This window comes from Thamnophis elegans, chromosome 2, assembly GCF_009769535.1.
Source record: "Thamnophis elegans isolate rThaEle1 chromosome 2, rThaEle1.pri, whole genome shotgun sequence".
NCBI lineage: Eukaryota > Metazoa > Chordata > Lepidosauria > Squamata > Colubridae > Thamnophis > Thamnophis elegans.
Window position 1 is genome coordinate 93,487,851 of NC_045542.1, and position 72,089 is coordinate 93,559,939.

General features: G+C 39.9%; 1 protein-coding gene across 1 annotated transcript; it reads right to left on the reverse strand.

The window, feature by feature from the left end:
* Positions 1–24,440: 24,440 nt before the first annotated feature.
* On the reverse strand, positions 24,441–59,920 carry LOC116503106 (LON peptidase N-terminal domain and RING finger protein 1-like). The gene is made up of 13 exons (XM_032209281.1): positions 58,739–59,920; positions 51,479–51,597; positions 47,300–47,422; positions 45,990–46,124; positions 44,773–44,887; positions 43,694–43,823; positions 39,036–39,150; positions 38,007–38,128; positions 36,056–36,214; positions 34,141–34,303; positions 32,386–32,532; positions 25,401–27,039; positions 24,441–25,306 (listed from the first exon to the last, which is right to left on the reverse strand). Exons 1-12 carry the CDS (start codon positions 59,043–59,045, stop codon positions 26,875–26,877), a joined length of 1,800 nt encoding a protein of 599 aa, XP_032065172.1. The 5' UTR covers positions 59,046–59,920; the 3' UTR covers positions 24,441–25,306; positions 25,401–26,874.
* Between the last annotated feature and the right edge of the window lie 12,169 nt (positions 59,921–72,089).

Here is a 72,089-nt window from a genome sequence, read left to right on the forward strand (position 1 = left end):
TGGTGTGTCATAATTCTATATTATCTTTTCTCTTTAGATTTGTTAAGTATTCAGAACGAAGCAAGTCAGCTTCATTCAGGTCTACTGTTCCGGCGGGAAACTAGTTTGAATGTGATTGGTCAAGCTTTCTGACAGCTCCCTATAAAAGGGCAAGCTGTCAGACAGACAAGTTGCTGGGTTATACATAGTTGCTGAATAAAGAGCTGTTTGTTACTGAACATCGAGTCCAGTCTCTTTCATTCACCCTATCTTAAATAATTATTGTTATTTAAATGTTGATTTCATTGTTGATTCTTTGTATCATTTTTTTTTCAGAGATTACAGGAAGCAAGAAGCAGTAAATGTTCTTTTCTTTACCTCAAATGCAATGCATATTTTTATTAGAATTTTCCATAGTTCAGAGTGGTCTGAGATATCAATTTACTTAATTTCGCCTTAATGATTGCATAGGTGCTTCATTAGTGATTGGTAAGAGCATTGCATGCTAGATCTTAGAAGTGGTATTTCTGATGAAGAATTCCGAACAGGAACTGGACCCAAATGTGAGAAAAATATCCTGCATATATTTAAGAAAAACTAAACAAGGAGATTATAGGCAACAAAAAGCTTTATTAATCGATAAGAAGGTTTTATCGATAACTACCATGCACATGATAGGAGTCTCTGTAGGAGAATACTTAAATAGTAGACAGGTGAGACTTAAATACACAAGTTGAGGTCTGATGAGTATTATCAAAGTGCGTCATAATACAATTACATAAATGCATTTGCGTGATCAATAACAATACTTGGCAATATTGACAATAGTTGGCATTAATTAAGTAAACACCCCAAAAAATAAAATTCCCTGAAATATTTCTGGGAACTTCAGGTGAATTTCTGTTACATGCATGTCAGGACAGATGACATTCTGAAACGTTCCACAAAATCTTCATTTCCTCCTTTCTCACTGTTAACAATAGCTAGATAATTACTGGCTTCCTGAAAAACATATCCATTTCAGAGGATTTTATCCCTATTCTTACACCAAAGCACCAACAAAATAATTATTAACTAGAATTTCACAGCAAGGAGAATCTGATTTGTAGCTCCAAGTGATTCAAAATGCCATGGTTTATCATCTGAGGCCATATGGTTTTTCTTAAAAGCTGCTATTTGTATCTGTTCTTGTAAGAACCTGCCACAGGACAGAAGCAGTCCATGGCAGACATTCTCTTCTCCTCTCCTCTTCTCTCCTCTCCTCTCTCTTCTCTCTTCTCTCTCCCCAGACTTAGTTAGCCAATATTGCAAGAATAGTCCTAAAACAAGAATGGCAACAAGGCACACACCATGAGAAAGCAAAATGGATCAGACATTTTATGATCTGGAACTATGAAATGTGATTGGAAACTAATTAAGGCAAGTGTCAGTCTCCAAACTGGGCAGCCCACCTTTCCCTTTTCAAAGATATTTGAGTACTGTAACAAATTTAGGGGATGTGGTGGCTCAGTGGCTAAGACTCTGAGTTTGTCGATCAGAAGGTCAACAGTTCAGCAGTTTGAATCCCTAGCACCGCATAACGGAGTGAGCTCCCGTTACTTGTCCCAGCTTCTGCCAACCTACCAGTTCGAAAGCATGTAAAAATGGAAGTGGAAAAATAGGACTAGCACTCCATGCACCTTCAGCATTTAGTCATGCTGGCCACATGACCATGGAGATGTCTTCAGACAGCGTTGGCTCTTTGGCTTAAAAATGGAGATGAGCACCGCCCCTAGAACCGGACACAACTAGCACTCATGTACGGGGAAACCTTTATCTTTTTTTTAAAAAAAGAAGATTTAAATAGTCAAGGATTTTCAACCTAGCAAGGTGGCCTGGTGTCCTACATTAGGAAAACAGAAGGAGAAAGAAAATGTTAAAATTTATTTATTTATACGTTTATTTTATTTGTATCCTGCCTTTATTATATTTACAAAAAACTCAAAGCAGCGAACATAATAATCCTTCCTCTTCCTATTTTCCCCACAATAATAATCCTGTGAGGTGGGTTGGGCTAAGAGAGAGTGACTGGCCTAATTAGCTGGACTTCATGGCTAAGGCAGGTCTAAAATTCAGGGTCTTTTCTTTCAGATCCCAAAGGAATTAAATGTTTTCCCTGGCATGTCAGGGAAGTGTCTGAGTTGAAAAGTTTCTCCCTATCATCATCTAATTTTCTATTTCTCTCAAAAGAATTTGGAAGACATTGAACATTTCATCATATGAATGTTACTAGTTTGCATTAGCCATAGATCCAACTTTTAATGAGTAAAATTCATCAATTGGTTAAAGCAGAGAGCCAATAACAATTAGTGACAGCTGCAGTTAGGTACTCAGGGGAACGTCTAAGCAAATAAAGAGATTTCTATTCCCTGTGAATTCCTTTGTGTACTTTTTTTTTAAAAAAAAGAACTGAGTGCCCTGAGTTTTATACATATCAATGCTCCTTGCTATCCTTGCTTCTGGGATGCTCCCTTGAAGTCTGACTTACTAGCTTAATGTTTTCTCCACTGTTTATTTCTGCATTTACCAAAAGCAACTGAAGTCACAAAATATCCTCATTTATTATTAACCAAGCCATTGTTTTTTTTCAATGGCTCATTTTTTGGGGACTTGTGATGCTCCAAAAGCAAGAATCACATAAATTACAGAAAGGCATCTTAAACAATAACTACAAGCTATCTGAATCTAGACAACCAGAGTTCTGGGGCCAGTATTTGTAATGTTGGTTCTTCCCACAATATTGCATTTGAAACACATCCTGTCAGAGGAAGGGAGAGATTAAAGCTGTTGTTCGCACTTTTTAAAAGTATCAGAAATAGATTTGACTCCTGGCTTGTACATGAAAGTTATTTTTGCAGGGATTTTTTTTCAAGTAGTTCCACTTTTTGATGTAAAGCAGGTGGTAACCTGAAAGAAGGATTCCCTATAGTGGTGAAAAACTGAAAATGGGAGGGGAAAATCTTTTTCCGTTACGAGCTTCTGGTGCCATGACAATTATTAATGCTAATTAGTGTCAATGCAGTTAGGCACATTTTTATTTTATTGCAAGATAGCATATATTTTTCCCTTAAGTAACACTTCCCCCAATCTTTATTCACAAAATAAATTTATTGAATATTTATTCGATATTTACTCATAATCTTACAAATCTGTTAAAAGTACATGCTTAAATTTTATCTTCAGCCAGGGATCTGCAATAGATTTTCCAGCTATTTTTAAGGGGTGCTCTTCATATTTCAAATCAGAGGAGGAAAAAAGAAGAAATTCAACTTATGATCTAGGACAGAGGTGTCAAACCCAAGTCATCACGGCAGTGTGATGTGACGTATCAGGACTTTTTTCCCCTTTGCTAAACTGGGCGTGGCCAGCACATGACGCATCCAGCCTGCAGCCTAGAGTTTGACAGCCTTGATCTAGGAGAACTAAGTTTTATACGTTGTTCTTAAATATGTAGGAAAATGTTTGCAGTCCAATAGAGGTGGCTTAATAATCTCTAGAGAAATTCTAGCCCAGTGATGGCTAACCTTTTTGTTGTTGGATGCCAAAAATTTGAGCGTGCTTCCAGTAACGAACTTCCGGTAGGCCTGTTGGGCCTGTTTTTCACTCTCCCCAGGCTCCTGAGGCTGTCCTGAAGTCTGAGGAGGGCAAAAATGGCCTCCCCTGGTCTCCTGGAGACCCTCTAGAAGTCAGAAACAGATCATTTCTCAATTTCTGGTAGGCCCGTTGGACCCATTTTTCATCCTCCCCAGGCTCCGGAGGCTTTCCTGGAGCCTGGGGAGGATGAAAACGGAACCCCCCAGTTCTACGAAAGGCTGGAAATCAGATGTCTGACACATGCATACACACTGGAGCTGACAGCTTGGATGCCAGCAGATATGGCTCCAGGTGCCACCTGTGACACGTATGCCATAGGCTCACCATCACGGTTCTAGACCAATTACTTTCAAATATCTTTAATTTCCTTGAGCATATGTTTTAAAAGCATTTGTGAACTTGATATTTGATGCTTGAGTTCATAAAAAAAAAACTTTATGGAATGAACTGGGACAATAAATATATTATTGAGAAAGTTGTGGTCTTCTCTGTCGATTTATTGATCTATCTTTCTATCCCAATCAAACCATGCAAAGAAGTTCCAGCATGAGAGGCTACATAGCCAAGTCTTTAACTTTAAAACTGACACATCTTCCATTTGTCATCATGCTCAGTAGTCTGATTCTTCATCTCATGTAATGCTCAGCAATACTTTCTGATTGAATACCTGTTGATTTCATCTTTGGCCTGACAAGCTACTGTCTTCATTCTATCAATCAAGCAAACGACTGGATTGTCAAGTGTAGATAGATGGCAATGGGCTGGGGACAAGGATGGAATCTTCTAATTCATTTTTATGTATTTATTTTATATTCTTATGCAGAGGTGTCAAACTGGTGGCCCATGGGCCAGATGCACCATACACAGGCCATGCCCACCCCAGCTCCCACAAATGGGAAACATCACGAAACATCAAGTGACGGCAACGTGACGTGGCAAGTTTAACACCCATGTTCTTATATCTGCCTCTTCCCTTTTCCTGGATGTCTGTTTCTACCTCACCTTTATATCTTCTGCCTCTAACATTCTACAGCCTTATAATTTTCCTCAGTTTTTATCTCCTGAAGGTTCCCTGTTATGTGAAATATTGATGCCTCCTTAACACCCACTCTGAATCTTTTAAAGGAAATCTGTCAGTTTTGAGATCAAAGAGATCTAAAGTATTAATGGTAGAGGAATGAATAAATCTAAGCTTTTTTAAAAAGAAACATTAAAAAAACAACCACCATTTTCTGCCTAGGTAATGCAGCATATTTAGAAATATCACAGCTAGAGTTCTTTGCAGATAAATCCCTGTGTAGCCTGTTGCTATAGAATCAGATGAAGGCTCATATCAGTCTAACGTTCAATTTCTAGCAGTAGCCAGACTAAACTGGAATCCTGTGATCTTCACTCTCTCTATTTGCTCCTTGCAGATAGCATTCTTGACAATACAGCATGAATGTACATATTACTTATAGCTACTAAAAAGATTGTCATTCTGAAATTGGTCTAATCTCCACTTCATCAACTAAATTGGTGATCACATAAATCTTCCAGTTGTGGATTATGTTAGCTATAAAGGCTGTAAAATAAGGTCCACATTTGACCTCTTTTTGAAGCTAATTTTATTGGATCATGCTGACATGGATGCATTGCAGGAGAGAGGACAACAGCAAAAAAAAAATCAACCCACAATATCATTTATTTTAATATATCCTATTGTTATTCCTTTTCTAACACAAAGCAGTCCAAATACACTCTCTTCATTTTTATCAGAAGAGGTAAACAGAGAGCAATTTCTAATTTTAGGCTTTTATCCTCACCTCCAAAATAAATCTCATACATATATATTCCTACCGATTGGTTGGCAGAAGCTGGAGCTCACCCTGTCATGTGGTGTTCCAATCACATTAGTTCCCGTCCTAAAGCCAGCTCCTGCCAACTTAGCAGTTCAAAAGCATGCAAATGCAAGTAGATAAATAGGTACCACTTTCCTGGGAATGTAACAGCACTCTGAGCTATTCTACGCTGAGCATAGAAATGTCTTCAAGCAACTCTGGCTCAAGGGCCTTGAAACCAGGTGGATTTCATTTAAATCAACTTGATCAACTGTTATCTCTGTCCCACAGAGGCTCCTCCTCTGACCTGCTGTTGACTCACTGACAGTCCCATTCACTTTAATGGGATGGCTGGTGATGTGGCAGTGACAGAATAAGATGAGGGACATGGCAGGTAGCAGGTGAGTAGATGCCTGCTAACAGGCACTGCCATGATGGAACTGAAATGACAGATGCTCTTTAATATTATATTTATAATGGGGTGGGTTCCAGCAGGCACTACTGCCGGTTTGCTCATGGGTGCACTGCGCATGCGTGCGCACTTAATGCATGCTGAAAATGCATGAGCAGCACAATAAAAATTGTTCTGCACATGTGCAGAACTGAAAAACAAGATGGTGCCGCCTATGGCGCCACCCAGAGAACTGGTTCAGGAGTGTGGCAAGCTGGGTCGCTGCTGGTTCCAGCAACCCAGGCCACCAAACCATTACCAGTTTGACCGAACCAGTAGGAACCCACCACTGATTTACAAGCTGCTTAGAAGGTTTCACTTTCATTTTTACTACTTGCCCTTCCTCCTCACACTTAGAGCTGGTGGTATAGATGTATTTCGCTTCAAACAATCATACAGTTTGTAGTGTACCTAGCTTTGCAAAACAATGGGATAAAGGAATATTCCTGAACTTTGTTTTATGGTTACCGTGAAATTGTGTGAATGTAGTGCATGTTATCTCAGCTTGCAGAGCTTGGATTCATTGAATGAATTTACCCAAAATGTAAATATTGCAGAATGTACAGCCTCATGCTACATAACTAAGCTCCATTTCATGCTGAACAAACTAAATGATTAATGTATCTTAAATAGAAAAATATATTTAGATAGATTTTTACTCCAAAAGCAATTACTAAAATTAATTTGATAAAAATAAAAAAAAACTGATTTAAATTTAAAAATTCGTTTTTTTTTATTTTAAAAAAAAATCATCGATTTTTATCCACCCTGCTTGAAACAGGGATGAGCACCACCTCTATAGTTGGCAACAACTAGCAGAGTAAAATCCACAGGGACTCCTCTCCTTAAATAGATACACAAACATACGTATACTCAAAGAAAGACATGAATCTTTTACATCCTTTCTAAATCCTGGTTCAAACATTTCTCAAGGTTTTTGTTACATGTTTCTCTAAATTTCACACATGCCCCTTGTCCTTCCCAAATTTTTCATGGCATTTTCTCCCATGTAAGACTCATTAAAGTTGACCTTCAGCTTACAAGCTTATGAAATTGCCACGTTTTTCAATAAAGCACAGTAAAAAGCATTTAAAAAAATGAAGTGTGATAAATATTATTCCTTTTGTTTTAAATGGGATGTTCTTTTTTAACTTCATAGAGACTCCAGGACAAAGATAGTCTTAATAACATCAATTTAATCCTGTTTAAATGTTCAACTGTTCCTTCTCAGATTAATTGGCTATATTTTAACTCAGAAATACATCTCTTAATTCCCTTATCTTTCTGGGAGCACCTGGCAATGTGTCCTATTTAAATTTACCTATCCAGAGCATATCTTAAACAAATAATACTCAGTTTTCAGTCACCCATACCGACACATAAAAAGGTCTATATTTGGTCCATGTCGTTTCCATTTCCCACGGCGTTTGTGAGAGAAATCCTGGGAGAGCATAAAAGCTTTTAAGATAAATTTAAAAATTGTGACCTTGTGCAGTAATCTTCATAGCTATGAATTTAAGAAAAAAATGAGTTCATCGCTGTTTTCTTAAATGCTTTCTATAATATATTTAGGCAAGGCAGTGGGAGGGTTTGGGGCAGTAAATCATTTCTAATGGTATTTGCTAGGACTAGAATGGTATGAAAGAACCTTAAACTAAGTAATTGGTACTTACTGGCCAGCAAGTGCTTTTTTCTCAGTTTCTTTTCTTTTCCATCACTTTTTTGCCATTTCTTTTCCCCTACCAGAATAGGTAAAATAATTATGGGACTAAATAAGACTAGCAGTTATACAAAAAGTTTAAGTGTATTACCTCAAAACTTACAATCTTTTCCTATTTGCACAAATATACTCTGGCCCCAAATCTATGGAGACTCTCAGTTATCCGGGCTGGACTACTGTAATGCGCTCTACATGGGGCTGCCCTTGAAGAGCATTCAGAGACTTCACTTATCCAGAATGCAGCCGCGCAAGCGATTGTGGGTGCACCTCGGTACACCCACATTACACCTATCCTCCGCGAGCTGCACTGGCTGCCTGTTGGGCTCTGGACACGCTTCAAGGTGCTAGTCGTTACTTTTAAAGCCCTACATGGTATTGGACCTGGGTACTTGAGAGACTGCCTCCTGCCAATTACCTCCCTATGACCAATTAGATCCCACAGATTAGGCCTCCTCTGAATACCATCTGCTAGCCAATGTCGACTGTCGACCCCTCGGGGGAGGGCCTTCTCTGTGGCTGCTCCAGCCCTCTGGAATGATCTCCCCGTGGAGATCTGGACCCTCACCACTCTTCAGGCTTTCCGCAAAGCCATTAAGACCTGGCTGCTCCGGCAGGCCTGGGGCTGATGAGTTCCCAGCCCCACTTGACTTGAATTGTTGCGACTCTTGCTTTGTTTTTAACTTGTTTTGTCTTTTGTTCTGTTGTTTGTATTCTCCCCCCCCCCCTTGTTTGTTAACCGCCCTGAGTCCCTCGGGAATAGGGCGGCATACAAATGGAATAAACATTTCCAAACATTTCCAAACATCCGGGTCATATTGTCCCAAAGGTGCTTTTTCAGGAGACAACAGGACTTCTTTGAAGACATTTCGCTTCTCATCCAAGAAGCTTCTTCAGTTCTGTCAGAATACTGGGGAATGGAAAGATTTATATTCCTTGCAGACAGCTGGTCATTTGCATCCTTTCAGAGGGTTGTTGAAGCACTTGGAGGTTTATCTGTGTCCTCAGGGTCACCTGAGTAGTGGCCCTGGTTCCTGTCGTCTGCAATTTTTTCTGTCTCTAGAAATCCATTCCTACTTCCAAACCATTCAAAGGGTATTCATCCCAAATTGTATAGCTAAAAGTCTGTAGAAATTCTCAGTCATCCAGGTCATGGTTGTCCCAAAGGTGTCTTTTCATGAGGTAACTGGACTTTCTTGTTTTTCTTTGAAGACATTTCACTTCTCATCCAAGAAGCTTCTTCAGCTCTGACTGGATAGTGGGGAATGGAAGAATTTATATTCTTTATATGATTCTGGTCTCAACTTTTCATGGTTTTATTTGATTGATTGATTGATTGATTGATTGATTGATTTAATTCATTCATTCCTTTTTATGCCACCTACCTCCTCTACAAGGTGACTATGGGCGGTTTTGATTCCCTTTTATAGAGCTTCAGCTTATTCCAGCCCTTGAAGGAAACCATCATAAGTTGTATTGGTACAAAAGAAGCACTCTTTCTCCTATTTTGACAACAAAATAGGAGAGACCGCCTGCTGCCAATTACCTCCACTAGACCGATTAGATCCCACAGATTAGGCCTCCTCCGAATTCCATCCGCCGGCCAGTGTCGACTGGCGACTACCCGGAGGAGAGCCTTCTCTGTGGCTGCTCCGACCCTCTGGAACAAACTCCCCTTGGAGATTCGAACCCTCACCACCCTCCAGGCCTTCCGCAAAGCCCTTAAAACCTGGCTGTTCCGACAGGCCTGGGGCTAAAGAGCTGTTGCCCCCGTCTCGAATGGTATGACTGTTGTGTGTTTTAAATTATGCATTGTTATGTTTCGTTTTTTAATTTTTTGTCTGTATCCCCCTTCCCTGGTTTGAGTTGTGAGCCGCCCTGAGTCCCCTTCGGGGGAAAAGGGCGGCATATAAATATAATAAACAAACAAACAAACAAACATTCGAAAGAAGATTCCAGGTTTTAAAATCTGTTAAGCTTTGTCACCCTCTACCCTTAGAGGGCAATCGGGTTGTTAAAAGCATTTGGAAGAGAGGCAGCGGAGGCAGGATAGAGGTTGGTAGCAGAGATAGCAAATGTTATGGTAGTATAACTTTTCCCAACTGATAAAGAAGTGGGCAACAGTTCATCTCAGCAGTGAGGAATAGAATAGAATAGAATAGAATAGAATAGAATAGAATAGAATAGAATAGTTGGAATTCTTCTAGTCCAACCCCCTGCTTAGGCAGGAAACCCTACACCACTTCAGACAAATGGTTATCCAATATCTTCTTTAAAACTTCCAGTGTCAGAGTATTCACAACTTGGTTTTGAAAAGCCCTTGGTCTCATGAAGACCTAACTGTGCATATTGTACTAAGTTTATTAATGTAAGTCTCTTGTCTATAATATATTAGAGTAACCTTTTGTGAAATTGGAAGCTATACAAATATGACTGATAAATGGAAAAAAAATATCAGTTCCTTTTTCACTGCATGCTAGATAGCCACTTTGCTGGTTTCTACTACTAATAGTGCCTTTAAAAAAAAATATGCCAAAGAGGTGTTTTTTTTTCTGCATATGCCTTTTCCCAAACCCACAAAATAGATTCAGTCTGCATAGCAAAATGAGACAAGGAAACCACAATAAAGTTTTCAGGAATGAGATACTACAGTTCCAGGAGGTCACACTGCTCTGTTCAACAAGCTTTGTATTGCATTGCTTGTATTGCTTTGGGAAGATGAAAAAGCATCCCCTAAGGAGGAACAATAAAGCATTTCTATATTGTTGCCACTAAAACTCCATGGACATATCTATGAAGTCATTACAAATCAAGTCCCTTGAACAAGACTTTGTAGCCTGCTGATGCTGTCACTCACTGTGATAGAACTACTGATAATTAGTATTCTCAATACAGGTGTCTCATGGCAAATTTGGAAGGTGGGGTTCCCTCAAAGATACTTGGGATACGTATATAGAGACATATATAGTTAAGAGAATTTTAATTCTATGCTATGTTTCCTGCCTGTTTTTCAAATATAAATATAATGGAGAAATCAATATGTCCAGAGCAGGAAAGCTACTGACACAAAATGATGCCTAAGGCAGTTGGAAGTGTTTTGCTTCCTCTGCATTAATTAAGCAGCTTTGAAAAGTCGCACATGGGTTCACATGTAGAGTTCTCCTCTCTAATTGTCTTTGGGTATCCAGATTATAAATCATCTGAACAACAATTGAATTACCAGGATCTTCCAAGAGCATTCCTAAGGATATATCCAAGTTACAATAAATGCTCTGCTGAAATTGTGCTTTCCCCCACAAACACACACCTTTTTCTTTTCACAAAGGAATCAAGTCTTCAGCCAAATACTGAGATGGCTCAAAAGCTGTTTTATGTAAAATTCACAGTGCCGGTATTCCCACCTTGAATACTAAATTTAAGGATACGCTTGCCCTGTAAACTGCCCATAGTAAAATCCACACCTATTAATATTCCTGCAGCCAAATCACCTTATGTAATCTGTGGCAAGACTCCTTTGAAATGTCCATCTTATAAGCATGTATGTTACAACAGAGTATTGAAAAAACTCAAGGAAGAATTTGAAAGGGTCCAGATAATTCGCTGTCCAGTCTCCAGGTACACTTACCAATTCCAATCAGATTTGATCTAGTGTGACTTTGGTTATTCTTGTTCTACTGCCATCATCACATGCTATTCCCAACCAATTTCTGACATATTTCTAATGTATTCTTATTTATTTTATTTATAAAATTTATTTGCCACCCATCTCACCACAAGGTGAGACTCAGAAAATTCTTAGAAAATGAAGGATCGCTTTGGCACAATTAGACATTATGGATAGTCTGCACTTACTGATCACTATGTGGAACTAACAATTCTGACACTAAGCAGCACAGTTTTGAGTGTCACATAATGGATAGAATAGGCTCTAGGGGGATTTATGCTCAGAGGAACATGAAGTTGATGTGAGGGACCATCCAAAATGAAAATTATTTCTTTGGAATTATGGGAATGGCATCAGAAAGTATCAGCGTGTTGAATGAAATGTCCTACTATCAAACAAAGGGAATAAATTAAATCCTGTGAAATTATAGCCAAGTGGTTCATTTTCTTAATATTGCGCTTCGGTTCCTGACAGATCTTTGATCTTCCTGCCTGTATTGCATATGTATTGCTAACGTATTTCATTTTGGGAATATGGGGGCCAGCAGGAAGCTAAACTCAGGTCATATTAAGTTCTGCTACAGTCAGCTATAACTGGCTTTATTTGCCTTATGTCTGCTTTTTACTAGGTTGCCTCTTGATTCATTTGTTTCTTACTGTCAACTAGAAACTAATTTCTGCTTAAGCATCCTTATTTTCTCACATGTTCTGCTATTAGAATCTCTATATTTCCCAAGAAAGCTATATATCTAAGAATAAACAACATTAACTTTCTGCCTGGGCTGCATTCTTTTGTCAAAGAAGTTCTATATTTTGTTTTCACCTTTCTTAGCAAAGATGTCTTCAGGGTATGGTTAAAGAAAAATCAAGATGGTGGCCACAATAGTGCTATTGAAGAGCCATCTGTTTCTATGTGCATTGCCACCATCTTGATTTTAACATTTTAGCTGATTGTATGTCTTTTTTAATTTTGTGCACCACCTAGAGTCCATTGGCAGTCAACTATAAGCAAACAAACAAAAAATCCTTTTTACCATAATCTGAGGACATCCCTGATCCTTAGTGGGACTTTCATTTCTTCAGCACTATGGCACAGACTCATGTAGAGAGACCCCAGGGAGCTGATTAACATAACAGAAAGCTAACACTGAATTTTCCTCTGGTGTGGAGAAAGTGATGAAGTTTCTTCTAGACAGTCCTTTGAGCATTCAGGAACAGGGGTTGCCAACAAAAGCAGACTCTTGGGATCTCAGCAACCCAAAACAAGAGCTCAAAAGTAATTCTCAAAATATCTAACCAATAGTTAGATATGGTGGTAGCAATTTGAGGCTTCTTCCTCTGCTTTCCCACTAAATTGATTCAATGTGTCTTCCAGCCTCAGCTCTCCGTATAAAGGTAATTTCCTACTTAGGAAGTCTCTGCCCCTTTATTTTTCTGTAAGAAAGGTCTTCAAGTATGAGGAATTAGCTCTATTCTGTGCCAGGAGAATGAACCAAATCTCAGCCAGTCAACTCAGAAGAGTTGTTTATAGAAGTTAGACCTTAAGCTTAGAACTTAAAGGAGTTGTTTATAGAGAACTGATAAGAATGATCCCCCAAGTGCTTTCTTTGCAGGCTTCTTTTTATTGTCCTCCACAGGTAAAGACATCTGTCATCTCTCTCAACATTTTCTCCAACCCAGAGGCCTGTCTTTTTCTTCAGAGCAGCCTTAATGCTCAGCAGACACTGAATTTGCAGGTGTTCATATTCTGCTGCTTTGGGTTACTCATAAGTCTCTTCACGAGGCTGGTCTTTTCCCTTCACCACAAATACAGCAAATGCCTCCATTTTAAAAAGTAAAAAAAAAATCATCCTAGAAAGGTCTAAAGAGAGCTCTCGCTTTGTTAACATCTTGTTCACAGCATTGAATACGTGGGATGTGTTTCATGGCCTGAGGTTAATTGTTTGGTTCAGTAACCATTGTAGGTTTTTTTTTATTCTTTATAATTGTTTGCTTGCTTAACATGTATTTATCTGCCCGGAACTGCATTTGTGAGATGGGCTGTCATAGAAATCCACTAAATAAATTCTAAATTAAATAAATTTCTTCTTTTCTAAAGGAAGATACTTAATTTTCAAATCAATGAGGACCTAACAGATGATTAAATGAAGTGATTGGCACCCATGAGGAAAACTTGCTTTTTAATTCAAATTGCAGAGGAATGAGAAAAATTCAGTTCCACTGGGCCAGGATGTCCAAATTTTTCCTGAAATCAGACCAGAAAAGGATTCTGCATACCACCATTAATTCTAAATATCAGTGGGAGTCATAAAGATGTGAATGCAAAATCCTCTAACCACATGATGGCAAACCTTTAGCACGTGTGCCACAGGTGGCACACGGACCCATTTCTGAGGGTACGCGAGGCATTGCCCTGTCAGTTCCACCATGCATGCGCGTGCTGGCCAGCTGATTTTCAGCCTTGATTTTCGGCTGTTTTTCATGCAAACCTAAAGTTCAAGAATGGACTTCCGGTTTGCACATTGGGCTGTTTTTTTGCCCTTCAGGGAAGCCTGCTGAAGCCTTTGGAGGGTGAAAAACAGCCCAACGGGCATCCCAAAAGTCTGTTCCCGAACTTCTGGTTTGTGTGTTGGGGCATTTTTCACCCTCCCCAGGCTCCTAGAAAGCCTCTGGAAAAAACAGACTTAAGGGGCCGACTGGAAGTCAGAAAACAGGCCATTTTTGGCCTCCAGAAAGCCTCTTGGTGGGCAGGATGGCTGTTTTTGCGCTCCCCAGGCTCCAAGAAAGCTATTCGCATATGCATGTGACAGCGGAGGGGGAGGGTCACATGCACATGCACAGTGGGCACAACATGGGAGGCATTAAATTATGGGGCGCTCAGGCGCGCATACCTTAGGCACCTGAGGCGAAAAGGGTTCACCATCACTGCTCTAACCTTTCTCTTACCATATGTCATAAACTGAGACCAAAAAGCATGATCCAAAATCCAAAAAAAAAAAAAAAATGGCAGGAAGATTCCTAAGTCAATCTGCTGCATAGGCTTGTCAGGGCCAAGTGGTTTATACCATTCCTGTTCTCCCATTCAATCTCCAGCTGCTCTTCCTTCAGTCTCCCATTTTGTGACAGAACAAGAAACAGCTGAGGTTTAGAAATGTTACAAGATTAGCTGTCCCTCCCTCCCAACTCTGTCCCTGATGTTAGGGTGGTTAATTACAAAGTTGAAATGGGGAAATTTGATCATAAGAAATCCTGGGCCTTTGTCTTTGTAATATTACCTTTTTCTTCAAAGTTTGCTTATATTCTGTCCATTGTGCTTGGCTTTTTATCACCAGCATTTGCAGGTTGGATACTGTGTCCCCATGCTGATATGACCGTATTCATTTAGAGGTGCCAGGCATGCCTCCCTCAGTAACCAAGAAAGAAACCTCTCAACTCCATTGTTTGTGGAATTAAAAGTACTTTTACTGGTTATGAATAGATAGCAGCGAAGTAAAGCAAGGTCTGAGGCAGAAAAGTGCGAAATCATACATATCAAACATTTGTCCAGCCCCCTCCCTCCAACAACCCCCACCCCATTGCCCAATCTGCAACTCCCTTAGGTATCATGTGGGTTGCATCTCCAAGAAGCCTCATCAGGTTGGTATGCAGGACAGTTGTCCTTGACCAAGTCCAAACATTGGCCATCAGCATGCGCAGATGATGGTGAGAACAAAACTCCCTTTTTGACTAATCCTCCTGTACCAATTATTCCCATCCCAAATACCATGCCCCCCCCGTTGCCATGGCAGCCGAAAGCAAGCAGGCGAAACAGAGGCTGACAATAGGTTTCTATATTCATTTCATCTCAAAGTAGTTTGCAGCATGCTGTTAGTGATTTCCATATTTCTATACCTGCTCGATTTGTTGGATAATATTTGTTTGTTTTTCCTTCACTTTCTATTCAGATTAGTAATTCAGCTACCTGGATGACTATTTCATGCATCTGATAAAATGAGTCACTGAGGACAAGATTCATTCATCATGAGAGTATCATTTAGGGTAGCTCAATACAACAGCAAAGTTCACTATAGTTGGTTACATCCAGAAATCCAAAATGATAGACACAAATAAATCCCTCCCTTCTTTAGTGCTGTTTCCATTGCCACTGTGAAGTTTGTCATTGTCATCTAAATGCAGATCTCAGCCTGCAAAAAGATAGCTTTCCCAAGTTGCTATCATAAATCTACTTTTTAGGAAAGTTCTGAATTTTCCCCAGTCCAATTATAGTTTGTCAACCATTAGGATGTGAAATTGAACTCTTAGCCCTTTCCAGAATCTGCTCATGTGCAACTTTCATTTGAGTTTTACTATACATATTTTATAACACGTAATGATGATTTATACTGACAAAAGAACAAAGAAGATAACTGATGAAAATGTTTTTTCTGACAACTGATTCTCATTCATTTGTGCCCTTCGGTTGTCCTTGCATTTTTTTTCGACCTGGGAAATATAACCTCATCATCCAGATATCTGTGGTTAGTTGAGTTCCTTAGAAGCCATCAACATAAAAGCTTTAGAATCAGGTTAATATATTTTGCTTTATAGATTTCTTCTCAAATTATTATTAATGGAGAGGAAACAAAATAAACCAAGCAAAACTGAGATTACTACCTTCTCTAGAGGTAGAGTCACATTTTTTTTTAAAAAAAAATTTAAATTTATATCTTAAAAATAGTCGCACACAGACTTATTATTATTTTTAATTAAAGTCATGTAAACTTTACTTGTATCGAACTCACTGGGGTGTATTTCGGAGTAAACATGCCTAGAATCAATTGAGGACATATTTTAAAAAGTAGTCCAGGGGTTCTTACAGAAAAAATACAGATCATGCAATATAGATTTCTTTATTAGAAACAGCTAATCCTGCAGTAGTTTTAAGAAATGGCTGGAAGCTTACAGATCAGTTGTGAAATTGATACTAACTTTCCCAAGATGGAAAAAGCTTGGGGAGACAATTCCAGTAGATACATGCAGGCCTGGTTTTATAGCATGTTAGATTAGTCTAATATTGAGGTTGGGTAACCTGTGGGTTCTTTTATTGTGAGCATCTAGTAATTGTTTTATGTTATACAAACCAGTAAGCCATAATATGATTTTTGAGGGAGAAGGACCAATCGGCTGCCCTTTGTGCCTTCCTTTTGCTTGCAGAATTTTTTTCTAAGAAAGATATATAATCTTAATTTCCATGTTGGTTAAGGAACACAATAAACAACAAAACAAGTGATTTCCCCTTACCTAGGACAATGGTTCCCAAAAGGATGAGCGAATCCTTCCAGCCTGTTGGTTTACGGATATTTGTTTGCTGGTGTTATTGAGCTAACGTGTCAAAAGAAAGAGGTGCACTGGAAGTTTAGAAATTCAATCAAATCGATTAAGAAGAATTGACAGGCCAATAGATAGTGTCTCTTCGGCTTCATGTGGACAGCTGATGCTAAGAGTAGTGATATTTATATAATATTCTGAGTTTGGTGCAGCTGAAATTCCTAGTCTCTTGTATTTATATGATGCTGGGATTATGAATGGTACAAAAAGCAAAATAAAAAATGTCTTCTTGTATTTGGAATTGGGTCAGTGGAGGGAGGAGTTTGATTGAGACAATAGATTGACCCAGCAAAACCAAGAGAAGCTATGTTTGAAAAGTGGCAGAGTAGGATAATTAACAGTAGCTCAGTTCATTCATCAGATCTGATGAATACCAAATAATGAAACCATCCTACACTGCAGTTGATTGATTTGCCCTCTACACTATGTCATAAACTATATTTTGGAAATCACAAGGGAGTTTTTGCATAGCATGGTAAGTCAAAATCAAACAAAGCCCATTATGGCTTAGTGTGATGCTTGGACCACGCCACTGAGTTTATATACAGCCCTGGAACAAAAGAAGCAATACTAAAAATAAGATCTGGGAAGGAAAAGATGCTGAAGCCAAACCCTTGTGTCCCTGGATGGGAGACTACTTGGAAATCCCACACAGCTTAGAAACTCTCTCCAATCAGAGGGGCTGTCTAGCTGTCCCCCCACCCACACACACACACACGTACACACACATTTATGTAAGTGCTCTTTCTGGCTGATTTGTCATTATGTGTTAAAGTGCTCAAGTGCTCCCCAGCAATTAGGCATTGCTTCTCCCCCTGATTTTTTTTTTTCAGGGAAGGTGAAAGGAAGGTAAAACTCTCTGCCTCTGCCCACTCTTATCTCCTCAGCACAGCCCAAAGAAACATGAGTTGTTCTGTTCCCATCTGGAATGAAAGTGGGGGCCGGAAGATTTCGGAACTAAGTAATTTATTTGGAGTTGAGATGAGGAAAGAAGAAGAGCCCTCACTGTAATTATAGATAAGCAACCCAAGCATACCCTGCTATTAATGTCTGCTTGGTTCTAATGGGGGAAAGAATGGGGAGCTGTTATTTTTCTTTTAATTATTTTCATTGGCATTTTTCAAGCCCCTGGCATTTTTTTTTTAAAGAAATCTAAACTCAGCCTTTTCTGTTGACCTCAGTAGAACAGTGCTGAGAGTATTATTTTAAAAAAAATATTGAAGAACAAAGCAGCAGTTCCTAGGCAGGCTGCGGGTTTTCCTTTTCATGGTCGCCTCACTCCTGGCTTTCAAGCAGCAGCTAGAGATGGAAACCTTTGATGGTGGCAACATCTGTGGAAATACGTAGCCTTCCAAGACCTGAAAGGACAGCTTCAAACACTGAGGCAGAATGTCAGTCCCCTGAAAGAAGTGAATTTTAGCAACAAAACATTACAAGTGAAGATTGTGTGCTTTAGTTGGACAGAAGGGCAACGAGTGATTTTAAGAGATTGTTAACTTTAATTTCTCAAAGGTGGCCATTCAAAGCAGGGGTCTCTCTCAGTCTGGGAACACCCTTTCCCTATTAAATCATGCCCCTGTAGTTTCCAGGGTTGATTTCAGAGGTGGTATTTAGCAGGTTCTGATCAGTTCTGGAGAATCAGTAGCAGAATTTTTGTGTAGTTTGGAGAACCAGTAAATACCACCTCTGACTGGCCCCTCCCCTATCCATTCTCTGCCTCCCGAGTCCCAGCTGATCAGAAGGAAATGGGGATTTTGCAGGAGCTTTCCCCTGGAGTGGGGAGGGAATGGAGATTTTTACAGTATCCTTCCCCTGCCATGCCCACCAAGCCATGCCCACCAAGCCATACAGAACCAGTAGTAAAAAAAAATTGAATCCCACCACTGGTTGATTTGTCTAATGGGCTTTAGATGGGGCAGCCTTCACTAGTTGTAACTTCAGTTGGGTAAAAAGAGACTGGTCAGCATCTGACTGAAGAAAAATGTCCCCATGGTATTCCCACCCTAGCATCATTCCAAATCCTACTGCAGGATGCTCAGTTGAGGAAGGTTTCCCCAAAGCAACTTATGCAAGAAATATCTTATGGTTAGTCTAAAGAAAATAAGGACTAGGGAGGACATGATAGCAGTACTCCAGTATTTGAGAAGCTGCCACTCTCCGTATAGTCTTATTAATTATTAAAACATCAGCCAGTTTCTTTGTATGTCCAGTATAACATGTTTTTCATTGTTACTCTGGTAGCAGTGGTGGGATTCAGCCAGTTCGCACTTATTTGGGAGAACCAGTTCTTAACTTTCTAAGAGGTTCAGAGAACCGGTTGTTGGAAAAAAAAATCTTCTTTTGGTTTTTTTTCCGCTTTACAGGGCTAATCCTGTAAGGAAAACAGGAAGGAAACATTCTGGTGTTGTTTCTAGTTTAATCTTTATTCCCCTGCTTACAGAAACTGCCTCTCCGATTAACCCTTATTACATTGTAACAGCTAAGGCAAAGTGCCCATTGACCTGAGTAATGTTGAGTTGGCCACGCCCACATGGTCACATGACCACTAAGCCCCACCTACCCACCTGGTCATTAGGACAGAGAACCAGTTGTTAAATTATTTGAATCCCACCACTGTCTGATAGCCTATAATTTGTACGTGCACTTTCAGGTTCTGACTGCTGTTTGAGGAAGACTATCCCCTTGCCTCCCAGAGCATTAAACATCCCAGAGAGTGCTATTTTGTGGTCTCATCAAGAGAACCAGCTGCCCAGAGTAAATGTGGGTGATCTCAAGTCCTGTCCTTGTCTAGAGAGGTTTGAAGAGCCAGTCAGTTCATTCTGCATTTCATTTGAACTGGTGTCAGCTCTGCTTCATTCTGTACATTCCACTGAAATCCAAGCTCACATTAAAATAGTAATTACATGAAATCCTTTCTCTATTCCCAGTCACAAATAACTTCCCCCATTTATTTCAATGCCTTTATTCAAAGAATAGCTAAATCCAGAACTAACCAAATAAGATGTACAAGTAATCCTCAATTAAATACCACAATTGGGATCAGGAATGGTGTCCCTAAGCAACACAGTCATAACATGATAATTCATGACCACACCAATTTATACCAGAAATTCCAGTTGTGGCTGTTAAGCAAATCACTAATGCTGAACAAGTGTCACTAAGTAAGGACTACCTATATTACATTTGTATTTGTATTTCCCTTTATTTGTATGCCGCCCTTTTCCCTGGGGGGACTCAGGGCGGCTCACAGTTCAAAAAAAGGGGGGGAAGGACAAACAATTTCTAACATACAGACAATACATCATTATTAAAAACGCAACAGTCACACAATTCGAGTGGGGTTAGAATCTTAACCCCAGGCCAGCCGGGACAGCCAGATCTTTAGAGTGGCGCGGAAGGACTGGAGGGTGGTGAGGGTCCGAATCTCCACAGGGAGTTCGTTCCAGAGGGTCGGAGCAGCCACCGAGAAGGCTCTCCTCCGAGTAGTTGCCAGTCTACACTGGCTAGATGATGGAATTCGGAGGAGGCCTAATCTATGCGATCGTATCGGTCTAGTGGAGGTAATTGGCAGTAGGCGGTCTCTCAAGTACCCAGGTCCAATACCATGAAGGGCTTTATAGGTGATAAGTAGCACCTTGAATCGCACCCGGAGATCAACAGGCAGCCAGTGCAGCTCACGAAGGATAGGTGTTACGTGGGTGAAGCGAGGTGCACCCACGATGGCTCGCGCGGCCGCATTCTGGACTAGCTGAAGTCGCCGAATGCTCTTCAAGGGCAGCCCCATGTAGAGCACATTAAGTACTCAATATTAAATAACTGCAAATTGTTAATAAGGGCCTGCAGACAGCATTATTGCCATAGACTTTGATGTCTGTAGAATCTGATGACTTCCAAATGTTGCTGAACAACAATTTCATCTTCTGAATCGGCATAGTCAAAGGTAAAAGATGAGATGAGCAATACCATAACATTTGAAGACCAAGTTCCTCTTATCTCTCTTAGAAGGAGCTTCATGATCTTTGGTCATTATTATGCTTAAATTTTCTTTGTTTTTGTCTCTGTTCATCTTTGCTTTATAATGACACCTAGTGGAAAGAATTTTCATTGCCAAAAGCTAACAGATAAATCCCCAAAATACGATCCTGTATTCATATTTTAGTATCATAGTTCTTTTCTTGATATTTACATTTGTTTTCTTCCCATATGAAAATGCTGCAGAAGGTGATTTCTATGTTCTTGCTGTTTGTCATAATTAAAACACTGCTAATATATAAAGGAGCATACTGTTCTTCTAAGGTAACACCATAAAACAATCTGTATGCATATGTGGATTTGCAAATATACAGATGTGCATCTTTCTGAGAACCAACAAATGGTTCGTTTAAATGAAGTTTACTAACACTTCATGTGATCTTGATTCTATGCCTCTGTTTATGCAGCCTAGGGCTAAATTGGCTCTTTTGGCAACTGCTCTAATTTTTTACTTTTCAAAATTCTTATCTTTCAAAACTAAGCACAGCCAGGAAAGTTTGTGGGATAAACAACCAAGGTTTGCTTATTTGTCTATGCCAATTACTAAAACTTACTCATTTTTAATATTTAAAATTAATCTTCTCAAATCACTTTGGCCATCTGACAGCACCAAAACAAAATGTATGTATTATCAGTAGGTTTTTTTTTCCTAAATTGTATTTTAACAGTGCATGGTGCAAAGAGAAGGATTTTCCTAAATTTGGTATATATTTACACAAATAATTCCCCCTCCCTTCCATTTACTGAGGATTTCAGGATCCCAGAGATATACAGGTAAAACTCGAAAAATTAGAATATCGTGCAAAAGTTCATTTATTTCAGTAATGCAACTTAAAAGGTGAAACTAATAGCAATAGCAATAGCAATAGCAGTAGACTTATATACCGCTTCATAGGGCTTTCAGCCCTCTCTAAGCGGTTTACAGAGAGTCAGCATATTGCCCCCAACAATCCGGGTCCTCATTTTACCCACCTCGGAAGGATGGAAGGCTGAGTCAACCCTGAGCCGGTGAGATTTGAACCACTGAACTGCTGATCTAGCAGTAGCCTGCAGTGCTGCATTTAACCACTGCGCCACCTCGGCTCTATATGAGATAGACTCATTACATGCAAAGCAAGATAGTTCAAGCTGTGATTTGTCATAATTGTGATGATTCTGGCTTACAGCTCATGAAAACCCCAAATCCACAATCTCAGAAAATTAGAATATTGTGAAAAGGTGCAATATTCTAGGCTCAAAGTGTCCCACTCTAATCAGCTAATTAAGCCATAACACCTGCAAAGGGTTTCTGAGCCTTTAAATGGTCTCTCAGTCTGGTTCAGTAGGAATCACAATCATGGGAAAGACTGCTGACCTGACAGTTGTGCAGAAAACCATCATTGACACCCTCCATAAGGAGGGAAAGCCTCAAAAGGTAAATTGCGAAAGACATTGGATGTTCCTAAAGTTCTGTATCAAAGCACATTAATAGAAAGTTATGTGGAAGGGAAAAGTGTGGAAGAAAAAGGTGCACAACCAGCAGGGATGACCGCAGCCTGGAGAGGATTGTCAGGAAAAGGCCATTCAAAAGTGTTGGGGACTTTCACAAGGAGTGGACTGAGGCTGGAGTCAGTGCATCAAGAGCCACCACACACAGACGAATCCTGGACATGGACTTGAAATGTCATATTCCTCTTGTCAAGCTGCTCCTGAAAAACAAACGTCAGAAGCATCTTACCCGGGCTAAAGAAAAACAGACCTGGTCTATTGCTCAGTGGTCCAAAGACCTCTTTTCTGATGAGAACAACTTTTGCATCTCATTTAGAAACCAAGGACCCAGAGTATAGAGGAATAGAGTATAGAGTATAGAGGAAGAATGGAGAGGCATACACTGCAAGATGCTTGAAGTCCAGTGTGACGTTTCCACACTGTGTTGATTTGGGGAGCCATGTCATCTGCTGGTATTGTTCCACTGTGCTTCATTAAGTCCAGGGTCAACGCAGCCATCTACCAGGAGATTTTGGAGCACTTCATGCTTCCTTCCGCAGACGAGCTTGATGGGGATGCTGACTTCATTTTCCAGCAGGACTTGGCATCTGCCCATACTGCTAAAAGCACCAAAACCTAGTTCAATGACCGTGGGATTAATGTGCTTGATTGGCCAGCAAACTCTCCTGACCTGGATCCCATAGAGAATCTATGGAGCATTGCCAAGAGAAAGATGAGAGACATGAGACCGAACAATCCAGAAGAGCTGAAGGCCGCTATTGAAGCATCCTGGTCTTCCATAACACCTCAGCAGTGCCACAGGCTGATAGCTTCCATGCCACGCCGCATTGAGGCAGTAATTGCTGCAAAAGGGGCCCAAACCATGTACTGAGTACATATGCATGCTTATACTTTTCAGAGATCCAATATTGTTCTATGTACAATCCTTGTTTTATTGATTGCATGTAATATTCTAATTTTCTGAGATTGTGGATTTGGGGTTTTCATGAGCTGTAAACCATAATCATCACAATTTTGACAAATCACAGCTTGAACTATCTTGCTTTGCATGTAATGAGTCTATCTCATATATTAGTTTCACCTTTTAAGTTGCATTACTGAAATAAATGAACTTTTGCATGATATTCTAATTTTTCGAGTTTCACCTGTATATTGTCCAAGCACCTATAAGATTTGATTTGTTAACAGATTGCATTGATTATCATTGTGCAGTCTTGCATAGCTATGTTCACAGGTACCAATGTTTCAGACCAGGCAAACAAGAGTATTTAATTCCAGCCAGTATTTTATTTTTATAACACATGAAGAAGCGCAAACAATTTGGCTTCATCCCTTCAACACCATTTTATATCTTTAAGTTAGAGAAGCTTATTATTCTGAGGAGGCACACCTTACAAAAGAATAATTTCAACACAAGTGGGTTATAAAGAGGACATTTGGAAGCAAGCAGAGACATAGCAGCTGGTGGTAGCATGATAAAATAGCCCAAAGGGCTATTAAATCTCTATTATGTCCTATAAATATCAGATGCCTTTTATTATCACTTTCCCTAAAATAGGGACTTAAGGATAAGATATAAAAGTTGAAAGAAACTAAGCCTAAATTTTATTCAACATTTATAATCTATCCCAACAGTTCCAAATAAATATAGAAAAATGGAAAAAAGCATATGGACAAAATGCCCCTATTTGGCAGCTGAATTCCTCTTCCCTTGTAGTACACAAAAGAACAGCAAGGTAATTTAAGGCAAGCAAAAGACCTTAATGGGAGAAATTGTACCATTTCCATTCCTTCCTCCCAACTTTACATTTAAAAAAAAAACCCATGAAACTATATACATTTCTCCTCCCTATGTCAGTTCGATTGCTCCTTTCTATTTGTGCCAAGATGCCTTTATTTTGCTGCGGCTAAAGGTCAACTGGATACTCTGCAGAGGAAGGGCCATTTCTTCAATTGAACCAATCCTTAGCATTAGTTCTAATAGCTTTTAAAGCTATTCTTATCATCCTGTTACTGCAGTATAATCAGTGAAGCAATTGTCTTGTTAACTCAGAATGTTGGTTTGACACCCTAAAGAAAACTGCTCTTTATAAAAACTGTTGGTTTTTTCCAAGCTTCCCCCATTTCCATTTATTTATCTGTTCTCATTCCACCATTTCATTAACTTGTCATTTGAAGTAGAAAAACCTTCAGCAATTAAGTGGCCGAATTAACCTACAAGGCCATTTAGAGGCTGGAGTGAAAGCCTTCCTCCTTTTATGTTTTAGGATATTTGTTTGTGTATGTGTGTGTATTATTATCCCAAAGCAATTCATTGCAGAATGAGGGTCTCTTCATTGAAAGTTATTGATCACCATACTGGCAATTGTGGATTGGAAGATAAATGTTTTCAACTTCCTAAGTGAGCTGACAGTGACTAGCCCAAAGACACTGACCCAGTTTTTATACCTAAGGAAGAATTAAAACCTGGGTCTCCTATGTGCAAGTCCAGGTTTTTAACTCTCTCTCCAAGATATATTTTTAATATATCTCTTTAAGATGTTCCACCCAGAAAAAGGAAAATGACCTGCCATGATTTGCCTGATAAGTAAAGGTAGAAGGGCACAAGAGGAATTATTCAATGGGAGGACATGATAAACTACAGTCCAATTTGAATACTTTGCAATTTGTAGCCAAAGGATCTGAGTCTGGACAGAATTTTCTTAAACCACTGAACAGTCAAACCAGCAGAAGCACAAGATAAGATCAGCTTAAATAATAATGAAGCATATGCTCTTCATCTACAATGTTTTAATTCTTTTTGACAAACCAATTTTAAATTACATTGTTATAAGGAGTACAAATTTAAGTACAACTAAAATCAAACACAGCTATATATCCCAGCAGGTTTTAAATCTGCCAAAAAGAATACAGTTAGTCCTCAACTTAGAACTATTCCTTTAGCAACCATCGGAAGTTACAAGTGGTTTATGGCTGATCCTTACATTACAATAATTAGTTTCCCTAGTCATATGGTTGTAATTTGGGCGCTGGAGAGCTGGCATTTATTTATCACAGTTGCAGGATCCCAGGGTCATGTGATCAGCACTTGCAACCCTCCAGGTCAACTTCTGGCAAGCAAAGTCAGTGGGGGAAGCTGGATACATTTAACAATCGCTGCAAAAAAGATCATAAAATTGATTAATTTTATGACCACATCACTTAGCAAGAAATGTTCCAGTCCAAATTATGGTCATAAATTGAGGGCTACCTGTATTGTATTGGTCAGTGCTGTTCATTCCTAGAATCCATATTCTTGAGGCTAGAGCACAAAAATATTTTATCTAAAAATAATTCTAAAGTTAGCAATTGTTTTAGCAGCTGTTGTTTTGAAAATCCCATGACTTCTTTAACATGAACAAATGATTGATTTGTATTCAGACATTCCCTATACAAAACCTATGTGTACATGTTCAATTCATATTATATACATGTATATCAAACTTTTTATATTCACGGTAATTTGTCTAACAGCATGTGTAATTATGCAGCAGATTGGTTCAGCTGAATACTCTGCCATTTTAGCATCTTAAAACCTAGATGAATTCCTGAATTATACATTTTAGGTCGCAGTTAGTCCTCTAGCTATCCACTTCATCCCCATGAGAATTGCCTACAATTTCATTTTCATTTCCAGGTTTCCCTTTAAACATTTTCTGTAAATTAAATCTTTAAAATGGTCTACTTCAGACTGGTGGAAAAGTATACCTCTCCAAATGGTAGGAAATCATTGTACTTCCTGAACATCTGGATGACTACACATTATCTGTCCCAATCTAACTTTTATATCTTTCTTATCATATAGAAGTATTCTAATCTACTTTCTTCAGCAACGTATGTCATTTTACCTGATCCCTTTTGGAATTCTTCATTAAATAGCAATCAGAATAAAATACAGGAAAGAAAATCAGCCCTTTTGTCATGTTTCTCATTGCTGAGTTGGCTTTTACCCTACAATCAATAGCAGTGAGTTACTTGAAAGAAAGAATATCATACATTATGAAGAATATGTTGAAGAGTCCCATGCAAACATCAATATGTGATATAAGGCAAATTTCCTCAGGAAGTCCCAGTGTTTGTAGTTTTATTTCCTATTCTCATGGTGTAAGGTGCTTAGAAATGTGTTCACTTGAATACAATTCACATCTTACTACCGAATCTTTTAGCCCTGTCGGTCCAAAACCCATTCAAAAAGTCTTGCTACTACTACATAGTAAATCTTGCTACAACTGCAGTCCAGTTTCAGAGTCCTCATTAAGGACCATATCTGAAGTCAGTTTTACAGTAACAAAATAATCACAATAAAGAGGGACCTAAAGACATGATGTGCTGGGATCACAACTTGTAGAATTTCCCAGTCAACCAATGCTGGCTAGAAGTTCTAGGAATTGCAATCCCAGGACCTCTGAGACAGGGTTCCCAATGGCTTTCAAACCTGACACTCTGCAGGGCACCAGATTGGCATTGTGAGGAGCAACAATATAGAGCACTTGTGGGCAATCTCAAATCCTCTCCTTGGCTGGATAGGAATTATGAAGAACTGGTCTATTCCTGGCTCATTCTTCTGTGGTTGTCAATTCTACTTTTTTGCCAAGCCATCTTCAGTTTGTCATTTCTTCCCCAGAAGTCCCCACTTCCCAACCTTTTATGTTATCTAAATCTTCCTTGTGGCAAGTCTGAGTCTATTAGTTGCTGTAGTCACGACTTTCCAGAATGATGTTCAGAATATGTTTTAGTTGGGTGAGGCGTGCCTTCAGGGAGGTTTCAGAAAAAATGGTCAACTTGTGGGTCAAGTCAAGGGGCAAGACAGATATAAGCCACCAACACCAAACTGGTCCATCTGGTGATGCCTAGTGAGAAGATAAAGAAAATACATCAATTCATTTTTCATAATAAATAAATCAGGAGCTATTAGTTATTTGAGTGGAACAATCTTGATGACATCAAGATTCAGCGCGGAACTGTAACAGGAAAATTTCTTTATCATCTGAAGACTTAATTCTTGCCACTATCTACTGAGTACATGATCAAATCTTTTCAATATAATAAAAATCATTTTTTTAAAAACTCCTATAAGGAAGACTAAGGAGTAGGAGCAGAACAATGTCCCAAATGTTACACTGATAGATGTTAAGTGACACCATATATTTAATGATATAGTGTAAATTAAGCGCCAAAGCAACCACCGTACTGGTGCGTTTATATCAGCTGCTTTCATAAACCGTGCTTAATCGAGTTAGTTAAAAATGCAGTGTCTGAATTCACAACATGGTAAGTTTGCTTTTGGTTTTTGCTTTTAACAAACTGGTTGAGCAAATCTGGTCTGTTTGCCTGATTTGTGGCTTAATCCATTTAGTGAACTCAGAAAATGGATTCTGTCTTTGATCTTTCATTCTGATCACAGAAATATGTCACCTATGGGAGTGCCTCATTTCCTCTCATTATCATGAGACAGATCTCCATGATCTTAAGATCAAGATCTCATTTCAGGCCTCTGGAGCTGTTAGGATGATCTGGACCCAAAATCTATTGAATCCAGTTGGTGATATATGCAGCTGCAGAGGTTATTTTTCCATGCACATCATGCCTCTGCCAGATGGTCACCTATTCAGCTGTGTGAGACCCCCTGGCACCTTCTCTAAGCTTGATTACAGGATTCTGAAGCTCATTGTCATTCTTTTACTGGGTTTTTTTTAAGCTGATCAAAATCTTGCATATTTGAGGTACTCTTGACAGATACAGAATTAGTATGGAGCTGCTTGATAGCATGTTTTCTAGATGCATTTCCATTCATGGCACAGGACATGAACAGACTTGCTGGAGCGGTTTAGTGTAAAGGTTAAGGTGCTGGACTGGAAACCAGAATGCCACAAATTCTAGTCCTCCCTTAGGAATGGTAGTTGGTAACTCTGGGACAGTCATTCTCTCAACCCAAACATTCCTCAAGATTGTCATAGGGCAAACAGCAGGGAATGTTATCTATTCTACTGTGAGTTGCACAAAATAAAGATATATCCACCACTTGTCTATGAATCCTTGCTCAAATTGTTTTGTAGCTCATAGTCAGGAATTATTAGATCATTATAAATGTCTGCCAGGAGGAGAAGGCAGCAATGATTAGACTATTTGTATCCTTTGGCGATTATCAATTATAGGTTAAGCTCTAATGTGACTAAGGAAATGAGCAGCCCTAAAAAAGCAGATTAATGCTGACTTATTAGCCTACTAGTTAAGCAGCTTCTTTAGATAGACATGTGATACTATTGGTTCTTCTTGATCTCCCAGATAAACCAGTTAGGAAACACAAATAGACAAACTAATTCTACTTTAAGGCTTATAAGGTTCTATTGACAGATTTTTGCATGCCTAAAAGTACAAACTTCCAGCTAGCACTTTTAACTGCTTAAGCATTGGAAACAGTCTTTTCTAAGTGTCTTTCTCTTGACAGTTAAGTCACTGGGGGCTCCTGCCCCTCTTGCCTGATTGTTTCTTAGCAAGCAGCAATTTGTCTCTTTCCTCAAGGTCATATACACATTCCATTATAGCCAGGAATTTTCCATCCGTTGATCAATTTTTAGATTGTCTAGGAGAGCTGGGGCGGGGGGAAACACTGCTTGACATGGGCATCCATCAGGTTGATCTCAAATGATGTCCCTTGGAGATGCTTGAGTTGCTCCTAGAAATGGAGTTATTACATGGTGTCTGTCAGTGCTCTATTCTGCCTCTTTTCAGTATCTACATGAAATTATCATGAAGTATGGAGCTGAGTCCTCTCTATGTTTGGTGGGATCTAAATCTATCTCTTTAAAGCTGAAAAGCCTGACCATCAAATAATGTTTGAAGGTGCTCAATGTAAAAGATCACAGTTTCAGAGAGGTGGAAGACAATTCCATTCAGAAGTGGTCTGAATGGAATCATATTCTAAAGGAGAATCTACCTGGGAATAATCCTGAATCCAAACTCTTTCTGTTTTCCTAAAATGAAGCCATGATCAAAAGTATCTTTTATCAGCTTGGTACATCAATTCCATCATTTCCTAGAAGAAAATGACTATGCAACTATGGTACACATTGTAATAGCTTCCAATTTGATTATTATAATATTTATTATAGTAGATGGGCTGCCTTTGTGTCCAGTCTGGAAAAAAATTACAAAATTCAAAATATAAGCCATATTAACTAGCACCGTGATGGCGAAACTATGGCACACAAGCTGTCAGCTCCAGCATGTGTGTTCTGGCCAACTGATTTTCGGCTTTCCGGAGGGCTGGGGGAGGCTCTTTTTATCCTCCCCAAGCTTCAGGAAACTTCCAGTAGGCCCGTTGGGCCCATTTTCCACCCTCTCCAGACTCGGGAGGCTTTTCCGGAGCCCCGAAGGAAATATCAAGCTCAGTTTAGAGGTGAGCAGTGCGGTGCACATGGGGGGGGATGTGTGGGGCTGTGCGCGCATATGCATGTAGGGATGCACCTTGCATTATGGGTGCTGGCACACGCATGTGCTATCGCACACCCACACTTGCATTTTTGTTACCCAGCAACAAACAGGTTAACCATCACTGTCCTAGTACATTTCAATGGATCTCATTCTGAGTGCTGACTTTTGATAGCCTAAATCCAGGTTATCTGAAAGTATACCTTTTATTTATTTAGGATCCTCATAGTAAAAGTAATTAGTGGAAATGTGATTATTGCTGCTATAAACAAGAATGTCCAGAATGTTGGAATATTCCAATTATTTGTTAAAACCCTAATTGGCTTGCAACTTTTCTTTAAAAAGATTCTAAGCAAGCCTCTTAAAATAGCCCTAAACTGATTAGTCTAATTACAGCTTTTTTTAAATAATTCTGGCTTAATTTGGATTTTGATTTTATGTCTTATTTTAAAGACTGAGATGTCAGAAAACAATAACACAGCCTAAGCTAAGGAATAATTAATTGAAATAAATCAAGTGTTGGGGATACCACAGATCCTTTAGAAGGAACATTTTTAGGAGGTGAAATGGCAAGTAATTAGGAATGAAAAGTAGATAAGACTTGATTCAGTTTTTTACAGAGAAGAAATCAAACACTCGAGGAAAACATATTTCTAGGCAGGAATAGATACACGACCTGCCATTACTTTCTTCTAGAATGTTTTTTCAGCTTCTCAGTCCAGTTACAGCCCTGGAATTTTACAAAGTGACATAGTTTGAAGATGAGTTCATCTCGCCTAAAACCATTCCTCCGTGTAAAGCATGCCTCATAGATGATCATCTAGCCTTTCTAAAGACTTCTGATGAAGAAGCACTCAAACTTTCATATGGCAGTCAGGAAGTCCCTCCTAATACCTAGCTTGATACTTAGCCTACAACCGTCTTGTACTTTAATGTTGTTCTGCTCCTGTCCCCTGTAGTGAATATGTCTACCCCCTCAAGCACAAGCCAGGAGCAACACTGCTTATCCTTTTTCAAGGTCAGCTAAGTGCTGCCATCTTCATCAAAGGATCCTTCCCAGACAATGCAAGGTTACTTTCCTTGATGCAAGTGATGAGTGAAGTAAGGCGCTTTTGCTATGGCACTTCTGTGTAAGATACTGGATAAAACATGGGTGAGGTTAATTTTAGGTTATTTTTTTTCATTTTAGACCAAACTTAGGACTGTTCTCTAGTTGTTCAGGCATTTTGCTCCAAATTATAAGTTGCTTTAATTTAACCTTATGGCTCTATAGATGTTGCCAATTTTATGGCTTTCCATTCTGTGTGCCTCATTTCTTTTTATGGGTTATTAATCTAATATTCTTAAGTGTATGCCATTCTAAGGATTTTATAGCAATGGCAATTCCTTAAATTATTCATGCAACTAATAAATGATATGGTGTAATATTAATACAGCCAACTAATATCTTAAATTAATAATTGCTAATGTAATAGCAACTTAATACTGAAATATTTAGAATAGTCACCATGGCAAAATTGTACAAAGTAGGATGTCCTTTCTAGTCTTTAAAAAAAATCCCAAACTTCCTATTTTAAATAGCCCTAAAGGTGTGATCTTTCTTTTAGAGCTGTTAAAGTCTCACTTACTACTTGAGGAAAAAGGTTTGGAGATTCCAGCAACTGAAAATCATAATTCCTAAAATTAATTTATTTAGACAGAAAAGTGAGATGTAATAGGTTATTTAATTCTAAACTAAATTTATTTTGCCACTGAATAAATTAATTAACTTTGTTTATTACTACACTCCTCGAGAACTATGATTTTCAGGTACTAAATTATCTTAAGGCCATCTAACTGCTTCTAGAAAACATATATAGATAGCTATGATAATGCAATATCCCTAATATTATTTACTTGGAAAGGCAGCATTTCTAAGACTGTATCATGAATCATTTGTGCCTTATGGTAATTTAATACTGCATTTAAAGAGCATTACCTGGTCAAATAGCTAAAAATACATTTTTAAAAAACTGCATGAATGTACAAACTGCAAAATTTTAAACTGCTAATTTATTTTGTTAAAGCTGCTGCAACTTATCTGCCTTTATCTGATCTTGAAAAAATATGCAATGACAGACCTGCATAGTAATTGGATGGGATACTACTGTAAATCCCAGGGCAATAGGCAAATCTAAGAAATCAACAACGCAACCCAGAAGGTAAGAGAAAATAACTTCCATTCCTGCCAGGAAAACGTCATGGATTCCATGGGTCCATATAATCATCGGATATTGAGTTGGATTCCAGGGAATTATTATTTTAACTCCTTCAATTTATACTGTACAGAAAGCAGATGAATACATTTACATATATGAACCTAGATCTGAAATTCAAGGTAATTTAGTTCCTGTAAAATAATTTAAAGATGGCTTCTTCTTTCATCATCATCTTGACCCCATAATCCCTTGCGGGGTAGTGTCTGAGCAACTGAATGGAGCTGAGTGTTTACTGGCCGGATGCCCTTTCCTGTCGCCAATGCGGAGTTATATTCAGCAGATATATTCTTATCATGCCCAAAGAGAGAAATATCTGCCTCCATGCCAGCACAGGATAATTAACACATTGCTCCAATCCTCCTGCATTCTTCTACATTCTCTTCCAAATTAGAATGCAATCTGAGTAATTATATTGTTATATACATATGACAGTCATATATCCCTTTTTATCAGATCTCATTCCCCTGCAGATTATTTTATATTTCTGGTGAGAACAATTCTCAATACCTGTATGTCTTCCTCTTTTTCTGGAAGTGGTCCATGATGCATCACAAGCTGTCTGAAAGTCCTGCCCCCATGTTCATAAAATCTCTGGGTTAGCTCATAGGTGCAATCATGTAAATTCTGCAGCTCAGCCTGTTCTTCTCCTTCCATCTAGATCACAAGGTCAGAAGTTGAAAATAAGCAAAGTGAAGCACATCGAAAGTAAAAATGAAAGAACCTGAACAACAGTTGAGATCAAAAGAGAGTGTAAGAGAGAAAACGTAATTACTAAGTAGAACTCAAATGTGGTTGACATATAGTAAGGATATGTAAAATATTGCATGTTTGAAAAACCTGGTTTTGAGTGGTCTGTGCCAAAACTGAAACATGTGCTTGGATGTTTTGCTCCACACACAGAATTAAGTGTGCTATTGTGTACAGAATTGGTTCGGGGATGGGAGATAAGAGAAGGAAATGCTCTTGACGAAATCCCTCAGCCCAGTGGGAAAGGAAGGTTAGGGTTAGGACAATAGGGACAAGTCAAATGCTTTCTTCTCTACTACTGAGGTTGCAAAATTGCAAAAAAGGAAAAGTACAAGTCCTTTTCATTGGCAATAGTAACAGCTGATCAGATGAATGGGATAGAAGGGAAATTATGGGGCAGGAAGGCTGGTGTACAGGCCATTAGGAGGAGCAAGAGGAGGAAACAGGAAGATGCATTTCAGTTACCCAGGCTTCTTTAAAGAAAAGAGTCTTCTTAAGGCAGACATGTACTCATTTGAGAGCTGCCAGAAGAAAGTCTTGCTTACTAAAAGAAGCAAGGTGAATAGAAGCTATGCATTAGTACATTATAAAAAAAGCTCAAGCTTGGCAAGTGACTATTTTAACCAATGAATCAAATAATTAATGCTGTGTTTGGGTGGGGTGCAGAGATTATCCTGGCTTTGCTGCAAAGAACAGAGAAGACATTTAAAAAGTGATTTTCCTTCTAACAGTGAACAGCTGTTGACCCATAAATTGAAAGCGCAGACCCGTAAATCAATGTGATAGGTTTTTCTACTTGTTTTATACATTTATTGTACCAAACTATCAATGAAAAAAAAGAGCAGAGGGCCAAATTGAATATTCTATCTCCCATCTGCCCTATAAGATTCAACAGAGTAAGCATGGTTCAAGTAATTATTTTGTAGCTCAGCTGTGTTAAATTTGTTCATTTTAATTTATGCTTATTACCACCTTGAATGCCATCTTTTGGTGGAAAAGTGAAATATAAACTCAATAAACCATGAACACCTAATAAATCATGTACACGTAGTCCTCAACTTACAACAGTTCGTTTAGTGACCATTTGAAGTTACAACGGCACTGAAAAAAGTGACTTATGGCCATTTTTCACACTTGCAACATCTCCATGGTCACATGATCAAAATTCAGATGCTTGGCAACTGACTCATATTTAGGATGGCTGCAGTGTCTCAGGCTCATGTGATCACCTTTTGCTACCTTCCTACAAGCTAAGTCAATAGGGAATCCAGGTTCACTTAACAACCATGTGATTAACTTAAGAACTGCAGTGATTCGCTTAACAACTGTGGAAAGAAAGGTCTAAAGTCGGGCAAAGCTCATTTAACAACTGTCTTGGTGAGCAACAAAAAGTTTGGGGCTCAATCGCGATCATAAGTCAAGTCCTACATGTATCAAGCGGTTATCCAGTGCATATCATACCTTTTATTTTAGCCAAATCTTTAGGACTTTACTCTTCACATAAGGACTACTCACCTTCTCGTCTTCCAAGTATTCAACGTCTGCAGTGTTGTAGCCATCTCTGTGCCCTCGTCTCAAAACTCGAAACCTCCTCTTGCCTATAGTATCCACCAATGATCGTCCATCAGGAAAAAATGCTATTTTTTGAATCTCCAGTATGCAGCCATAGTCAGCAAAGCTGAAAAGAGACAAGGCTATTAATACAGGATAGAAGGAAGATTCATATCCTTTCCCCATTTCTGGTGTGCTATGTAACTTGTGTGAAATGAAGCAAACAAAATATTAAAAGGTTAGGATATTTATGTAGTTACTTACCAAGCATGTCTAAACTATATTAAAGTAAGCAAAATATCTTTACAATCCCCAAGGCATGTCACAACTTTTGAGCACCCCTAAGGTTTGGAAATTGAAAGTTGAAAGATTTGACACGTCCTATGTGGGATGCTACTAGGCCAGTGATGGCGAACCTTTTTTGGCTTGCGTGCCATAAGGAGGGGGGGAGCGCAGGGGGGTCATGCATGTGCGTGCTGCACTCATAATGGAACATGCGACACCCCCCAGTGCGTATGCGTGCATGAGAGGCGCTCCCTCCCATTTTTCCATGCTTTTTTCGCCCTCCCCAGGTTCCAGAGGCAAAAACAGTCCCCCCTCCCCCCCGGAGGCCCTCCAGAGCTTCAGGGACCTTCAGGAGGCTTCCCTGAAGCCTCCGGAGGGCTTAAACCGACCCTACGAGCAAACCGGAAGTCTGTTCCCGAATGTCCGGTTTGCCCATAGGTTCGGGTTTTTTGCGCTCCTGAGGCTTCAGGGAAGCTCCTAAATCCTCCAGAGGGCCTCCGGAGGAGGGGGAGGGGAGGCTCTTCTCGTCCTCCCCAGGCTCCTATAAAGCCTCTGGAGCCTGGGGAGGGGAAAAAATGTCTTTAAAAAAGGCTGAACTCAGCTGGCCAGTGCGCACATGTGTGCTGGCCAGCTGACAGAGCAATGCTTTGCGTGCCCTGACAAATGGCTCCGCATGCCACCTGTGGCACACGTGCCATAGGTTCGCCCTCCGATATTAGGCAAATGCTTTGAATTGAATGGCTTGGGATAGGAGGATCCAGACTCAAAAACAATACAATTTAAATGTAATTAAATTAAAATCCAATCACTATCCAATACTGGAATAAATTTCTAATACTGATTCCCTTTCATTTGTACCCATTTGACTCTGGCATTTCACACACAAGAAAAACTTCCTTCTATCTTTTAGTTTTACATTTACTGCATATCCAGGAAATGTATCTAAAGAACATGCTTTTAATGTATTCCTGGGACTCCCGCATAGTCCCAAATAATGACATTTTCAACCGGATGCATATGTTCTCTCCTTTTATACTGCTAACACAAAAACACTACAAAAAGTCACCCTGCACAAGCAACAGACTGCATTCAATATGCAGATGTTAGAGAGAGAGCCCGCATAGTGTACAATATTGAGGGAAAGGCTGTGACCATCTCTACTCTACCTACCATAGATAAGCACTAAGTGCAGACTAGCATGCAAAGAAGTATCAGTAAAAACATATCAATATCCACTCATCTATTTATTTAGATTCTGATTATGTTCCTCCTAATCATTGGTATCTATCAATGAAAGCTGATTTGCAGCTTCATTTTTATGGAGCTCAGTGGAGTTTTCTTCACTTCTCTAAAATCTAAGTTTTATAAGAGAGGAGGAAGAGGAAGAGAGCATTCAGTTACAATTCAGAAGTTGACATTCTGCCTCAAAATGCCAAGCAGAATCCACGTATAGAATTTCAGAAAACAAAAGTTAATGTAATCCTTTTAGTATGGTTCCATCTGTTGATTCAATCGACCAAAAATTGCGGGATTCAACCTCTGCTGTAGACCCAAATTTTAAAAAGTCATAGCCTCGGCCTTCTGCATGACTTACTTTTTTCCATCTTCATACATGCACATGCCAAACATCTTTGTGCCAGTCTCCTGACATCTTCGCATCATCAGTCGATAGCGAGGTTCAAACACATGCAGAGGACATACAAGACCTGGAAATGATATGGTGCACACAAAGATGGGGATATTCTTGTTTAGGCTATAAAAGAAAAGGGGGGAAAAACCATGGTCAACAAAAGTGCTACTAGGAACTTGAAAAATCAACAGCAGGATTTCAGAGTAGAACATACCACTGGATAACTTTTATGCATGCACAGAAGGATATGAACCCTCCATGCCTGTTCAAAAAGATACAAATGCATGTGGACCAGTGGTGGGTTACAACCGGTATGCCCCAGTACGGGCATACAGGTGCCTGCCGGGAGCACCAGGTACCGTTCCAGTATAGTGCTCCGGAGGGCCCACCCGCCCGCCCTGTTGCAACAGAATCCGGAACCCACCACTGATGTGGACTATTGGACCTACCAAGAAGCCAGATATTTATTAGATTTGCAGGCCCATTTTATTCCATGAACTCTAAAGAACTACCAAAAGTCGTGTTCTATAAATGCATCTAATTCATCTGTCCGTTCTAGCATTGCTCGGGACATTCATCAACACTGGAACCCTACACTGATAGAGAGCTACACTTCTCTGAATGTGTTTATTCAACCTTGTAAGTATTCCTGGAATAAGATGTAGGGAGACATTGCCATTAAAACCTTCATATCAGATTACAGAAGACACAACAGAGAAAAAGGCTTAAAGGCATGATAATGTGAGGCACTCATTATAGAGCAAGGGTGGTGAATGGGTTCCACCACAAATCCGCAAAGCCCTTATCCGCGGAGACATAAGCGCGAAGACTAATTCGCGCCGTTTGAAGCGCTAAGGAAAAACGCGACCCTACCGCGATGACATAATCGCGGAGGGCAAATCCGTGCATTCCCAAGCACTCAGTACCCTAAACCTAACCCTAAACCTAACCCTAACCCTAACCCTAACCCTAACCCTAAACCTAAACCTAACCCTAACCCTAACCCTAAAACAAACCCCTAAACCTAATCCTAACCCTTACCTTAATTGAAATCGGCTTTCTGCCGCAGCGCCGTTTTAAAGCGCCCTTCTGTTGCCGCGCTGTTGTCGCGGCGGTGATGACGCGTGGTGATGATGTCGCGGTGATGACGTCGCGGCTTTAGCAACGCGCTTATGTCTCCGCGGATAAGGGCTTCGCGGTTTTGTCGTGCCACGGGTGAATGAATGAATGAATGAATGAATGAATGAATGAATGAATGAATGAATGCGTCGGGCTTGGAAGCCATCTTTTACAGTGAGCCTCAAGCCTGCTACATATTCTACTGTGGGAGACTGGGAGGGGGGATTGTATATGTGGGGAAAACCTGGAAACTTTCAAATTCGGGTTTTTCCAGGTGTGCCAACATGGCTCTTTTAATAAATTGGAACTTTGAGGAATCTCTAGCCTCGAACTTTTATGTTATTGAGGATGCTATTTGGAATCCTGACAGAATGAATGAATGAATGAATGAATGAATGAATGAATGAATGAATGAATGACTCAGGGTCGCTATGAACATATTCTTGGGTTATCTAAAGCTTACCTTGTGTAGGTGTATGCATGAATACAGAGAGAGAGGACCAAACACACACCATTTTTTTAAAAAAATGCTGGAAAATGCTAAAAAGTGCCTGGGGGAGATAATTAATTATCTGTGATTAATAATTGAAATAAGCAGCAATGAAGGGAACTGAAGTTAGGAAAACCAGCTCATCTTGCTAACATGCGCCCTGAAGCTATCTTCCTAACTGTAATAAGCTTACTTCTAAGAAGAACTGGATAAAACCGTCAAATATACTTTCAAATTCCTTTATAATAGGTTTTCTGCTTCTGGGATTGTACAAACAGAATATGCAGCGAAAAGGTCCATATTTACTTTGAAAGTTCTACCATATCCGCTTGGTGGACCAGTTTCCTTTCTGCCAGTTGTGAAGGGAAAACTGTAGTCATCAACTCTTCAAGCAGAATGGTAGTATTGTATTTTCCAGCTTTCAGATACTGGAAGGAACCAAACATTCATAATTATATCACCTTGATATATTTTACACATATTTACAGATATATCTTACATATTTTAGTCTCACAAAGTACATCTTTTGTAGAATGGAAGTTTGAAAGCATTCAGCCCGTTCCCCGTTCACTGAGTTCCTCTTCTGGACTTAGCCAGTTTTAAGAGCAGAGGGTTTTTTTCAAAATCCAGTTTTGAGTTGCACAAAAATGAAATTCTCTTTCAACATTGTATTTTTCCGAAGAATAAAACCTTGGCTCAGTGACAACATTTGCCAAAATTTTATTCTGAAAATCCCACTCTTAGCACCTGTCAATATTTAATATTCACTATCTGATGCTTGATGCAAAATTAGTTTTGTACTAATTATAGCTATTACCTGACAATAATTAATACATCTATTTGATTTAGCACTTGGTAAGTTCTTGGTAAGAGCCTAATGTTTTTATGAGATAGTCAAAACTACTATGGCTAACTTGCTGCCAGGTGACTCTAGGTGGCTTACAACATCAAGATAAAACCATAAATATATATACAAATGTATAAAATCACAATAAAATTGTAGTAAAAATAGAAATTGTTGTAACATTGTAAATGTAATGTTATAATGTTGTAAAAGTACCTGCCAGGAGAACTGCTTTCATACACATCAGAAACACTGAGACTCTTATCTTAATCAAGGCCACTTTTATTACCCCCCAAAATTCCATTCAATAGTGAAAGTCAAGGCTAAAAAATATGCCAACCTACAAATCCAAAATCTGCAAATGCTGCCTAATTTAATATTCTTCAGGTGCATTGGAATGACAGAACTGGTTTATCATCTCCTTTTTCGTGCCTACATAAAGAAAAGCACCTAGCAGTTGGAAGCAAACAAGAGAAAATTGTCCCTCTTACCTCTTGCAGGCTTTGCTTGCAAAGTGGACAGTTGGGTCGGTGGTCTAAGCAACGCTCCATACACTCTTTGCAGAAGGTGTGGCCACAGGGTGTGGTGACAGGTTCATACAACATACTGAGGAGAAAAAGACTATCTTTTATTGGGCACTGATATGTTTATTATTAGCGAGCCATCTAAGTATGGGATTGATGGCCTGTCTATTAGATGGTTGGAACGAATTCAAGAGATGCTCATCAACCAATGTTCTGCCTCAAACTGAAGTAAGGTATCAATGGGATGTCACAGAGTTTGGCTGTGGGCCCTGTACTCTTGCACATTTTCATTAATGACCTGGATGGAAACAATGCTTATTACATTTACAGGCTATCCAAATCAGGATGGGAATGTCAATACCCAACAAGAAAGCAGTACATTTCTGAACAATCTTAAGAGGTTAGAGAAATGAATGGAAAATGGCAGCATAACATTTAACAGAGGCAAGGGTTGAGTTTTTCACTTAGATCTCAAATGCATAGGTGTAGCATGGGTTATTACCTAGCTTGGTAATGATACTTGCAAAATGATGGTGAAGGTAAAGGTAAAGGTTCCCCTCATACATACAGTATGTGATAGTCATTCCCGACTCTAGGGGGCAGTGCTCATCTCTGTTTCAAAGCTGAAGAGCCAGCGCTGTCCGAAGACATCTCTATGGTCATGTGGCGAAGATGCACGGAATGCTGTTACCTTCCCACCAAAGGTGGTTCCTTTTTTTCTACTTGCATTTTTAAGTGCTTTCGAACTGCTAGGTTGGCAGAAGCTGGAACAAGTAATGGGAGCTCACCCTGTTACCTGGCGCTAGGGATTCAAACCGCCGAACCGTCAATCTTTCTGATCGACAAGCCAAGTATCTTAGCCACTGAGCCACCGCGGCCCTCAAATATTATGACTACAAGCTACATATGAATTAGTACTTTGACTGAGGGGTAAAACAGGAAGCTTCGGTTCAAAATGACAGAAGATCCCTGCTCTGATCAGAGTCCATTTCAAAGGCAGTCTCCAATTCATGGCACCTGATTTAAGATAAAATGAAAACAATTCAGAGAAGATCAATAGGGAGGATCCAGCATGTAGTAACTAAGTTCTAGGAAAAGAAAGTGAGGAACCTGAACATACTTAGTTTGAAAGAAAATTATGACCAGAGGAAAATATTATCGTATGTCTCGGCAACCTTCAGAAGAATGATTTGTATTCCACTATCCCAGAGAACAGAAGATGGAATAATTAGATAAATGGCAAGAAGAAAGATTATGGTTGAATACTATATTAAGAGTAAAACCAATAGCAAGATAATGGGCCCCTTTTTGCAGGACAGTCATAGATGCTTTTTATTTGTATTTTTGAATATTCATGAGATTGACTTAATAGTATTGATTTCTTATCCTTTTCTTATCCTTTTCAGGCCACAGAGCCTGTTAGTTGAAATTATTGTGTTGTTATTATTCCTGGAATCCCATATCCAGAGGCAAAGATCTAGCAATAAAGTGACCCATCAAATTATTGCTGAGCCCAAGTATTTTGCAGAAGAGAATTTTAAAACCCCAGTCCGTATAGTCCATTCCAATTGTATCATAATTCAGTAATATAAAGGGAAATATGCTGCATTCTTGGGAAACATATGATTGTATAACATAATACCAGTTCACAGGATCAGAAGGAAAAATATTACAAAGGTGGACAGCTTTCTAAACAGCCACCAGCAAGTTCCTGTGTTAACTTGAGATAAATGCCCTGTTCCTAATTCACAACAGAGAACTTGGAAAGAAATTGAAAAAGTCTCCACCACAATGTAAAGTAAGATAAATCGGCTCTAAAGTGAAAAGTGTTGAGTGCTCTAAATCTTTTCTTTCAATACATCCTGTTAAAGACTTTGTGAATCTTTCTTGAAGATTTACTTTTAACTGAATCAGCTGCCAAGAATCTAACACTAAGATTCCTAAGACACCTTGGGTTATAACTACTTGTTCAACAGCCATTCAAAGTTATAATGGTGCTGAACAAGGGAGACTTACAACCAATCCACAAAATTGTGGCTGTTGCAGGCCTGGCTCACAATTATGATATTGTCAGACCTGGAAACCATCTTTTGCATTGGGCCTTTAGGCATGCCACATTTTCTACTGTGGGAAAATGGAAGGGAGGATTAGATGGAGTATGAGAGATATATAGTCAAAATAACATTCTTTTCTAAGAGAGTCAAGGACACCTTGCCCTGCAGCTGCGATGATGTAACTGGGAGGCACTTCCAATTTTGGATGGTGCCTGATTGGATCATGTGATGGACATGTGAGTGGTGGGCAGGGACTTGAACTTTCACTTGGATGGGGAAAACCTGGAAACATTCAGATTCGGGTTTTCCCAGATGTGCCAGTATGATGTCTCTAATAAAATGGAACTTTGAGGAACTTCAAGCCTCGGAGTCTTATTTTGTGGGGGTGTTATTTGGAACCCTGACAGATATTGCAGTGAACCGTGGTCACGTGATTGCAATTTCCAATGCTAACATTAAAATACTACAATACTTATATGAAGAGAAACATTATTCTATAATTTCTCAAAAAAAATTCCCAATATCAGCCCCCAAATTGGTCCACTCCAATTCCATCACACTGGACCATTGTATGATATAGCCAGTGTTTCTATTTTCCACATAAAAATATATAATCTGCAAAAGAGATCGGATTCTATTAAGGTTAACTGCCAAAGGGCCCTCCTTTCTTCCTTTCTTTGAAATATCCATCTTCAAATGAAACAAATTTCAGTTCATTACAAAGTAGTATCACTCTGCAAAAAGTATTACACTGGCACACTGAAATTGGATAACAATTTCAGGGGTCAAAGATGTCCTCTATTAAGTTTTGCCCAGACTTATTTTTCAGGCACTCCATCTCTTTATTGTATTGAATACTGTCATGACATTCTAACCCGGTTGTAATTTTTGTTCATAGCCTTTCCACAGTAAATGTTCAGGCACTGAGGTCTACATCGCCGTTGAATATCTTATAGTCCCTCCTCTGCATTTCAGACCAGGCAGCATTTCTTTGCCCCTTGCCTCAAGGTTTTTCTCACCACTGAGGAGAGGATTTAAATGGCAAGAACTACATCAAACCAGAGGTGAGGGTTTTGCAAGCAAGTTCATTTTGTCTTCTAGCAAACATTCATGATATGAGATCCCTAATCTTCATGGTTGGGCTAAACTTATATAAAGCATGCCTCAATGTTTAACTCTTTAGATTGTTAAAATTATTATTTTAAATTCTAATGCTAAGCTGTACTTCTAAAAAAAACTTTGGTGTGTAATCATCACTATTTTCTCCTTTTTTTTAACAGTCAAAAAAGATGTTCTGATATCATACCTTGCAGAAGTATACAGAATGTCTCATTTCTGACTGTTAAAAACCTGAGCATGCTTTTTTGCACATCATTAGCAAGCAGTCCTATAATATATACGGGTTTTTAGTACATGTAAGAAAATACAGATTATGAATATATAATTTTTCTATTCACAAAAAAAATATAATTTTGAACAGTATTTTGAAGAGATGTACCGTATTTATTGGAGTATAAGATGCACCTTTTCCCCTCAAAAAAGAGGCTAAAAATCTGGGTGCGTCTTATACATTGAATACAGAATATTTTGCCTCCCGAAACCCCACCCCCTTCACCAAAATGGCCGTGCATAGCTTTTAGAAGGCTTTTAGAGCTTCTGGGGGCTATGAAATGAGCGAAAAACTGCCCGTTTCCCCTTCCCCCATCCCCAGCAGCATTCTATAAGCTTCCTAAAGGCTATCCATGCCCTTTTTTTTGACAAAAACAGGCCCGTTTTCAGAAAAAAGGGGTAATTTTTTGCTCATTTTTGCCCCCCCCCACACCCCCCAGGAGCACTCTACAAGCCTCCTAAGGGCTATTCATGCCCCCCCCCTTTTTTTGAAAAAAACGGGCCCATTTTCACGAAAAATGGGCCATTTTGGGGAGGTTTGCAGAGTGCAAAAACTTTTTAAAAAATTTTTCCTCTTCAAAACCTTGCTGCATCTTATATTCCGGTGCGTCTTATACTCTGAAAAATACAGTATTTAAAATACCAAGAGGAAGTGCAAACATGTTTCAAAACCTTTTCTTTACTCTTAAACAAATAAGGCGGAAGATGATCCCCATAGCTTTTTCAGAAGTCCATTGGCTAGAACATGGGTGTTAAACTCGTGGCGTCACATTGCCATCACTTGACATATCATTATGTTTTTTCCCTTCGTAGAACTGGGGTGGGTGTGACCCGTGCGTGGCTACCAATTTGACACTCCCTGGACTAGAACGATAAGAAGATACCTCATGCTCAATTTGCATAGTATTTCAAAACCCCTTCCCCAGCAGCTCTTAACAGAATAGCAGAGTTGGAAGAAACCTTGGAGGTCTTCTCGTCCAACTCCCTGCTCAAGCAGGAAACCCTATTCCATTTCAGACAAATGGTTGTCCAATCTCTTCTTAAAAACTTCCAGTGTTGGAGCATTCACAACTTCTGGAGGCAAGTTTCTCCACTGATTAATTGTTGTAACTGTCAAGAAACTTCTCCTAAGTTCTAGGGTGCTTTTCTCCTTGATTGTTCCTAGGCAGCTAATTAACTGACCGTATACAAAGGGAACATTCCAGGTCTGACGTAGTCAAGAAGCCTATGAAGTCTGGACAATAGTCTGTCATAGATTTTGTATCTGTTGATCTAGTTCCTGAAGTCTCTGGTGAGGCCTCTTCCTCCAAATCTGGTTCACAAAAGGAAAGTCAGATTATGAACATTACACACCAACCACCTTCTCACTGAACCCCACTAGTCATTTTTATCACTTGTTTTAGGGGGGGGGGGAGTTTGTCAAAGAACTGGGTAGACCAAGTCACATATTTGCAAGAAGCTACTTTGTAGGGTACACCTCCCCCTTAAGACCAAGGATCTACTATGGTGTCATGCCAAGTGGCAATTGGTTTCACATGAACACTGGCCACTTATATCTATTTGGGGCTCTATTCATGCAGCCCAGACATGTTACTTTTAAATATATAATCCCTTTCAGAGATTAAAGAAAGAAGAATCTTTCAGCCACTGCCTTCATCTTTTATATGCACTCCTGTCTCCCAGTAAAATCCAAAAAAAATTCCAATTAGACTGTAAATCAAAACTGGAAATAATTGTCCAACAACAAAAGAAATCGAGCCATTAAACCCTATTTGGGATACCACTTTGTGCAGGTTCAGATGGATATTATTATATTTATCTCCAGTTGGGTCCCCACACCACTAGAAAGATCCAGTATATACAGAAGCAGGACTCTTCTGTAAATCATGCTGGACTGAGTGTGATGTAGCTAATTTTAACATTAACCTGGGCTGCCCTTCTCTACCCTATCATTTGATCCGCAATAAAACAGTGCAATCTAATCAGGGCCCTATTGATATACAACATGCATGATTCCTTGGGACTTGTGATGGAATTTGGTCTTGAGAACAGTCACATGATTCTAGGGTTTGGGGAACATGCTCAAAGTATCTACTTAAGGTGATCCTGGTGGGTTGTGTGATCAAATGACAGAGCAAGGTTTTCAAGCACATGGGCAAAATATTTGATCATAATTAGGGCATCAATGATTTCTCCTAGGCAGAGACAAGAAACTTATTTTTAAAAAACATGGACTTGTAAACATTTATTGATATACTCACATTCTTTATTTGCAGAAAGATCTGATCTGAACTTCTTCCTCTTCCATTGAGTCATGGGAAGTGCTGCCTGGCTATGATCAGCCATAGTTTCTTCCAGCCAATTTTCTTTTTGTGTCTTCATGTCCCATTTAATAAAGGAAAGTAAGATGTTAAATATCAAATCAGGGGTCACAAGCATAGATAGGAAAACAAAAATACAACACTACATATAGTATTCCCAAGCTTTATTTTACTCATGCACAGATATTATTTCTTGATACAGTTACATAATATGACACCTTCTCTAGATACTGTTTTCTGTTTCGAACGAAGCATGACCATACCTAAGAAGGAAATGGTATAAAACCTGAATCAAATGTCTTACACTAGAAATTCTCAGATATCTACTGGTCCACATACTCTCCCCAAACATAAAGTAGCTTTAATCACTCCACAAGATCAATGGAGTCATAAAGAGTACATGACAGAAACATCTGTCAAATGGACAATTTGGGCCTGATGTGCTAGCTGAACGTGAAGTTCCTAAACTTTCTAAAGTTTAGTTTTATTTACAACTGGAAAATTGTACAAAACTAGATAAATAACTTACATGTCATTTGGATTAAGAAGTTGCAGTATATGTTTTAGCAAACCACCAATGGTTAAAACTTTAATAATTTAGAACATAGGCTTGCAGGTTTTGAGCCTTCTCTACATTATAATCATTTTGATTTAAAATTCAGAGGATTGTAAATTGTGGTCTGAGAAATGAGGGCAAAATATATGAATGTGATATTGAATGACAGCCTGAAAACCTGGAACCTATCAAAATATGAAGAACTAGGATCTGATGCTGTTGCCTATTTGAATGTTCTAATCTCCATTAACTTTATTTTTAAACTGTGTTGTTCCTTTGTTGTTGTGGGATTGTTTTTTCTACATTTTAATTATTTCCTGATTTACGTTCGCTTTGCTTTTTGTACTATAATGCATGATAGTATTTAATGTTTATTTTTAATTCTTGTATTTTTTATTATTATTAATTAAAAGCAGAACTTCTTTAAGTGGAAAAACTAGAGGTGAGTGGACAGTCTTGATGTAATTGGACACAGGAAAGGGTCCACATGGAAATCCCTTCACCAATGTCTCTTATACATATTTTTGTATATATTTTTACATATTTTTGTTACACCACCTCTAAACTTGGAACTGGTAAGGCATCATCCCATAAGATTTACCGGTAGGGTTCCGCCTTCAAAACTCTCAAGAAAAGTCAACTGTTCCCTTGAATTACAACCTTCCAAATTTTGACTGCCGTTGTTCTTCAACTCCATAACAGTACCAGGAGTAGAGGAAGCATCATTCGTGAGAATCTGCAACAGAAAGATTTTACATTAATTCATTTTGAAAGAGAACACAGTCCCAAAGGTGGCTTTTTGAAGAGGCACCTGGACTTTCTGGTTTTTCTTTAAAGACATTTCGCTTCTCATCCAAGAAGCTTCTTCAGCTCTTAGAAGCTTCTTGGATGAGAAGCAAAACGGCTTCAAAGAAAAAACAGAAAGTCCAGGTGCCTCTTCAAAAACCACCTTTGGGACAACTGGATGATCGAGAATCTCCATAGACAGAAGCTTCACAGTAGAATCTGACTTCTGAGAAGCCTGCAAGGCTCATGTCTCTCAGATGGTTAAATATGGAGCTAGTCAGATACAGGCTTCACTGTCTTCATGCTATACTTGACAATACATCATGTCAGTACATGTACAGTACAAATAAGACAGTTGTTCAGACCGAGACACTGCATTACATAGAGAAATGACTTCTCATAAATCTTACCAATACAGAAGCAACCTGCCTAACAATATATTTATTAGAGGTGAGCAAAGACCTATATTCTAAGGCCAAAATGTGATTCAGACCACAGCAAACATGCCCCACACCTATCAGGAATGTTGTAAACCTTTGCCCAGCATCACATAAAAATGACAAACTGTGTGCAACCATAGACACATCAAATCATATTTTGCCATTTAAATCTTAATTTCTATATAGCTTAACAATTCTGTATCCTTAACAATTCTTTAAAAAAACAAATACTTTTCTTTCAAAAAAGCCCAGAGTGATATCCAATTGGAGAAGTATGAATAGATACAATTTCATCAATTCTAAAAGTAAACTGCTACATCCTTCTATGCAAACCAATTATGCTTCCAACGTTTAATCACAAGGTACTTACAATCCAGTGGTGGGTTCCGGATCCCGTTCCAACCGGTACAGTTGGAACGGGCCCGGCAGCATCCACATGGATGCGCGCAGCATGCACATGCGTCTTAGCAAGCCTCCGCAATGCTCCAGCTGCTCAGCGGAGCATCATGCAGGCACTGTATGCGCCAAAGACTTAAAAGACCGGTAAGGAGCTTGGGCAGGTAGTTGGGCCCTCTGGAGCACCATACCGGAACGGTATCCGGTGCTCCAGGCAGGCTCCGGTATGCCCCTACCGGGGCATACCACCTGCAATCCACCACTATTACAGTCATAATAGTGCACTTACCTTTTCTATTTCATATTCAGCAGCATGAAAACCGGAATCCAGTGTAAGGCAATGTTGAAATTGCAGCAGGGCCTCTGGTTGGTTCCCTAAGTCCAAGAGCACTTTCCCTTTTCTAAAAAAGCCCTGAGAAGAAACATGAAACACATTTCAGCTGCCTTCCTGAACTGTCACAACATTCTGTAGCAGCTGCAGATTGCTTTGCATAATGCCAATGACAGCAGGTTTACTCAATCAGTCAATCAAGTATATATTCCTAAGTGTAGCAGGTGTGTCAAACTGGTGGCCCACAGGCCGGATGCATCACAGAGGCCACGCCCACCCCGGCTCCACAAATGCAAAAAATGTTGAGATACATCATGTGACGTGATCAAGTTTGATACCTGTGGTGTAGACTCTTGATGAACAGGCAAGCTACTACTTAAATCCTCCTCCCCATGATCGGCAGAACCAAAGAATCACCAAGCTGTTAGGGTGGGCTAGTAGCTATAGTTAGGCTATTTCCTGTAGCCTAACTTCTCATTTTTCAACAGAGTAACAGTGAAATACTGTATTTTTCAGAGTATAAGACGCACCAAGGTTTCAAAGAGGCATTTTTTAAAAAAACAAAAGTTTTTGCACTCTGCAAATCTCCCAAAACCAGGCCCATTTTTCCCCCCCAAAAAAGGCATGACTAGCCTTTAGGGGGCTTGTAGAGTGCTCCTGGGGGGTGCCCCCCCCAAAAAATGAGCAAAAAACACTCCACTGTTTGTGAAAATGGGCCTGTTTTTGTAAAAAAAAAAAAAAAAATGCATGCATAGCCTTTAGGAGGCTTATAGAGTGAGTGCTCCTGGGGGCTGGGGTGACAAAATTGAGCAAAAAACGGCCCGTTTTTCACTCATTTCTGCCTTCCCCAGCCCCCAGGAGCTCTCTGAAAGCCTTCTGCAGGCTCTGCACGGCCATTTTCGCAAAGGGGGCGGGGTTTTGGGAGGCAAAAAATGTTGTATTCAGTGTATAAGACACACCCAGATTTTCAGCCTCTTTTCTGAGGGAAAAAGGTGTGTCTTATACTCCAAAAAATACGGTATGTTGCTGGAGCAATGAAATGGCAATTAGGATAGGGATCATTTTCCGCATCAACTTCCTCAATCCCTGTGAAGCAAGAAAAATAAGAGCAGGAAAACAGTGATGTCACTTGGAAAATATGTGAGACAAACGGTAAAGTTTTTTACCATTTACCAGCATTTCTGAGAATGGATGCTATATGGAGTTAATGCACCCCCAGGTGCAAAAAAAGTATATCCAAAGTGTAGACTCTTAATTCATCTAGCTCAGAACTATCTATACCAAGGAATGTGTAATGACCAATGTGTTGGTTTATATACTAGCTGATAACCCAGCATTGCTCAGGTATTTATTTATCCTAATGCTCTATTAGAAAGGAAAAGCCTGAATTTGGCAACAATTAAATTAGTTACAAATGTTTTCCATATGCTCCCAGAAGCATCAAGGAAAGTGAGAGCACCCTTGTGGAGTACTGTGAAGCCATTACCATGGTAACTCCACTGAGCTGTATAGTAGAAACCATTTTATGGCAGTACAGTAGAAGCCATTTCAAGGCACAACAGGCTGTATCTTAACAGAACACACATCCCGAGGGGTGTTAAGGGTGTCTTACCCCCACAGTATTTCTAGACAGTAAGTCATCTATGTACCAAGTTCAGTTGAAATTGCTCGAGGCGTTCCAGAGTTATGCTGGAACTTACACACATACACACACAGCCATTTAGATATATATAGTTATCAATATATAAACAAACATACGCACTCCCATACCAGAGAGAGTTTCACTGAACATCTTTATTTGGATTACATAGATATTAAGAATGCTGGTTAGATATATTAGAATAGAACTGAGGGGACCCAAGAAAATATTCTTTAAGGAGGTTAGTATGACTCAAAGGAAACTTTATTTTTAGTTTCAACAAGTGGCAGCACCTGATCAACCTACTCTGAGCACAGAACTTGGGGTCTTAAAAATCTACTGTAAAACAGGATGAAGGGGAAGAGCATATTCATGAGGGAAGTATGAAATAGTTTCAATTAGTGCAACAATACAACTTCCCCACTTCTTTAATATGTGCAATTAGTGCAACAATACAACTTCCCCACTTCTTTAATATGAAGAAAATAAAGGGCTAAAACAAAAGAAAACTATCTGAAAATGCAAATAAAATTGGCTTTCTTCAAAATAAAAATATTCCACATGTATTACCATAAACCTTTCTTGAAAATGTTCATACAAAAAATGTAGCAAAATGACAATCACACTGACTCTGTTCTTGCTTCTTCACCCTCATAGGCTGAAGAGCTTTTTGAACAGAACCTAAAAGAACAAGTCTAGCAAGTGTTAACATATAATCCTTATTTCCAAAATTGTGATCAAATTGTGATCATCCCCCCCACCCCAAAAAAGCAGTGCTTTGATTGTTGTAAAAAAAATGATTAGCAACTATCATATTTGTGCATGTACCTTCAGAAAGGGTTAAAGTAATTATTTGGGAATACACAAATATCGAAAGACAGAAAAGAAGTTTTAAGAAATTAGGAGAACATATGAGACCAAGTTTGAACATACGGCCAATTGAAGAATGTTAAGTGCTCCAAAATAGCATTTTCAAATTACTAATCATGATGATGCCAAACATTAATCATACATACATTAATCTACAATGCAAGCTCTCCCTTTTAAAGCTGCATTGTAATATCTCTCCAGACAAAATATGCAAGGGGAGGAATTTGGCCTTTTAAAAATATACAATCAAAATATACAACCAAACATACAGAAGTTAAAATAACAGAGTTACATAGCATCCAATAAAAACCTATTCATACTTGCACTAATTATACCAGGGGAAGCAATCAGGTCCACAAATCTGAAACTATTATAGCAGTGGTATAAAGTTGGACTACAATTCTAGAAATATCTTAATCATTTAATAGATAGCACACAGTCATCATCTGAAGTTGGTCTGAATAGTTTGTAATTAAGATGAAAGATTATCTCTGCTAAACATGGTAGATAAGATATTTCAGAAGTACATGGGCTATTATCTCAGTTTCAAAGTCTATCTAAATACACAGATGGTCTTGGTAAGGAATACTATTATATTTACCCACAAGTGTCATTGTAGGGAGAGCATCTATACAATACATGCCAAAGTAAAAGGCCCTCCTGTGAGATGGAATTAATTAATGATATAGATATTGGGGAACTGCAAAGGGGGGGGGATTGTCAGCAGAGATGAGAAGTGTTGGTTCGAACTCTATGTAAATAAAGATTTAAAATTCTCTGATTGAGCTCTCCAGGCTATATTCAAACCTAGCATAGATACAGACTGAGGGATAAGCCACAATAAATCAGTCATCCAGTATTTGTTTCTTCAAAGTAAACTGGCATCTGTCAGAACTGGTTGGGCTAGAGATTTGCTTCCCCAATCATGATGTCACCATACAGATCTTATCACTCCCCGTACACATACAGAGTGGGAATTTTCTGCATAGCTCACTAGCCCTTGTCTTTTAGAATATTATGCTGATTGGATGTGAAAACTCCAATCACCAATTCTTTCAAATTTATCCAAATAGTAAAAACCTCTGTTGTCTAATTTTTCTAGAGAAATTTATTGTCAGAGAAAATGATATGGACAAACGTAGGGAAATTTTTACAAAGCAGTCCTGTAAAATTCACTAAGACCTCCCTGGTTTTCTGCTATCCAATTTCAAACATTCAATATTTCCTAGAAATTCTCCAGACTGCAAATTTAGCCTACAGTTGGAAATTGATTGGAATATTGGTACATTTATCTTTGACTACAAGAGAAAGTTCAGATAAAGTTTGTGAACCTTCCAGAAGTAATTCAAGTTTTTCTTTCGGTGGATTTTACCAGGAGAATGTTTTTTTTAATCATTCTATTAGAGCATATGAGTCAGCATTGGCTTGTACAGAACCAGGGAAAGCACTACTTTGTATTTAAATAAGCAACTATATGAAATAATATGTTCACTTTCTATGCTATTATTGCAACTGAGTTCAAATGCAGCCTTTTCCAGAAAAGCTATTTCATCTCACCACTTAAAAAAAAGTTGGGAAGAACACATGCTTGTTCTGGATCACAACACCCAGCTTTACACTCGACTCACTTCACATTCTTCTGGCTTCTGCTTGCATAGAATCTCCAAATCCTCCAGAGCCCCTTCATACTCCTGTAAAGCCACATAGAGCTCTGATCTGCACACCCTTAATGTAAGATCATCCGGAGCTACAGGAGGAAGCAGAACATTTCACTGTTGAAATAAGAAATAATAAAAACAAACGTTGTACACTTATACACATCAAGGCACTATAAGAAAATCTCCAAGAAAGGGACTTACTGACTAGAATGAGCTGTGTTCGTTTCCAATAAGTTTAGCCAGATTTTTTTTTTAAGTCACTAATTGTACATTATTGACAAGAAGGATGGCCTCAAGTATTATCCATCAGTTAAAAGGGAAGATCAAATCATCCGAACAGTAGCTTATTCTGATACTGTCAAAAAACAATTTTGTGCTTTAAGGAAAAGATCTATTGTTTTTTAGTTGAAAATATACAATGATACTAGCATCATTTGAGGATGGGGGGGTGATAGGAGTGAATGGTAAGAGAGAACTCGCTTCATCCACTGACTAGATTTCCAGAATTAAAAAGTTTTTCAATGGCAGAAAGTCCCCATCAAAGAAGTTTCCAATGCAGAGATATTAAGAGAATGAAGAATAAAGAATAAGAGACAATTCAGTCTGCTAGCTGTCACCTGTTAAGGATCTCATACTCTAGTAGTATTTTTTTTCTTTTTACAACCCTTTACAGGTAGTCCTCGACTTATGACCACAACTAAGTCCAAAATTTCTTGATTTTTTCCCCTATCTAGCAACGTATAAAGGATATTAAGGTAAGACCCATTGGTGAGGAAAAGTAGAAAATCGCAGTTGACTAGATTTTAGCAAACTTTTATCATCACCTTAAACAAGAATTTAGTAGAGAAGATAAACAGTTTAAATAATTAAACTTTCATTGATGATTGATGATTACCATCCAAAATCTTTCTTATATTATCACTTTCTATATTTTCAATTAAAAGAATTGAAAAAGGCCTATGTGTCAATCAATACAAAATGAGCAGGACTTACTCAGGATTAAAGTTTATCTATAGTTATAAATGGTAATAGGTAAAGCCTGGTTTTAGAATGTATTAGCACCCCATACCACAGTATTTCAGAATTTGGATAATAAAATGTTATAAACATTCTTAATCTAAAAAAAAAACATTCTCATGGATCAGTTGAAGTTAAAAAAAAGTGTGTTTTTTTAAAATGCTAAATACTAGATTAATTTGATAGCACATTTTCAACTCATCCGCTTTGGTGTTTATTAAAAAAAAGTATAGTATAAATGGTAAAAAGTTGAAATGCCAAAGCATTGTTTAATATTGCTCAATCTATTAGCTCTTTAACAGTCCATGTTATAAATTCACCTGGATTAAATTCAAGAGCCACTAGATTTGAGTTCTATCCCTATTAATTAAAGGAATCCTCCAATTGAAGTTAAAAAAAATATTCAGGGTAGATGAAAATATTCCAGTATAAACTCACTTGTTGATTGAAACATACTGACACTTGTGTCTGACTCATTGCAAAACAAGAGCTAGCATTTTATAACAGCACTATATATGAGAGGGGTGTGTCAGCTTCCACGCACAGCAAAGTCTGAAACAGTAAAGGAAGCTTGAGTCCTAATTACTCATTCCTAAATCCTAAGGTTTAAGTAGCATCAGCTTATCAGTTCCAAAGCTGATTTTAATGTAAGTTTTAAGATTAAAAATGAAATGAGATTATTAATTCTAGGTAATAACATCTTTTCCCTCCTAACAAAGACACTAAGTGTTTAATAAAAGTATGTTAAAAGAAATTTGGTATATTTATCATCATAACATCACCATAATAGGAACGCAGCATCTGTTGAATGTCTGCCTCTTCAGTAAATGGTAAAGAAATAAAGACTCCATGCAGCATAAAATAACCATTCCAACACTGAAAAATAGTGCTCTGAAGGGTTAAGATTCCTACATAATTTAAGAAAGGTCACAACTGCTCATAGTTGTTACTTCAGAAATACTTTCAAACCCTTAAATTACCGAAATGACACTGAAATATTATAAAGATCTGCTCTATTTTATTCTTGCCCTCCATGAACAGTTGAAGATGGTCCCACAGCCTCCAAGGAGGTCAGCAAGCTACATAACTGTCAGCTTCTGCTTTGCTGCTGCTTCAGCTGCCATGAAACGGGAAGGGGGGGGCGTGTATGTGGGAGGGTTTTAATTGATGTGCTGGAGGACTGCTGAAGGAATGTTCTAGGATGTACCAGTCGTTGGGATTTACGCATGCGTACGGGTTTCCCGCCTGCATCAACGGCCTTCACATTCCATCTTGGCCTGTCTTTTTGAAGTTATCTCACACCTGACATTTGAAGGACTTATGATTGGACTGGAGCTTTGATCCTAAGGGGGGGGAACGGGCTTTGCTATATATCAATTGCTTTCGCGCCATATTATTCAGATTTTGCTTCACTACTGCTCGCTTACCATTTATAATTAGTAAAAGTACATTGGATTTCCAACCCATGGAGTCTCTTGGTTTTCTTTCCTAATTATGGAGTGGAGTGGGGCGTGACAAGAAGCAAAATCTGAATAATATCCCTTTCCAGGAGATTTACGTCTACCGAGAAGGGAAATAATGTCTTCTCCGACCAGAGAGGGGGAAGGCGCCGTTGGAGGGACGGATTCCAGTGAACTGGGACCTCCCGACCTTTCTTTACACCAGCCCAGCCCGTCTGACCGACCTTTGCACGAAGATTTATTTCAACTGCAAATTTCCAGTCAGCCTGAACCTTCCCCCCTACCCCGTTGGTCAACTTCAGTGGGGCAAAGAGAAATAGAGACAAGCTGGAATGCTGGACTCACCCAAAGACCACCTCAACAAACTTCGCTGGAGCCAGGGGCCGTGAGAAAACCTCAGGCGAGTGATTTCCCTGACTATTGGAGCCAAAGGTACTGTGGGGAAAGAAGAGGGGGCGATGAAGGAGAATGGAGAGGCTACCAGCGCCAGGGGCCCATGAGAAAACCCCAACGGAGTGAGTTACCTGATTATTGGGGTCAAATATTTTTGGAAGAGAGACGGGGGGAGGAGGAAAGAGACTGGAGAAATTGGCAACGTTACCCACGCCAGGATTCTCCCCCACCCCCCCCTCGGCCCGTCTCTCCCCCTGCGGCTAGAGGTTTTGCTGATCAAAGAGGACCTCCCCCCCAGCCTCCCCCCCGAAGACATCGGATGGCAAAAATCCCTCCCTTGCCTGTGCGTTTTAATGGGGCTTCTGCTAGCCTCCCCTCCTTTCTTATGCAGGTATTTAACTACATGGAAATTTATGGCCGGGACTTTGAATCTGACACCTTAAGGGTCAGAATGGTTCTTTTGTCTTTGGACGGTGAAGCGGCCACGTGGTCGACCGCTTTGCATATGTCTGGCTCTCCCCTCTTGGGGAATTTCAACCGTTTCATGGATGCTTTCCGCCAACGTTTTGATGACCCATTAACTGAGAAGCGGAACAAGTTGAAATTTTTAACCTTTGACCAAGACGACAGACCTGTCGCCGAATACATCCAGGAATTTCAGTGTCTTTCTCAGTACATGAGAGGCTGGGGGGAGGATGCGCTTCTGGACAGATTTGCTGAAGGCTTGAACGCTGACATTTATCAACAATGTGTCAATCGTAACCTGCCGAGACGTTTAATCACTTGGTTTGAGCATGCTGCTGATGCTGAGCTTGACTTAATTCGTCTGCGTTATGCCACAGAAGAAAGAAGGAAGCGGAAGGAAAGGGCTGCCAAGTCCCTCCCCCCTCCTGCTACTCAAGTGCTTTCCAAACGCCGGGGCGACGCGAGAGAGACCCCTTCTGGCTCCTCCAGACCTTTAACATGTTTTCGCTGTGGCAAGCTTGGGCATACCGCCCCCCTCTGTCGGGCGAAATTACCCCTCTCTGACGATATCCTCATTTATACCCGCTCTTACGACCACCACGTCAATCTGGTGCGCACTGTTTTGAAAAAACTCCGTGCTGCCAACCTGTATGCCAAATTGTCTAAGTGTGAGTTTCACCAATCTACTATTGACTATCTGGGCTACCGTATCTCCCCTCATGGCGTTGAAATGGACCCTGAGAAAGTAAAGGCGGTCACTGAATGGGACGCTCCCAAAACTCGTAAACAATTGCAAAAATTTTTGGGTTTCGCTAATTTCTACCGTCAATTTATTCCCTCTTTTGCCGACATTGCTCTCCCTATTACTAATTTGCTCAAAACTAAAGGCGAACCGAAGCCTAAACCCAATAAGCCTTTGGACTGGACCATGGAATGCCAGGCGGCGTTCGAAAAGCTTAAACGCCTTTTTGCCGCTGAACCAGTACTTAAACATCCTGATCTCAACCAGCCGTTCGTTGTCCAGGCTGATGCCAGTGATGTCGCCGTTGGAGCAGTTCTGCTACAAGCCAATGACCAAGGTAACTTACAGCCTTGCGCGTACACCTCACGTAAACTCACTGACACGGAACAGCGCTGGGCAATCTGGGAGAAAGAGGCTTTTGCAGTCCGTTGGGCCCTCGCTACTTGGCGCCATTTCCTTGAAGGCTCTAAACACCCTTTTGAGGTGTGGACTGACCACAAGAATTTGGAAGCGTTGCGCACGCCTCGCCGTCTCTCCCCAAAGCAGATGCGTTGGGCCCAGTATTTTAACCGTTTCAATTTCACTCTAAAGTATATCCCGGGCGGAAAGAACTTCATGGCCGATGCTTTGTCCCGGTTGCCGCAGTATAATTGTTCCAAACTGAGTATCGTCCAACCACTCTTGGCAGCTCCGGTGCTCACACGCCAACAGACCAAGGCTCAAAAGGACGTGCCTCACGATCTGCTTTCTAACCTCAAAGCGGCTCTTCCTCAAGACGACTGGTTCCTGAACCATCGGGACGAGTGCACCATGAGGGACGATCTACCGTGGATTGGTGCTAAATTGTACATCCCCGCTTCCCTACGGCTTGTGGTCCTTCGTCGCGCTCATGACTCCAGGATGGCGGGTCATTTTGGGTTCGTGAAAACTTTGCACCTCGTGAAGAGGCAATTCTGGTGGCCCTCTTTAAAAAAGGACATTGAGCTTTATGTATCCAGTTGCCCAGTTTGCGCTACCGCCAAAAAGCCGCCGGGGAAACCACACGGACTTCTGCAGTCCGTCGCCCGCCCGGTTGCCCCGTGGAAGGAGATTTCTATGGACTTTATTGTGGAGCTTCCCGAGAGCCAAGGGCACACGGTCATCTGGGTGGTTACTGATTTGTTCTCCAAGCAAGTTCATTTCGTGCCTTGCCACAAGATTCCTTCCGCCAAGGCGTTGGCTAAGCTATTCCTTTCCCACATATACCGCTTGCATGGGGTTCCCGACCGTATTATCTCCGATCGTGGGGTCCAATTCACATCTAAATTTTGGAAGGAGTTCCTCACACGTATTGGCTCCGCCCAGGGCCTTAGCTCCGCCTACCATCCTCAGACTAATGGCGGCTGTGAACGTACTAATTCCGTCCTTGAACAATATTTACGTTGTTTCATCAATTATCAACAGGACGATTGGGTGGACTTGTTACCACACGCTGAAGTGGCCTATAACAATTCGGTTCACTCCAGCACCGGTTTCACCCCTTTCCGGGTCGTTTACGGCCAGGATTTTGTTCCAATCCCCGAACTGCCTACGGCTCAGCCTCAAGTTCCTTCCGTGGCAGACTGGAGTGAACGTCTCAGTCGCCTTTGGCCCCTCACTCTTTCCACCTTGGACGCTGCCCACAAGGCTCATAAGAAGCAGGCTGATAAGAAACGCTCTCAGCCTTATGATTACCACGTTGGAGATTTAGTGTATTTGTCCACTAAGTTCTTGCATACTACACAAAAGTCTAAGAAATTGGGTCCCAAGTATGTTGGCCCTTTCCCAATTGTGAAAGTTATCAATCCTGTTTCTGTTCGTTTGCAATTGCCCAAACATCTCGACCGGATCCATCCGGTATTCCATATCAACCTCGTCAAGCCTGTTCGAGTGTCTGACCTACGGCCCGCAGATGACCCTCCACCTGCTCCGTTGCTTATTGATGGGGAACGTCATTTTGAAGTCCGGGACATTCTGGATTCCCGCAGGCACCGTAATCGCATCCAATACCTTGTGGCTTGGAAACATTTTCCCCCCTCCCACACGGAATGGGTTGATAAGTCCCACGTTCGTGCCCCCCGCTTGCTTCAGAAATTTTATGCTGCTTATCCCGACAAGCCTTGACTTTTCTCCTTTCCCTCTCTTGTTTGTTTGTTGTTTGTCTGTTTTGTTTTTTTTTTTTTCCAGGCCTGACAGCCTTTTTTCCGGGGGACGGCCGGATGTCAGCTTCTGCTTTGCTGCTGCTTCAGCTGCCATGAAACGGGAAGGGGGGGGCGTGTATGTGGGAGGGTTTTAATTGATGTGCTGGAGGACTGCTGAAGGAATGTTCTAGGATGTACCAGTCGTTGGGATTTACGCATGCGTACGGGTTTCCCGCCTGCATCAACGGCCTTCACATTCCATCTTGGCCTGTCTTTTTGAAGTTATCTCACACCTGACATTTGAAGGACTTATGATTGGACTGGAGCTTTGATCCTAAGGGGGGGGAACGGGCTTTGCTATATATCAATTGCTTTCGCGCCATATTATTCAGATTTTGCTTCACTACTGCTCGCTTACCATTTATAATTAGTAAAAGTACATTGGATTTCCAACCCATGGAGTCTCTTGGTTTTCTTTCCTAATTATGGAGTGGAGTGGGGCGTGACAATAACTCAATTTTTTAAAAGGCCCCCTAAGGAATAACTCCAAAACAACAGTCCTATCCTCACACACACTTTAGATTTACATTTAATTTTCTGATGTGACCATTACCACTTTGCAGCATTAGGTTTCACCTCTGTGAACCAAATCTGCAACAGAAACGAACTACAAGCAGTAAGCCTTTTTTTTTAACTTAAAAGAGAAGGAAATCACAAGATCTACCAGCAAGGCACCAATAGGAAATACTGTAGACCCAAACATTTATATGACCATAAAATCACTAGCCTTTTAAGGAAAAGGAAAGCCATAGCTGAAGTTAGTGAAAAGGGCTACCAAGAATTGTCCCTCCCCTGCTTATACAACGCAGCCAGCGAGATGGTGGCAAGTTGTATAACCAGGGCAGCACCTGGCGGTCAGTCCCGCGCATATCACCCAGCCTCCCTTCCCCTTCGCCCCCGTCGTCGCAACCTCTGGATACCGCGCAAACCTTACCCAAGCCGATTCCCTTCTGAAGTGTCCTCAGCGCTTCCTGGAAGTCCCCGTTGCTCACCAGCTCCCGCAGGTCCCTTTTCAACCGGGCCACCTTGGCGGCCGTATCCAAGCCCTTTTCTAGTAGGTTCCCGAGTAGGACGTTCGAGCTGGGCATCCGCGAGCCCAGGAGGCCGAGGTTCTCCCCACAGAGGCAGCACTCGGAAGGCAAGGTTTCGCCCAGGCATCTCCTGCAGAAAGAATGGCCGCAGGAGACCGTCACCGGGTCCCAGAGAACCAGGCGACAGGAGGGACAGAGGAAAAGATCCATGCTTCTGCTCTGCCAGAGGGGAGGGGGACGGGAACGAAGAGTCAGGAGGGCACCGGGCAAAGGTCGACGGCTTCCTAAGAGCAGCAAAGAAAAGCGGCCGAAAGAGCCAGTGGGACACTTTGGCAAAGCTTGAACTACATTCCCCTCCCTCCTATCCAACCAGCCAAGACGGAGCAAATCGCCGGCTCTTCAAGTCACAAACTTCTCTTGCAGTTCCCGATGCCCCCCTTGGAGGAATTCTTCAATTTCTAAAGGAAAAGAGCTGTTTTCTCTCTCTCCTAGATTGGAGCATTTCAGCCCCCCTCCCCCCCCCCAAAAAAAACCCCTCGACGGTTCCTGCCAACTTCGCGCGCAGCCACCAGGGCTTCTTTGCCCTGCAACGACCACTAAATCGACCGCTGCATCTTTTTTTAAAGACCCCGGTGCCCTCTCCGCCTGAGCATCTAAGCGCACTCTGGTTTCCTCCAAGGCTTATTAACTCTTGAAACTCAACGGGGCCCTTGCGACAATCACTCAGTCAATGGGCAGACGCTGGAGAAGACTTGATCCCCGAGGGTGGTGGGTCCCTTCCTGCCGCCCGAGGCGATCACTCAGCCTGGGCAGGAGGAAACGGCATCGTTTTTCTAGTTAGCGACTAGGAGGCGGGGCGGAGGGGGAGGGGAAGGTGTCTCGGCGTGGGACGAATAAAAGGAGGAAGAGGAGCCCCCCCCCCCCCCCCAAACCAGTAACTTTTCCGCCTCCGCGCAGTATCGTCTTATTTACGCCGGCTCGGTCTTCAGCTACCGGATTGCTCTGATGACCTTCTACATACAGACAAGCACACACACGCGCGTAAATTATCCCCGCCACCACCACCCGCCGGAATATTACATAAAATCGGGAGCAGCCCCGGGTGATGGCGTCGGAGAGCCAGCCGATTGGCTGCCAGCTTCGGCCGGCCCCCACTGCGAAATAGACGTAGCGAAGTGCGTTTCATAACCTCCGAGAGGGATGAAAGTTGGGAGTCGCGAACCGGTCGGCTAAAGAAAAGGGGAGGGGAGGGGAGGGGGCCGCGTCTTGCCTGCTGCTGCGGCGTCCTGCCCTTAACGTCACAAAGAAGTTGCTTTTCTAAAGGGAGGCGTGTAAGCGAGAACGTTCCGCTTCCCGCTGCGTCGTTCTGAAATTAAAAGCATCTCGTGATTCTTCCCCTGACATTGCCTTGGTCATATTATTATTATTATTATTCGTTCCTTTGATGGAGCGATGACATCCGAGGAATGTACTTCAGTGCAAAACAGAATGCGACTGATATGCAAGGGTAGTTCATAAGAGTATAACAAGTACAAGTTGTACACTTGTTACCCCGATTACTGCCTAGATGTAAACACTATTGTAATTGTGAAGGCTTTCACTAAGCAGCCGGTTCCATTCGGTCTGCTCGTGGGGGGGGAAAACATGACTTTACTTTTAGTGTACCTTACAAGAATATTGTTCTCTGGGACAACAATCCTGCCTCCATTGCATAAAGTGTGAGCAGGGCCAGTAGTGGGCAGCAAACGTGCCATTTCCAATCAATGTCTGTGGAGAATCTCAGTCATCCAGGTCATGGTTGTCCCAAAGGTACTTTTTCAACAGGCAACTGGACTTTGTTTTCTCCTTGAAGATGTTTCGCTTTTCACCCAAGAAGCTTCTTCAGTTCTGACTGAGAAGAAGCTACTTGCTTGAGAAGCAAAACGTCTTCACGGAAAAAACACCTTTGGGATTTCCAACCAATGCACATAGACATACATGCATGCACTAAAAGAGGTTTTTTTCCCCCCTAAAACATGTTTAGCTTGAGATTTAGTTTGTCTTATGGTTTATGCTAGTTTTTGTCAACTTCAGTCACTTTAGAATACTGTATGTGGACTGCAGCTCTCAAAATTTGCTCAGCCAGAATGATGGGAAGCTAAAAGTCCACGCATATTGAAGTTGCTGTGGTTGAGAAGCATTGATTTATGTAATGAGCTAGTTTAAGTATGTCCTGGTCAAACAAGATTGATTTGGGTTGTTTTGAAAATGTGGGAAAAGTTAAAGTTCTTTATTATTGACATTTAATTTTGAGGGATCCACCCAATAACCCAGACCACAATGTGGTTTAACAGGCCATCAGAATGTGATTGTGGTGATTTGCAATCTTGGGAGCCACCAATGAGAAGTTCGATTACTGGTCGTCGTTCCCAAAGCTGCTATTTAGATCAGATATTGGACCATATCTCCCAAATTTCTCCAAATTTGTCTTAGTTTATGTAGGAAGCGATTGAGACTACAGAGTAAACCACCACTTCAAACAACAAAAACAACTTTGGAGTCATGATTATATCGCCAGAGGGAAAAAATACTTGGTAGGGTACAAAAATCCAACAAAAATGCATCATAAAATAGTGGAGGGAGCAGAATATTGAAGGAACATAGCAATTTAATTTGGGAGAATGGATCATATGCCCTTGTATTCAGTAGTGAGATAATTAGATCATATGCCCTGAACCAATATTCAGTGATGAGATAAATATTCTACAGATTCACCTCCTTTGTAAACAGCTCCCTTTCATAAAGAGGCTTCTGTGATTAAAAAAATATATAATCCTATCATTCATATTATTTCGCTTAGCTAAACACATGACAAAATGCCTAACAAATGTTGATCAACTTTCACAATATCATTATAGCCAGTGGTAATTGCCAAAATATTAGGAAATCATCATAGGTTGGTTACAGCACCTCTGTAGAAGCAACCACAGCAAATCTTAGATTATGAAACCTAGTTTCGAAATCAAGAGTTACCCTGTTGTTTTCCTTTCTTTACCTCACAACTGCTGCTTATCATTTTAATAAGTACAGTACATTTCCCCCTAATTGGCATTTTACACATTACATTTCAGTTTAAGAGACATTTATGAGATGTAATTTCAAGGAAAATCTGAAGAGCTGGTTGCTATGGCAATATACACACATCTTCCTGCAAATTAATAACTCAAGATTTTTAAGAATCCCACAACACTAATCATTTCATCTATCCACAGAGGTCAAGTATAAGATAAACAGATAAACTGTAGATTACATGTTCCTCTGGTTCTGTCTTTTTCATTGCTTTTATAAAGTAGCATTCTTCATAATGGTATCTAAATTATATGGAGGCAGTCCTTGCTTAGCAACCACAATGAGAACAGGCAACTCCAGTGTTAAGAATCATGGTCAATATTGTGTAACCATAATGGAGTTAAGACCTGCTGCAATAATTAAATGAGACCTTATGTGATCATAATTTCCAATTTTACTGCTACCTTCTACATTCTGGTTGTTGAATGATAGTTGCAAAGCATACAAATGGCATTTATAAGATTATAGAGACACGGTGCAGGTCATAAATGCAATGACTGGTTAAAAAGGTAATTTTTCACTGCCATCATAACTTTGACAAGTTGCTAAACAAGATGGTTGACAAGCGAAGTTTACCTGAAATTCCATCTTAATGGAGATTAACGTTCCTCCAGGCCTTCCTGTCCTCTACCATCCCCTGGAGTCCATTTAAGCTGATGCCTACTGCTTCGGTGACTCCCTCCAGCCACCTCATTTTCTGTCATCCCATTCTTCTTTTGCCCTCCATCTTTCCCAGCATTAGGCTCTTCTCCAGTGAGTCCTTCCTCCTCATTAGGTGGCCAAAGTATTCAAGTTTCATCTTCAGGATCTTCTAAAGAACCATCAGGATTGATCTCTTCTAGAATTGACCGGTTTGATCACCTTGCAGTTCAAGAGACTCGCAGGAGTCTTCTCCAGCACCATAATTCAAAGGCCTCCATTCTTCAGCACTCAGCCTTTCTTATGGTCCAACTTTCACAGCCATATTTTGCAACTGGAAAAAACCATAGCTTTGAGTATACGCACATTTGTTGGCAGGGCAATGTCTCTGCTTTTTAATATGCTGTCTAGATTTGCCATAACTTTCTTCCCCAGGAGCAAGCATTTTTGGCTGTAGTCCCCATCTGTTGTGATCTTGGAGCCCAGGAAAATAAAATCTGTCACTACCTCCATTTCTTCCCCATCTATTTGCCAGGAATTGAGAGCCAAATGCCATGATCCTAGTTTTCTTACTGTTGAGTTTCAAGCCAACTTTTACACTTTCCTTCACCCGCATCAAGAGGCTCTTTAGTTCCTCTTCACTTTCTGCCATTAGAGTGGTATCATCTGCATATCTGAGGTTGTTAATATTTCTCCAAGCAATCTTAATTCCAACTTTTGATTCATCTAGCCCCGCCTTTCTCATGATGTGCTCTGCATATAAGTTAAATAGGCAGGGCAACAATATGCAGCCTTGCCAGACTCCTTTCCCAATTTTGAACCAATGAATGGTTCCATGTTCAGTTCTCATTGTTGCTTCTTGACCAGCATGTAGGTTTCTCAAGAGACAAATAAGATGGTCTGGTACTTCCATCTCTTTAAGAACTTGCCACAATTGTACTTCTAATTTGAAACAATTAAAGTTAACAGATGGCTGCTGTATTTCAAAATGGGGGTCAGCCCTCAGGACAGCATTGTGCAATCTAAAATCATCCTGTCACTTGATATAAGCATAGGATATATATATACACACACATACATATACATATATACATATATACATATATACATACATACATATATATATACATATATATATACACACATATATATACATATATATACATATATATACATATATATACATATATATACATACATATATATATACATACATACATACATACATACATACATACATATATATATATATATATATATATATATATATATATATAATTCAGCAAAGAATTAATATTAAAATAGCATTTGAATTTCAGTTGCAGTCAACATAATGGCATGTCCTATTTCGTTCTCACCCAATCCTGACGGTGTCTAAGTCATTATTTCTCATATTCTATCAATGTTGAAAAAATGGGAATTGCCAATCCCCCATTATTTCAGAAAATATATGTGTTTCCAATGAAGAAATCCAGGACAAACTCAGGCTGCATGCCCAAGTCAGTATAGGCCACAGTAGTCCCTGTTTGGACTGTTAGGTTCCACTTTACAGTTTGGTAAAATATATCTAATGTGCAAGATTTATTTAAAAATATGTTCTACCTCAGATGAAATAATGTTTTTTATTGATTAGAGTAATCACAGCGTTAAAATAAAATACAAATAATACTCCTTTAACAATTGCCTCAGACAGTTGGCAATTACAACAGTGTTAAAAACATAACTTTCTGACCAAGGCCTGCACTTAGGACAACACAAGCCTTTAATGTGAAACTGTTTAAAGACTGCTCAGTTTCCAGCAGCTACCAGTCCCCCATCAAGCAGTGACGTGCAGTGAGGTTTATGGCTGGTGAGGCAGTCCTCTCCCCCGACACCCCACGGACTAAAGCACTTTCTTTCGCCCGCCTGTGCTCACGGCAGAGCTCAGGCAGGCTGCCGCGAGCTCAGGCGGGCGAAAGAAAGTGCTTTAGTCAGTGGGGTGTCACGGGAGAGGAGAGAATGCCTGAGCATTGCATTTATTAAAGAAAAAAAGAAAAAAAGGAAATTTGAAAGAAAAGAGGGAGCATGGGGTGGGGGTGGGGAGCATCAGAAACGGAGAAAGAGAGGAGAGTGAGCGTGACACTGCAGCTTTAAACAGAATGACAGAGTTGAAGCCTCTAAAAAATGTGCCCTCTACTATGAGGCATGAGAACTGCGTGCCTCAACTACCTCAGGATTTTTTAGGCTTTTAACCCTTGTTTAACTCTGCTCGAGCGCCTAAAAAGTCAGACTAGATGAGGCATGCAGTTCTCCTGCCTCATAGTAGAGGCCGCTTTTTAGAGGCTTTTTTAAACAGGCAGTCATTCACGGTGTGGCAGCAGCTAGCTAGCCTAACCTCAGCACTCGCCTTTTCCCGTTTACATTTTTTTCCTTTTCATGATTGACAGTGGTGAGGCTGTGCCTCCCCTGCCTCCCCTGACTCCACGTCACTGCCATCAAGTAATGAAGTTCACAGAACTGAGCTTGCTAACTTTTCCTTAGCTTTTTAGGAAAGTACAGTCTATGTAAAAAGCAGCTCAGGAAGAGATAGCTTGTGATAGGGTAGAAAAAGGTAAAGAAAACCAGGCCAGACATAGAAAGCTATATGAGAGGAGGACTTTATCTGAATGAGACAGAAGCAATTGGCAATTTTCACAGCATCTTTGCCTCTCAGTCATGTGGTTCCATGTGGACCATTTTTCTGGAACCAATTTCAGTCACTAAATGAGGACTAGGTGTAGTTTAACCAGTGGCAGGAGCATGATAGTGCAGATGTGAGACTTGCTGAAAAGAGGTTCTCCAAAGAGCCAGAACAGAGGCTGCAGTGTGCCAAAGGGAGCAGTAGATGGCACTCTTCACACAGTGTTGTAGTACACCAGTGTTTCTCAAAATTGGCAACTTTTAACATTTGTAGACATCAACCCCTGAAATTCCCTAGCAAGTATGGGAATTGAAGTTCACACATCATAAAGTTTTCATGATTGAGACGTTATAGCCTGATTGTCTCATTTACACAGAGAAACTCTATCATACTAGAGTACTCCAGGCCAGGAACCCCTCCTTAAAAAGGTAAAGTTATCCTCACATCAACCTCTATTGCCAGTGACTACATAGATACAACTTTGCAGCTTTCTTACCTACACTGACAACTGCCTTAATTAAACCATTCTCTTTCTGTAAAGGACAAGAGATCAGCCACAATCAGTCTTCTATATACATTCTTACTATAGCAGCTTAAGGCTAGTGAAAACACACCCTAGGACACAGGCAGGAATATTTTAAAAGGGCAATTGATAAATAGTACTACATATGGTTTAGAGGCAGAAAGTGCCTATGGCAGAACAAGCTGCCATGGTAGCTGATTGAAGAGTGTGTAAATCAAAATGCGTATCATTGTATTTGTGGTGGTTGTTGTTTTCCACTGCTGCTTCAGACTGGTGGTATTCCATAAGGTCCCAATAATTATCTTCTCGCAAGCACATTTGACCAAAACCTAAACTGCACTCTTTTGATTTCTCTCGCCTGGTTGCCCTCTTCCTTCTGCTTGACTAATACCAGGAACCCGTTTTCCTGCCTCTTTATCCAACATTCTGTAATTGACATGCCCAATCATAGTCTGATCATAAGGGTTATTTTTACTTGAGGATATATCTGCCAACCATTGGACGAATTCTTCTTCAAGCTCACATTATCATGGCAATGTTTTTTTTATTTATTTCACCTTGCTTAGGCAAAATTGTCTGTGTGTCTGTGTGTATTTCAGGCGTGAAATATTCTTACCTTCGCTACCAGTTCGGAACTGGGAGTGTGTGTGTGTGTGCATGCAGAGCGTCCGTGATGACATCTGGGTAGGTGGGCAGAGCCTCCCACCACCGCCACTACCAGTTCGCTTGAACTGGGGCAAACCGTCAGAATACCACCTCTGGTGTATTTGTGTGTTGATAAGGTGGACTGGTAGCCTTGATTGTTAAATATGAGGTTAAGACAAATAAAAGTCAAAATAAGATGAGATAAGTGAAGAATGCTAACACTTCTTATTCAAAAATAGAAAGAAAAAGAATAGTATATCATTAGTTCAGTGAGAATGACGAAGTGGTACCATATAGCAAAGAACAGAGAAAAATAGTCTTTTCCTGCTGCTATCCTCCACCAATAGGTTTTGGTTGGGTTTGCATACTCTGAAGCAGAATTAGGTAGTTAATGTGAGTTTGCAAATCCTGCCAGTGTGATTATTCTATGACATAATGTTCTATATAAATAAATTGAATTAATGGTGTTAACTGTAAAGGGTGTGTGGAATGGGCTAGAAGGAGAAAGAGCCTCTACCAAAGCAATGATGAGATAAGCACAGCTTGAGTCCCTAATTCACACAAGGGAGAAGGAGGGAAACACATCCAAACTTGCAAGATTCTGATAATACAGGTATTCTTCAGGTTACAACTACTTGTTCAGCAATGACTTATGATGGTTCTGAATCAGTGGGGGGACTTATGACTAGTCCTTGGAGTTCTGGACATCACAGCCTACCTACATTCACTAATCATGTTTGGTGCCTACCTGACAATTACAATATTGCAGCAAACTGCAGTTTTGCGAACAAGATCTCCCATGTTCTTTGCCAGCTTCCCACAAGCAAAATCAATGGTGAAGCTGATAGGAAATTGGAAGTCAATCATGTGAGGTCCCTGATTAACAACAGCAACCAGGACTGCTGTCACTAAGCAACACTGCCACATGAACCATGTTCTATGACTATGTCACTTAATGATAGTAATTCCAGTCCTAATTGCCATTGTAACCTGGCTATAGAGTGGTTCCAATAAAAGAAGTTTCATACTTTTATGGCTTTGGTTTCTTAGTCTGGCTTATTTTACAAGGCTGATTTTAACCATGGTTTGATATACTTTCTTTGATCATGGATGTACCATACTGCCATCAATATATTGTTCAGACGGATTATATGAGCTTCCACTGATCTAATTTTAAAGCCATTTAAATGACTACCACCACATTTTGTAGCACTCAGTCCCCATATAAGGTTACCTGTTCATGTAATTGCCAGGTTTAATACAGCCAACTGCAATTGCTATTTCAGATCCTTACTTAAACGTCTCCTCATAAATAATATGACATCACTGCTTCATTCAACACTCAGTTTTTATTTTAAGTAAGTGAATACAGTCATCTTCAGAGCCATGTCCTACAGATGAACTATTTCTAGAGTAGAGCATACTGAATATGATGATTAATGACAGAATATTATTAAATGACAGAAAAACAGAATAACAAATTTGGAAGAGACCTTGGAAGTCTTCTATTCCAATCCCCTACTGAAGCAAGAAACCCTATACTATTTTTGATGGTATATGTAATTCTTCAATGTAGTAATTAAATTAGTAGACCAGCAAAATACTGTGGACATAATAGTCTTCAGCAAGGCATTTCAACAAAGTAGCCCACAACCTACTTTTTGGTAAGCTAGAAAAAAGCAGGATAGATAGCATCACCACCAGATGAATTTGTAACTGGCTGACAAACTGTACTTAACGAGTAGTCCTTAATGAGTCTACGTCTACATGGAGGGAAGTAATCATTGAGGTACCCCAAGGTCTTAGGCCCAGTACCCTTCAATATCTTTATAAATGACTTAGATGAGGGAATAGAAGGGGGACTTACCACATTTGCAGATGATACTAAGCTGGCAGGAATAGCCAACACCCTAGAAGATAGGCTTAAGATCCAAATGGATCTTGACAGACATGAACACTGGGCCTTATCTAACAAAATTAAATTCAATGTAGAGAAAAATAAAGTCTTACACTTAGGCAAGAAAAACCAAAAATACATATATAGACTTGGTGAAACCAGGCTTAACAGTAGTAACTGTGAGAGAGATCTTGGAGTCTTAGTGGACAATCAGTTAAATATGAGCTAGCAGTGTGTAGCGGCAGCCAAAAAGGCCAATACAATCCTATATTGCATTAACAGAGGGATACAATCAAGATCAAGTAAGGTACTAATACTACTCTATAAAGTCTTAGTAAGACCATGCCTAAAATACTGCATCCAATTTTGGTCACCACACTATAAAAAAAGATGTTGAGACTCTAGAAAAAGTGCAGAGAATGGAAACCTGGATGGTTAGGGCAGTGTTTTTCAACCACTGTGCCGCGGCACACTAGTGTGCCGTGACATAGTGTAAGGTGTGCCGTGGGAAAAACACTTTATATATAGTCAATATAGGCACAGAGTTAAAATTTTTTAACATTTTCTAATGGTGGTGTGCCTTGTGATTTTTTTCATGAAAAAAGTGTGCCTTTGCACAAAAAAGGTTGAAAAACACTGGGTTAGGGGACTAAAACATATGAAGAACAGTTAAAGGAACTGGGTATGGCTAGTTTAGTGAAGAGAAGGACCACGGGAGACATGATAGCAGTGTTCCAATATTTGACGGCTGCCACAGAAAGGAAGAAGTCAGGCTATTTTCCAAGGCATTCAATGGCCAGATAAAGAATAATGGATGGAAACTGATCAAGGAGAGATTCAACCTAAAAATAGGGAGAAATTTTCTGACAGTGAGAACAATCAACCAATGTCTGTTGGGTGAAGGATGAAAAACTAAATATGGAATTCAAATGAAACGACCTGTATGAAGACAAGATTAGTTGGTTAACTTATCACAGTAGTACCTTGAAGAAGAATATAAGGATGTGTATGTTTCATTAAAGGTCCCATTCATTTATTGATCATTCCTAACATGAAACCTCAGTCAAATGAGCAAAAATGGGAGAAAAATGAAACAAGCATGTTAAGGTAAACCAAAATAAAGACATTTTATTTTGAAGAAAATGAACATAATTTTTGTTTCTCCCCTTATGCCCAAATACCCTTCACTAGTTGAACTTCAATTCAGCTGGAAGGTGTGGGCTGCCTCAAAGTCATTTCTTTTCCTTTTTCTTTTTTTCTCCGCTGTGAGTCTGTGTGATTAAAAGAAAAGCATTATTTGACTTTAAATTGAGGAATCTTTTATCCTTTCAATATGATAGTCCTAAAGGGGGTGAAGGAGGGAGGCATGAAAGCAAAACAGGGCTGACTCTGCTTCAATGAGAATGGCTCACTTCAATTTAGATTACTTTGATTAGGTTGGAACAGGTTACTCTGATCCCACATGACTCCCTTTGATGTCAGAATCTGGATTTTGAAGTGTGAGCTGTTTCAGAGTTGGGACTTTTGCAGCTTCAAATGTTTTCTACACCGCTAGTGGAAAGTTATTTTCTAGCAGGACTGCAGAAAGGCTATTAATAGTAATAGCTAAAAACAACATTTTTCAACTGATAATGTTTCATATTGATTATCCTTCTTCAACTCTAACAATTCCACAAATCGCCCATCCTTGCTATCTGGGAGGTGATGAAATCCCACATGTCTGGGAACACCAAGCTGCTGAAAATAATTGGCAGCTCTAATTATCAATACATTTCTCTTCCATCTATCAAGTACCCATTCAAATTGTTTTACCTTGCCAGAATCACTGTCAGAGCTGCTGCTGCTGCTGGAACTGTCATCATCTTGCCCAGGCTAGAAAATAAAACCCAAGAGATTAGGCCAGCAGCAGAATAAAACATGGAATTTGGAAATCAACTTACATTGTATGTGACAGCATGTACCTAAATGGCAGAGTCCTTATTTTTCATGCAGAAAGTTCCATATTCAGGCCCTGCCTTCTACACTTACGGTGGGAAAATAACGCCACTTACAAATTTAGAGGGTTGCTTGCAGTAAAACTGGCAGTAATGAGGTTGGAGGAGAGAGAATCAGAGAGTTGGAAGGGGTCATTTAAGTCATCTAGTCCAACCCCTATTCAGTTCAGAGATCCATTCAGTCACTACCTGACTATATCCAGTGAAAGAAAGCTTATCTTCTTCATCGTCTTCTCCTGTTAACTCTTCCAACTGTAAAACTGTTCTTATTGCTACAAATACTTTGTCTCTTAAAATAAATCAGAAATTGTTTTCTACAAATATGGCTCCATTATTCAGTTCCTTATGCTTTGGATCAGTGTAAACAACGCCTTGATTAAATTTCAGATACTTGAATAGTGCTGTTATATCACATTCAGTTTTTCCTAAACATTTTCAGTTACTTCTATCTCTTGGGATAGAACTTAATTTCCAGGCCTCAGATTTTACCCTTCTCTGAACCTGTTCCGATTTATCTGAGTCATCTTCAGGTTTGAAGATGAAACCAACATTTCATAGAAGGATAAAGTAAGATAATTACTGCCTCCAATAGGACAACTATGCTTTGCAGCAACCTAAAATTGATGTGAATTTTTTTTCTGCACCCACACCACTCACATTCAGTTTGTAACCAGTTACTCTTCCAAGACCTTTTTCTAGTATGACTAAACTAGGCATACCTCGTCTATATCTGTGCATTTCATTCTGACTCCTAAACGAAGAACTCAAAAAGCTATTTTATTAAGAACTTTAAGAAAAATGTGGAACACTTGAAGGTTTGGGTGATCTGATGATCTCGTGACACTCTGGCAAACAGCCTTTCAGATTGATAAGGGACAATTAACATTCCTTCAGTATTTGAATAAATAAATATATAATTATATTCTATATGTATTTATGTATGAATGCATATAGTGTGTGCATGTGCGCACACTCGTGTGTGTTATAAGATGCTGGGTTTGTCAATAAGAAAATTGTGAGTTTGAGACCCAAGTCCTCCATGTCAGGGTGAGCCCCCATTCTTGCCCCAGTTCCTGCCAACCTAGCAGTTCAAAAGCATGCAAATGCAAGTAGATAAATAGGTACCATTTCAGTCAGAAGGTAACAGCATTCCATGTGCTTCAATACTGATACATGACACACACAGAGAGAATAATTCCCTTGATTTTTCAGTCACAGAATTGCCAATCTTCTGCCCAAATTAGACCTTAGGTGAAGCCAGCCCACTGTAATCTTTTCATTGAACAACATTGATGTGTCTAACCTTTGAATATATTATAATTTTCCCATGGCTCTTCTGTTCTTGTCCTATGATGTTATATTTTGCTGTAAGCCATTGTATTATCAGCCTACATGTATTTTACTTTTTACATGGGAAAAAGCTACATTTTAGCCCAGCAAATCATCTCAGTCATTAGGCAAGAAGAATAAAAGGCAAACAAGTTTTTTTTTCTTTTTTGAAGTGATATAGTGAAGAATCTTTTTTTTTCTTTTAAGCGTGAAAGCAATGACACTCTTCTTGCCAGCTACAATAAAAAAAGAAAAATATCCTGTCTCTGCTCTTTATATTAAAGATCTATTAGACTGTAGCATTAAGTATCCGATAATCATTCAGAGCAAGCCTCGCTATTGAACTGTGAAGTGCAATAAATTAAGAGAGGGCAGATGTCACATTTACAGAAGCTATTAAGTGTATGTGTGTGCAGTGACACTCTTAAGATCCATCAAAGAGTCTGGTTATCCAAGTTGA

Coding starts and splice junctions, on each gene's coding strand:
- LOC116503106 (XM_032209281.1), bottom strand. CDS start 59,045: ATGGATCTTTTCCTCTGTCCCTCCTGTCGCCTGGTTCTCTGGGACCCG. Junction 39,151..43,693: donor GAATGTTCCCTTTGTATACG/GTCAGTTAATTA, acceptor TTTTCTCCTCAG/TATGTTGTATGAACCTGTCA. Junction 32,533..34,140: donor AATACTTGGAAGACGAGAAG/GTGAGTAGTCCT, acceptor CTTGTGATCTAG/ATGGAAGGAGAAGAACAGGC.